Source organism: Miniopterus natalensis, chromosome 5, assembly GCF_054644295.1.
Source record: "Miniopterus natalensis isolate mMinNat1 chromosome 5, mMinNat1.hap1, whole genome shotgun sequence".
Lineage (NCBI taxonomy): Eukaryota > Metazoa > Chordata > Mammalia > Chiroptera > Miniopteridae > Miniopterus > Miniopterus natalensis.
In genome coordinates, this window is record NC_142085.1 from 53,573,326 (window position 1) to 53,645,414 (window position 72,089).

Below are 72,089 nucleotides of genomic sequence, written 5' to 3' on the forward strand. Positions count from 1 at the left end.
TCATGTGGGAGGCAGGTCAAAATTTTTCTAAGGACATATGAAAATAAGAGTTTCAGATATAATGTACACTTGGTCTCTCATTTATTCCATGTTTTACATATTTTAAGGAAAATTAAAGACAGCTCTGGCTGGGTAGCTCAGGTGGTTGGAGTGTTATCCTGATACACCAAGGTTGTGGGTTTGATCCCTGGTCAGGGCATATACACGAATCAACCAATGAAGGCATAAATGGTGGAATAACAAATTAATGTTTCTCTCTCTCTCTTTTTCTCTCCCTTTCTCTCTCTAAAAAATCAATTAAATTTTTTTAAGAAAAGTTAAGGAAAAGCTTAAGATTTATTAACAATGACTCTATCCATGCCATGTCTAAAAATAAGACATTGGAAGAGTCTAAAGTCAGGAATCAGATTTAAACTCAGTCCATACAAAATACCAAAAAAAGATGATGACACTGTCGAGTGTGCAGAGCCAGGAAACCAGGACTGTGTGTTGGCTCTAGTCTTACATCCACCATCAACATGCATTTTGTTTTGTTTTCCTAAATCAGTGGCTCAAAGCAGGGACATTAGAAGCCAAGATATTATTCCTTTTATTTTTTTCTAGATTAACCATAGAGAAACCTTAAACAAAAATTCTTTACTTATTCAAATTTTGATGACTTTTAATGCTTCACCTAACAGTCATGAAATATTCCTTATGCAAACTGTTACTGAGAGCTTTGCTTATTTGATCATCCTAGCTCCCACTTAATGTCAGAGTGCATGTAAAAACTGTCACCTGAGGAACTGGATAGTCGTCTACTTTTTGATAAGGAGAATTTTCTAATGCAGAGATAGCATGCCTAAATAGATAGTTAATCCTGCCGTTTCTAGAGTCAGATTTATGGGTCAGAATTCCTATGTCAACACTTATGGCTGTGTATCCTAGAGCAAGTTACCATTATGTGCCTCTTTCCTCCTATTTAAAATGCCAATAATAGAACTTGCCCAATATGGCTATTATGACATGAATTAAGGCACGTAAATCTTCAAACATGGCAAGCCTGGTACATTAACTGATAGCTACCATCATTTAATTCTCTCTCTCTCCCCCCCTCTCCCTCTCTTCTTTGAGCACTGCCCCTTCCTCCCTTTCTCTTTATATGTCTCTTCCTTTTCAATTTGGCTATAAGGAAATTAAGTGCTTAACACAGCAACTATGCAGTCTCTTACATAAACTACTCAGAACAGTGCCTGATATAGCAAATGCTAACTGAGTGTTGTTGTTGATATAGCTTTTCATTCCCAGAACTCATATTTTTTATTTGGATTTAAGTATTACTGCTCATAATTCATGTGTCCTTTACTGTGGATTCTTCAAGCATTTTATGAGTTCAAAGTGAAATAAATATAAAATAAACTATAGTAGAAAATAACTTTCCATAAGTTAGAAGTCACAAATATCTGTACAAGGTACTATAAGAGGGCATAAAGCTGCTCTTTGAAGTTCACACATTAAGAAGATTACTTTATAAAAACTAAGCATAGTACCATGCCCCAAATACATAAATGCTGAAGCTCTGGAATATTTTAAGAAAATAAATTTTAGTAGTAAAGTGAGTTGCAAAAGTTTATTATGAATCTTTGATAGTGAAATATGTGTTCACATTCTCAATTTTCTGTAAATTATTTTGAATAAAATAAAGGTTGAAACTAAAAGAAATCATGAAAAAATTTATGACAAAACAATGGTATGTGAGGGATACTGAATAAAACAGAGAAGATATAGATTCTAATTCTTCCCAATAGATAATTTGTTATGAATTTTCAGGTTACACACTTTTCATCTCTGTACCTTATTTCTGTGTCAAACAATGATAACACCTGTTCTGCTTATCAGAAGGGATCTTGTAAAGATCATGTGAGAAAATGAATTTGAAAACTTTGCTAAAATACCATAACAAGCATATGCAGTATACTAATGTAAACTAGTAGTATAATTAGAAGATTACATTTTCAAGAAGTTAGAAATAAGTTTCATTATCTTACAAGTTACTGAACTTTTAAGTTCATTTTAGTTACAACTGTAAGTTCAAATCAGTTACACCTTTAAAGCAAACAGATGGATAAAAATAGCTCTTAGATGCCAAATACAGCATGTTGTGTTTTTTAATAAGTATGCCTGAAAGTTATATGTAAAAAGAAACTGCAAAAATAAAATATCAAGTGCCCAAATAGTAAATGGATATAAAAGGGTTTGTTTATTGTCAAGCAAGCAAAATTATAAAAATATAAACTAAAGCATGACTGCATTCATCAAATTTATTTATGGGTTACTGCAACTACAAACAGTGCAAAGATAGCATTTTTAGGGTTAAAAATCTTTGGGCCTGTTGCTTGATATTATTAGTGCAATTAACCTTAACCATTTCTGTCTTCTCTGCACGCATCCTAATCGCTTCCACAAATGTGTTTCTTCCTCACTGCTGTAATGGCCTTTCCACTTTTAGTTGATGAGAAAGTTTATAAATGCTTTGGCTTCTATTCTCAGATGGAAAGATCTCTTACCTAATTGGCTGTTTTTTAAGTAGCTCTTAATTGCCACTGGTTCTTGCATGTAATTTCCATTCCATCAGTTTCCCTTTTCTCAATTGCTCCCTATTTATGTTCTATAGACTTTGTTAACTTATAATCATTTTTATGATACTGATTCCTTCGTGATATTTTTGCATTGGCAGCATTATATTTCCTAGGTGATGAGCTGCTAGAATTATGAAAATCATTGAAATTTTAAATATTATGACATTATTATGAAAAAAATTTACTACAAGAAAAATACCAGTCAATTAAGGAACATGGCCATCAAAAAAAGATACTGTGGCTCTCTCTTTCTCCCTTTCCCCCCTTCTTTCCTCAGGCACGCTCTCTCTGGAGCACACCTTTGCCTTTTCAACAATTCCTCTCCCCTGCCCATTATCTTTGCCTTTCTCTCTCCTAAGCTGTAAGAGCCCTTCTTTTGCCCCTGTAACTTCTTTCCCGAGTCCACACAGCCCAGCTGGCTCACTTCTACCTCTGTGACTTTCTAAATAAATTTCGTATGCCAGAAAACAACAAAAACAACAAAAAACACAGGTGCTGGAAGTATTGGGGAAATTATAGTGGAAGGAAAGATAAAACTGATACAAGATAATAGGGAACACTTCTGAAATATAAAGGGGGCTGAGAGGACCAGGTTAGAGAAGTCTGCTGGTTTTTTTGTATGTTCTATCACAGGATAAGCAAATATAACTCATGTACAGAAAAAGTCATGGAAAAGCCTGATGGCTTAGTTGGAACTTTTTTATTCTATGATGAAACAGAAATAAAAATGTTAATAAAAGGTTATGATTTTTTTGTCAGCAACACATTGTTGCCTCACGCCTCTGAGCCATAAATTCACTATGAGCTGGAAGTTAACATTTATAAGTAAAATTACGCAACAATAATGTTCTACAGATCTGGGTAATCAATTTCTTTTTTCCATCATGATAAAAATAAACCAAAATCTGAATTGTTTTCCCTAAGAAATAAGGTGCATGATGCAAACATGAAGGGCTAGGGGCATGCTAGGAATGTGGGCAGTAAGACTTGAAGGAATGCTGGTTGATCCACTGCCTTTCAAACTAACCTGCTCTGAGACTCCTTCCTTTTCTAGAAAGTATAAATGAAGGTGAAAATTCATAAAATTTAAGTAGATTTTATTCATACATTTTCTTCACTAGAAAAACTTCAAAAAATGATGAGGGGGTGCAATATGAGGTTAGTAAAAGTGTAAAGAGTCCATTGAGTTTGCAACCTGCAAGCATGATGTAGGTAATGACAAGGAAGGACACGATGACAGAGGCAGCACCCACTGAGAGAGGTGGAAGCCGGGGCGTGCTGTATGCCGGCGCTGGGCAAGATGCGCTATTCTGCCATCGCCATGCAAATACTGAGCGTGTCAGGCAGCATCTAGTTTAAGTTAAAACTCTAAAATTAACCTTGGGATTTGGTGAAAATCCACTTAAACATATTTGTTTGATGCAATGACAGAGTATCATTTTATTCATAGGAATATTATTTTAGTTTTTTTAAACCTAAAAGTAAGTTTAAAAGATGCTAAATAAATACTTACAACCTCTTTATCATTTTTAACTTTCAGTAAGCCCCAGGAACTTGGTTGCAGCTCCACAAGTTAGGCATATTACCTCTCTTAGGTCACATGGGACCCATTTTTTTGCATTCCAATCTAATGGATTTTAGTGGCCTCCCTAAGCATCTAACTATAGACAAAGTGAATTAGTCAATAGGGAAAACCTGGCCCATTAGGATCCAATGTGCTGTACTCAGAATTAAATTAAAGAGTCTCACCTCATCAAACTCAAGAATCCACCACAACACAGACACTGCTGAACAAAGGCCATTGTTTCACAACTGAAGATGGATCTATCTTTTGGATTCTGAATGTACACAATATAACCTCCTAGTTTGATGTTTCTGGTCAATTCACGAGGTCGTCAGAGTTTTCCAAAGGTTACACTCTAGAGTTTCATATGGGTGTCCTGGGATTAAGCTGCTCAATATATTTCAACTTACTTCTTACCATGTTTCATCCAAATGTTTCTCCACAAGTACCTCTGTGCTCAGATTGTAAAACAACACAAGCAATGTGGGGACTAAGAAAACAGTGGAAGTGAACTGGGGTATAGATAGAGATGTTAAATTAGAACTTGCCTAGTGCTCCATTTATTTCTGAAATACATTGACAGCACTAAAATTCTAGAAAAATGCTTTTTAATTTTTATTTTGTAGCCATTCACACATAAGTGATAATTAAGGCCACTGAATATAATCAACATAGGTAACAGGAAAAATAACTAACTGCAGTTTTATTAAAACAAAAAGCCACAGGAAGAGAAAACTGAAGAAAGTAGAATTGTTTTTTATAGGAAAAAAGAAATGACTTAGATGAAAGCAATGACTCTCTTCATGGAGTGACTTCTTAAATGAGGGACTACATTTATTTTTTTACATTCCACAAGCAAAACTACAACAGTCTGCAAGCAATTCCAGCATCATTTAACAAATATCTGGCTACTGGACTCCTTTTAGCAGAAAACCTATTCTAATGGAATAATATTCATCAGAAAAATGCTTTCAGAACATTGTTTTTGAAAGATACCTGTGGTTTGTCCATTTAGCACCAAAATAGTCCTTTATTTTAAGCTCTTTGTTTGTAAGTGTTTCAGTTTCCTGTTTGGAAATTACTGTTTTGGTTGTGTTTGCCAAACCACATCAGCACATTGCTGGTATCTTAGGTTCAGTCGGATGCGTATCAGTAAAAACCACATGTTGTGGGTAGTGATACTTTCAGAGCACATTGAGGATATCATGCCTGCCCCTACACTCAAAGTCCATAAACTGCACGTCCACTTTAAACACATTTTTAAAATCAACTACATTCAAGAGAAGAAGCTTTTCATAATCTGCTATATGCTAGAAGAAACTGGTACCTATTACCAGGAAATCTGTTGTTGCGTTTGTAAAATTTTGGGGTCTGCTTTTTCTTTTTTCTGCATTTCACATTAAGCCTTGTTCTGCATCACCTATGGTGAGCATGAAAACCAAGTGCAAAACTTGTTAGTTCATAGACCAACGAGACTTACCTGAGGAATACTTCTATCAATAAAATTAACACATAAACTTGAGGATGCCCTGAACTCACGCTGTAAAGTTAACCTGGGCATACAGCAGACTATGCAGTCTACTCACGGTCATTCTAATAACAAATTTCTAATTCCAAATGTAAGATTGGTGAAATCCCTGACCAAATATATTGTCTGTGATCCTGATTTATCTTCTTTTTGTTTTGTCCTAATTATCTTTTTCTATCTATGCTACTTTTTCCTTTGATAGAATATTAATTACTTACACCTGGATCCTTATTATTATTTAAGGAAATACTAAATCGTAGTTCCTGAGTTTGGATGAAGTTTACTTTAATTACATTTTTAAAATCAATTACATTCAGAAGAAGGGTTTTATAATCAGCCATATGCTAGAAGCACTGGGTACCTATTACCAGGAAGTTGATTCTCTTTACAGTTTGGTGGCCTATGGCTTTCTTTTCTATTCCACTCTGAACCTTCTATGCTCTCTGGACAGTAGCTCAGTGTCCTGACCACATCATGCCAATGAGAAGTTAATTTTTATTACTATTTAAAGGGGATAAAAGAACTTTGAAATTGTATTAAAGCTGAAAATAATATTAGAAAATACCATCCACAATATACCATCCACAATAGCTCAAATATATTACTCCTTAACTATTTTGCATCCAATATTTATGTAGGTCGCAGATGGACTTTGGGAGAGCAATTGTAGCTGAAAGTCTTTTAAATTAATTTCTGATATTCAGGTTCATTTAAATAGGGCACTTGTAAAATATCTGAGTTTATACTAGGGAGACATTGCTATGCAAGAAATGTAGTTCTTATAATTTAGGAAAAAATGAAAAGAAATGGAGCATTAAAGGATTGGAAATGAAAGAAAATTAAATTCTATAAATAGGTTCTTAGTGTAGCTTGCTAAGTAGGAGAGACACTGCCACCAAGGAGAGGTGGTGAAATGCATTTCAATCACATTTCTTGAGCATCTAGTATGAGCCAAGGACTCTATGTAGGTAATGTGCATAGAATGCAGGAATAGGTAAAATATAACCCTTGTTCTAAGGGATTACACAGGAGGCGATGGATAAAGAGAATAATAATTCCAAAATTATAATAACAAAGATATTCATAAGAAATCAGTTCTGGATGACAACAGAACTGTGTGTTGAAGGCTGAATAAAAGTTTCCCAAGCGTATAAAATTAAAGAAAGACAATTGAAGGAAAGACAGACCAGGATGTATGAAGGGCTACAGGCTATCAGAAAGAAGGGTCTGTCCTGGCAATTCTAAGCAGCTTGCTATGACTTGACTTTAGATATTCTGTGAGAAGAGGTGAGGGTAAAAAAAAAAAAAAAAAGAAACTAAATCATAAAGGACCAAGAGACACAAAAGGCCGTGTGACAGAAAGGATAGCTGTTTGGCTTTTATCTGATGAGAGATAGAAATCTACTAAAGGCTTTACAAACAGTGTCAATTTGAGAAAGTAGAAGGTGAGGAGAGTAAGTAGAATTGAAAAGCTGGGAGAGCCCTAACAGATAAGATGATGAAACAGATTTATGGTGAGGATGTATTCTCCCCTTTCCCAGCACTAGAAGCTTCACTGAATTGTGTCAAAATCCTACACTTAACAATGAACTAAACTTTAATTATCCAGCATGTCCTCTCTCTGTGTTACAATAATTGTCAGATCATTCTGGTATTCTGCATTGACTGTTGTTTTCCATAATCGGAAAACGTATACAAGGTTCAAGGACCCTAGGCACAAACCCTGATGCTTACGTACCCAACTGTAATCTTGCTTAAAACTTTCAACAGAAAATAGCATGCATTGACAGGATAAAATCTCTTTGAAATTTTAACAAAAGACAAATAGGCACCCATGCTACTGTTACTCTCTGAGAGCTGGTGAAGCAAGAACTCTTTAGGTCATCCATCTTTCTATGAGGAGACCAAGCATCTCATTCCAATCAAAGGCTGTTCCCAACAAACATGCTTTATGCTGGCCATGGGAATGAAAGCCTAAATAGAATTCCAAGAAAGTGACAATTTTATTTCTTCATTTCTCCTTTATTGAACACCAAAAGATATTGTAGGTAGTCGCTAAGATCTAGTCTGTCACAGAACCTCCACTACAAAAACAAAGTGTTTTTCAATACTGTCCTCTTAAGAGTAAATAGAAATAGCACCTTATTTTGTTTGCTGAGGTTTTACCCATAGCTTGTCAGTTTGGTATTGAAAGAAAAATACCCCTTTTATTGCATGAAATAATCAAGAGAGCTAAATAGACACTACACTATATTTTCCATTGTGAAAAGTAATCCAGAGAGAGTTATGCAGTAAATCAAATGTTTTACTATTATGTTACCCACAATAACCTATGAATTTTTCTTTTCTCTTTTTCTGTTCAGCAATATATTCCAACTGAAACACATTCTTTTTTAACATAGCTTCAAAATCATACACATAGGTTTCATTACACAACAGCAAAATCTGAGCAAATAGCAAATTTTCAGTCAAAAAGGAAGTTAAAATGGAATTAAATTTGAATTATCTCTTTTTGAAAATGAAGATACAAATCATGGAATAATATAAATTAATGAAGTTAATTTACTGCCTTACTTTTAAGCTATTTCAGGAAATGTTTGAATAAAGTTTTGATCTTTATAAAGCAAAAGTGTTTTCCATGTACGTGTAGAAATTAAAATAGACTATGTTTACTTATCACAGGCTAAGTGATAAGAACAATTTTTCCCTTCTATTTCAATTTTCAATTCTGAAAACCTGCAGCTAAAGAAAAAGGGGAAATTATTTCTGTAATACAGGATTCGGAGCTCTACTCCGGAGAACTAGTTAATAGATACTTCCTCACCAGTCTCATGAAGCAATGCATGTTAGTATAGACTCTGATCTTCCCATTGTCTATAATGTTATAATACATTATTATCAAGTCTTCCCAGATTTGGCCAGTAAAAGCCTCTCCAATCCTGTGTTGCTTTGACACGTCCCCATCAATCTCTGAGTACTTCACAACTTTTTGTTTTGACAGGACTTTCCAGACTCATAGCTGCCCCAGCCAGTCATATCCAAAAGTGCTGTCATTTCTTCAAGGAGCTCCAGTTTCCTCCAGTGCAGCATGGGTAAAGATCTGATTGCCCCTCAGTTCTGCCACGCCATTGCTTCTAGCCCTTTCAGAAGACACATACTTAATATGTTTTTCTACATCTAGCCATATATATACATAAAAATACATAATAAATACATAAGTAATATAATATCAAATATATACTTACATTATATATACTTACATTAAATATGAGATTATGTCTACACCCCCAATTTCAATCCAGTGCCCCAGGATTTATTTTGCCCTTTACCCTTTCCATACCTGTCAGTTCCTTCTTTGACACTGTGAAACCTGGCTCCCATTGTACTGAATACATCAACTTATTTGCTCAACACCCTGTCTATAAGGATACCCTTACCAGGCAGGCCAACACCTCGGTCCCAAACTTTCTGCAGCATTTGTGCAGAAGAATCCCCTCTGACTAAACCCTGCCGGATCCTGAGGTTGTGTAGGCCATGTAAGCCCTGCCCTCATTCCAATTAACATATTAATAGTTATAATGATATCATAGTTTATAGGCTTCATGAATTAAAATTTTAAAATGCATTCCTTTGTTCAAATAAAAAGTGCCCAGTATATAAATGATATACATGCCTCATCCAAGAAACATTGGCCAACATGATTACTTTCTTCTATGAAACATACCTCAGACACAGACATTGCGGCCAAGGAATTTTAATTCTAATTATCTAGAAATTACAATTAATCAGAAAATAGGGCAACTACTTATACTTAACATCTCTTGGGCTCCGCTTACGCTAAAACTGTAAACTGTGGAGAGTTATTTTTAAACCAGTTTCTGAATCTCCAGGAGTTTGTACAGAGGGAAATAAGGGTTTCTCCCATGGTGAAGTGTAAAGCTACCTGATGTCCACTTCTAAAGTCCACTACCCTCCACTTCAACCAAAGCAGCACTCGTGTCTTTTTTGTATATTGGACTTTTAATTTACTAGAGAGTCCCTCTGCTAGAGTTAAATATTTGGAAACCATTGGCCTATGCTACAATTCTAAGATATTAGATAGTTTTGTTTAAAGCCCTCTCTTCATTCATTAAATCTTTCCCACAGGGCCCCAAGAGTGAGGTTTAGCTTTGGATAAAGCATGGATTAACCTGGGATTGTCACTTATATAAGAATACCTACTCCACAACATAAATGTGAGGACTTAAATATGATGTATGTTGTATCCAGTACAAGGGGGTTTAGAAGTAGGAAATCAATACATGTAATTATTTCCTTCTTTTTCTAGTACACCAGGGAGCATCTAGTTGGTTCTTAATAGGTATTTGTTAAGATGAATTACATCTCAGCATTTTACCATTTAATACTAATCTGTCTTGATTTCAGATAGCTTTTGTTGAAGGTTTACAAACCAATTCATTTTAACCAATATTTCCAGAAAAGTTAGTTGGCCTTCAATTTGCTTCTTGTAGGTAATTCTATGCAGGAGCAGGGGTAGAGAGGGAGAGGAAATGTATCCAGAAAATTTGAAGTGGAGGTTATCCATTGAAAATTTCATCAGATGAAGGAAAATGAACGTGAAATAAATGGGATCCATCATCGGTAAAATAACTCACTTTAAGTCCTATTAGTAGCTAAGATGTATTGAGTACCCACTCTTGGCCAGCCATCTTGCAAAGCTCTTTATAAACAATCCTATGAAGCAGATACAAGTATCAGTATTATTTTACATATGAGAAAAATGAGGCTTAGGGAAATAATTGGCTAAGGTTAAACAACTGGGAGTAATTGGATTCAAACCCTGCACAATTTGATTTCAATCTGCACAGTTAAATAATTAACATATAATACCAAAGTCTGTAAATGGAAGTTTGTTGCTTTTTAAAAAAAAGAATAATTTTGAAAAGTATGAAATATTTATTAAGTTGATATGGCATGTTAGATACTGTGGTAAGTTCCAGGGAGCAGTGGATTATATATGTTTCCTCTTCTCTAGTAGGATGAGACTGAACACATAAATACATATAATACAATTTTTATCATGATGAACATGAGTATATTGACATATTTAATTGGCAGGCTTATCTGTTGCATTATATTCAGTCTGAATAAAGAGTTTCCTAATAGAAACATAGTGACAGGTAAGAAAACCAGAAAAGAGGAAGCTTAACAGTAACACCTTTTTCTTTGGTCATAAGCGTTGTCTAGGGGAGGAGATGACGTAACCAGCCAAGTTTCCTTAGCAGGTATCTCTGGAGATTAATGTAGTAGACTATCAGAACTCAGTAATGTTAACCATCAAGAATACATGTAATAGCCTTGTTGTGATTTCATGCTGTTTCTCTTAAGTTACACTTTCTAGTTTTAAATGATTAAATGAGCATAGTAATTCCGGTATAATATAGACTACTAAGAGTTTGGTCAGTTCCAAAAAACCTACCATAGCTTAGTCAATTGTCAGTGAACTAAACAACGAATAATAAGGTCTTTATTACGCAAAAACAGAGAAGAGACTCTAAAATATGGTAAACCCCCAGAGTGTCTACCATGCTGAGGCCTTTGTGGGTAACCAGTTGTTTCTAAAGGTGCTTGCTCTCAGTGTAGCATTCCTCTTCTTCATCAGTTTCCTGTCTTCGAAATGTTAGGGGCATTTTCTCCTTGGGTAGCAGCAATAGAATTAGTGATTCAAACTGTTCTCACTAACTCCTGGTAGTTTGTTTTATAAGCTATTTTATTGAGTACCTTACAAATACATGTGTGCTTGCACACAGGCACATGAACGCATGCACGTATGTGCACGCACATGCACACACGCACACACACCTCCGCTTAGCTCTCACTTTCCTACTAACAACACCTCTCATTAGGCAACTTTGGATTGCAGTCTAGACATCTAACCTGATTCACTTTTATGATAAATTTATTAGATGGCTTACGTTAGAGTTTTATCACAAATGTCCTTGCATTTAGAAAGGAGGAAACCAAACTTGCAAAATCCACTTTATAACCTTCTGCCTTTGGCTACTGTCTTCAAGGCCCTCATCAAGGCCAGCATTACTCTCTCAGAACTATTTGTGCCCTGCTAATGGGTTAGGCTTTTATTTCAATTTTGGTTAGAACATACTAATGGCATTAGACAGGCTCGCTGATTTGCCTTGGGATAATATAATTCAACTTAACATCAACAAGTAAATGGCCTTGTTGTAATATTGCTTCAACTTAATATCCACTCTGAAGTATATAATTCAGCATTCTCCCTTATGAAATACGGTTGCTCTATACAAATTTTTGAAATGCTAAGTTTTGTCCCCAATTCTCTTTATGACCTTTATTGTTGGATATGTAATCTCTTCAAAGCACTGTACTCAGTATTATAAAGAAATGTTCTTATACTTGTCCAGTTTCTATTAATGGCTTATCCATGTAATAAAGCTGTTCAGAAAACACTGGGATTATTTTGTTACCTCTTGGGAAACAACTTGATACTAAAGAAAACAAAGAGGAGAGTTATCCTCCAGATAATTTACCTATCATCAAAGACTCAGAAGCACTTAGCATATTTTTAAAAATGTTTTCTGTGCTTGCTTCATAGACTAGAAATGTGTACTTCTAATTCAAAGAAGTATTGGGGTGATGTGATCATTCAAATAAATTAATATTCTTATCAACAGGCTTACAGATCTTTACTGAGGAAATATTATTTTCAATTAGATTACATTTTTAAGTATTAATAAATATTAATAAAAGTGTGTAAACACAATTAACCCTCCTCACCCTAGTATTTATTGACACACATGTCCCTATGAATGAGAATTAGTGTTACTGCCAGGCGCATAGATAACATTGACGGATTCCTTTGAAGTTAAAGCAGCAATTTAATTCAGTCGTGGACAAAATTGCGCATTAATATGACACCTGGCCTAGGATATAAAAAATTGGAATATGAAAAAAAAACACCCAGGCATGAAAAAACAGTACTGTTCAAAAAGAAAACAAAAATAAAATGTAACTACAAGGGTGCTGATTTACTCATTTTTTTTAAGATGAAAGAAAACTGCCTTGAGGAAAAAAGAAACCTTCTCATTTTAACACTTTTGAAAATAAAACTGTTGTTCTTGATTGAAAGGTACTTCTGAATTATAACAGTAATCACTAAAGTGAACTAAAAAATAAATATAGATAACATAGTCTCTGTGGTTACAACCAATTGTGTTGTCTGATAGGGGTTCCCAAATGTAGGCTTTGTAACTGCTATACAAACCACCTGAAGCACTTGTTAAAAACACAAATTCCTGAGCCCCATCTATTAAAAGAGATACCAGAGTGCTTTTTAAATAGCTCCACAGTTGATTAAAATGCTCACCTAATTTTGAGCACCATTGGGCAAATTCCAACCTCTCTCCCCTCCATTTGCTCATTTATAAAGTACTCAAGGAAATAATCATTAAAAAATGTTTCTCAGAGACAACAGAAATAAATCAAGAGAGATTATAAATAGCGTTACTAATCACAACTGCAATGCTGAACAGAAGCCCAGCTCCCTCCTTCCATGTTAGCATGGTCACTGCTGGTGGGCAGGATGTAAAAGGCATGGTAGGCGTGGGATTAGTTCTACTACGGTGCTGGGAAAGGGGCTTTGTTTTGAAAAGCATGGATGTCTCCTGTTACTGCTCATGAAAATCAGACTGAAAAAAAGGAACCAGCAAAAAACACATGGAGGTCTTTGAGAAGGAGGGGACATGGAAGAAAGGAACTGGTTCCTTTCAACATGGAAATGCTAATTGAGTATTCTTTTTCTCTGAAAGGAGTTTTTGAAACATGGAGTCAGAAGCATTGGGGAGGAAGAGTATGCAAATGCGCATAATGAATCCAAAAGACAGTTGTGAACACCCTGAAGGTCTCAATATTATCATAAGGAGAATAAGAGGAAATATTCTTACCAAATGCATTATGGGGGTTCAAGGCATAACGGAAACATTAAAAAACAGGTGTTATAACCTGAGTTGGGGAATGGAACACAATATTTAAATTCATCCCTTTTCCAATTATATAGATTTCTGTATTCTACATTGTCAGACTAACTCCAACCTATATGAACACTGTACACTGTCAGCAAAGGGCCAGGCCTTCTCTTGGATTAGCTCGATAGTGGATCATCTCACTGTAATCCTTCTTGCATATGAAGTTCCCTTTGAGATCAACAACAAGTCTAGTCTTCTAATTAATATGGTCTAAGATTAGTAGGCTTAGATAAACTTTAGGGAATGGGACACAACATTATCCCTCATCTGGACATTTGCTTACAGCTAGATGCCAAAGGATAGTGTCCTCTTCCTACATCAAACCAGAAAGTACAGCAAATGTACATTTAGGGAGAGTCATGGGTGAGAGTGGGACAAAAACAGTGTCTTCTCTCTGCTCTTTTGCAGGGAAATAATTTCTTACATACAGAAGATAAGTCCTAGGCCATCGATTTGTAACTTATGGAAGCTTTCATTAAGTGATGAATTCTTTGAAAAGTACAAAAGTTTGCTTGCTTTATAAATCAGCAGTAATGTCCCAGCATCTGTACCGCTTCTCCCATCTCCGGCTAATACGCTGCCATCTGGTACTCATGCCGGAGATGCACTCCTAGTAACCATCCACTTTTCATGAGACGTCATTAGAGCTGCAGTGTAAAAATCTACCTTGATTAGAAACATGCACATTTTCCATGCGGCTAATATAAAATAAATGTCATACATTTTACCAGTTTTTCTTGCCCAAAGAGTTGATATTAAGGAGCCATTAAGAAAATCTAAATCATGGATCATTATTCATTCAACAGTCAAGAGAGAAAAAAAGAGTATCTGTGCATTAGATGCTATTAGCACACCCCGAATGCCAATTTAATGATCCCATTAAATCAGATGTGATGAATAGTTCATGAAGTCTGACTTTATGTTATTTCTGGAACTTCAGTTTATATATATTCTTTCTGGAAATAATGGTCCAAGGATCTGCCTGGGGGTTTTGCTTTTTTCCACTAGGTTTCTTTGATTCCAGCTCCAGGGAGTTACAGTTTTCTATTCAGACACTAGAGACAGAAAAGGTCATCTCACAAACACTGTTAAAAGGCCATTGTTTCTTTGCATTCTTAAACCAGAGGTTGAAATGAACAAGAAATCTTTTTGAAAGAGAAAAGAGCTAACTAACCCAAAAGCCTTTCGGGGCCCCTCCCATATCTCATTCATTATGTTCCTTGTTCTGGTGGCAAACATTTCCATTTCCTTCCTAATCTCATTGTAGTCATTGCATCTTCAGTAGTTTGTCTGGGGGATGTAGCTACTCTGTAGTATCAAAAGGAGTCAATTAAGATGATTGTTAAAAGCTACCTAATGAAGCAGGGGCTCTTTGTTTAGTGCTGTCAGCCCAATAACAAATGAAGCTTCAACAGTGGCTCATCTGGGCAGGATGGTGGTAAAAACTAAAACTTTATTTAACCCACAGACTTCCACAGTACCCAGCTTGTCAAAGATTACGATGAAGGATACCAGAACCCTGGAAGCCCTGAGAAACAGAAATTATGCTTCTGGAGAAGAGCTAATGACACTGAAGCATGTTAAGGGGGCTGGGGGGATGTCAAAGGCAGTATTTGCCATTAGTTTGGCATGCATTCAAGGGACTACTGAGAAAAGTGAACCAAGCCCAAGAGGCTATGATGGTTAGAAAAAAAAAAACCTGAAACTCTTATCAGAAGGAAGTGAAGACACCAACGTGAATGTCCAAGGAATTATACATGTAAGAAACAATCTTTTGGTGGTTAACAAATTAGTGGGAGATGCACCAACACCAAGAGAAAAGACAAAGGAGAAATAAGGCAAACAAGACAAGGAAAGAAAACAGTCAGTGAGAAACATTTGGGAGTAGATTTAGCCAGTTCACCAAATTTTAGAACTATCCCTTCTATTTTTTGATGTCTGGTGCACACACAGAAAAACATCACCTATACTGCGTAATCCTTGATATAAATTAGGGACTAAAATTGTTAGTACACCAAGGTAATGTAACCACACAAGAACCAAATTTCTTTAATATGACTTTTCCCTTATTCCAGCTAGCTTTGTCCAGTCCAACAGCACCGTGACTCAGTTGCCTCCTTTCAACCAGATCATTCCACTTTTGCACATAGGGCACGTCCACTCCCTTAGTCATTAAGCCCTTAGGACATCAGGCTCTGGTTGGTGTCAAACTGTTTTAAGAATAAAGCCTCAAGTCTGTTGATCAAGGGAACAACAGAATTTCAATGAAACTAAAGATAACATCTTGACCTCAGTTGTGTTTCAGCCACAGGCCCATAAAAGCAGAACAACCCTACCAGTCACGCTATCACAAAACCAGACAAAATGATTCCAAGGCTGACATCAGGACCTGATACAGTGATCAACTACTCCCTCCCCTAGCCCCAACCAATCAGTAGGGTCCACGACCCCAATTCCCTTAATCACCGTGATTAATGAATTTTCCCCTATCTATCCCTAGATGATACCGCTGTAATTAACCTAGTTATTAATAACAAGAAAGGAGCAAATGTAATGCCAAATATTGTAGGCATATCATTTGGGCAGCTTCACCAGGAAGCTAAAGCTTTATACTCCCCAGGGAGCCACCTGTCTATTCCCCCTCAGATAGCTAGGGGAAAGGACTGGACAGGAGGAGACATACACATGCCCAGTAAAGCTGGGGGGACTAGTGATGGTGCTTGCTCAGCCTTTCCCCTAATAATCAGCAACCCCAGAAACAGAAGACAATAGCCTGGACCTGACTGATGATCACAAGGTCTGTATCCCTAGCAGGCTAAAGATGACATCTTTTTTAAAATATATATATATATATATATATATATATATATATATATATATATATATATATATGTGTGTTTTTATTGATTTTAGAGAGAGAAGAGGAGAAAGAGAGAGAGAAACATAGATGAGAGAAACATAAACATTGATCGGCTGCCTCTTGCACATCCCCTGCTGGGGATCAAGCAACAGGAGCACGTACCCTGACAAGGAATCGACCTTTGACCTCTTGGTGCATGGGTCAGTGCTCAACCACTGAGCCACACTGGCAGAGCTAAAGATAACATCTTGACCTAAATTATGTTTTAGCTGCTGAGCCCTAAGGTGGAATGACCTCCTGGCTACTTTCCTAAGAAACCAGACAAAGGGATGCTGGAGCAGACCTCAGAACTGCCCTTAAGACTTGAAGAAATGATTTATTACCTTTCTTCACCACTGACCAATCAGCCCCCGGTGCTGCCATCATAACTAGCTAGTTTATTAATATTAACAATAGCAAGAGAGCAAAGGGGAGGCTAGACATTACAAGCATTGTCAACTGGGCAGCTTCACCAGGAAGCTGCAACTTCACACTCCCCAGGAAACCACCAGTCTATTCCCTGCAAATCACTAGGGGAAGGTGTGCAACAAAGGAGAAGATAGATGTATGCACATTGAAGTCAGGTTGATGTAGGGAAGGTGCTCATCTGTCATTCTATCCTGGGAAAAAGATCATTGGCTAGTGGGGTGAACTCAAATGCAAGCCCATGAAAATTTTGGAATTTAATGATATAAAATATGTCGTTATTAACCTTCTGACACAGAATTCCCTAATGCTATTTTGTTTGAGTTAGGGAGGTTAAATGAAGAAAACAAAAATGTCTATTTCATCATCACAAGTAACAGCCTCTGAAGATATTTACTAAACATACTAGATTGTGACACTGGATATAGCACTGAGAAAATCTTTGTTGTTTTTTTACTGTTTGGTTGGTAATTTTCTTTAAACTCTTTCCTGAGTTCTAAAACAAAAGGGCTTTTCTGACTGGACACCCTCATCAAGGGAAAAGATTGAACGTCTCATCAGGCAGTACACCCCTGACTGTTTTAAGTACAAGTCCTCCTGGAGAACTCTTAGTTTTGCTCGCTGAACCAAAAAATTAAAGTACCATGGAAGAAATCCGGAATAGCTGCAATGCCAAAGTATGTATCGCACAGTACAGAAAGGCTTCAAAATCACTGTATTTACAAAAGGGTTTAACAGATGAAATAAATGAAAGTTTTATGGGCTAAGAAAGGAAACACATTTTAGTTAACTATCACTTTTCTACTGTTTTAAACCTTTTAATGGGTGCAGAGCGAATTTGCACTTACTGAAGTAGATCAGTGAAATGACGATGTCTTTGAATAGAGTACTTTTATCTCATTAATTTCTGCCATTATGGTGGGAGATAAGATGTAAGCCTATGACTAACTGAAAATTAAGGTCCAAAAAAGAGGAAAAGAAACAAAAGAATAGCTTATGCCATATTATACAAAATGTATGATAAAATGAATCTTATATAACCGTTTAATACAATTATTTAATGTCAGTTATATGCACTTAATTGTGCTTGAATTGTCTTTATAGTTATTATAAATCAGTACCTTTAAAAGCTACATTTTTTTCATAGTTAACAGATTAAAAGATTTAAAGTATATGCAAAGATAACTTTAAAACCCTGAACAGGATATTTATATCTTAAAATGACAACATCTCCTCTCATATATTTTCTATATGGGTACTAAGAAACAAAATTGATGTCCTTTGAAAAACAATCATGACAAAGGAGAAAATATCCAGAATCCTAATTTGGATAAATGACCATTTAAAATTCAAAAATGTATTTGCTGAAGGTAAATTAGTAATGAATAAATTATTAGTCAGGAAGATTATTGGGTAAATTTTAGAAAGTGTTATTTTATTCTTTAATTATTTTTATTTATTATAAAATAAATTTTGTTTATTCTTTAAAATGTTATTTTAAAACATTGCAGTCATATAGATACCATAAACTAATGCAGTACTGATCTTAAGATATAAAACATAACCAACACAGTTGCAACTCACTGTAATTTACCAAAACGCATTTTCTTTTCTTCTACACACAGGTAACCACTGATATTAATACGGTGTTTATAATTCTCATGAATTTCTTTATCATTTATACACACACATACACTGAGTTATTCTCACTTTATTTTGGCTCATTCTGTCTTTTTTTTCTAACTTCAAATGTGGGATGTTTGGTTCTTTTCATACAAAAATGTTTAAAGCAATAAAACTTTCTCTACTTACTACTTTACATGGATTCCTAAAGTTTTGATATCTAATTCTTTTTATTTTTTCAATTATAGTTGACAATATTGTTTTATGTTATTTTCAGGTGTGCAGCATAGTGGTTAGACATTTATATGTTTTACAAAGTGATTCCCCCCATAATTCTGGTATCTACTTGGCATCATACACTGTTACCTGAACAGTATTGACTGTACTTTACATCCCTGTGAGTATTCTATAACTAGCAACTTCTACTTCTTAGTCCCTTAACCTTTTTCATCCAGCCCCCAACCCCTCTGGCATCTGGCAACCATCAGTTTGTTCTCTACATCTATGAGTCTGATATCTAATTCTTTATTGTCATTCAGTCCCAAATACTTTCCCTTTTCCATTATGATTTATATGATAGGTATGCTACTTAGAAGATGTTTGTTTAAACTTAGCATTTGAAATTGATTTCTAACTTTATTAATACTAATGCTATGCCTATATTAAACCAAATCTTTGAGATTTTTTGAGACTTTATAGCCTAGTACATGGCCAATTTTTATAATTGCCCCATGTGTACATGTGAAGAATGCAATAAATACCTATACACGGCCACATTGGTTTAAGAGAGTTTGTCGAACATTGGGATTTCACTTCCTATGAAACCAAAGGAACCAAAGTTAAACCAAAGGCACTTTATAAGGATAAATGTACGAGGTTATTCATAGCAGCTTAATTAGAAAATAAATTAATGTCCATCAGGAGATTTATTGATAAATTATGGAATTATGTAAAAAATACTATGCAACATTTTTTAAATGAGGTAAATTCTTAGATACAAACATGGAGGAGCATCTATTATATATTTTTTAGCAAAACATTTAGTTATATATACATACACATATATTAACATACATGAATACACAAATTAACATATGTGTGTTTGGATTTTGAGAAAAAGAGAAGGGAAGGAGGGAGAGAGAAGAAGGGAGAGAAGAAGGGAGAGAAAGTGGGAGAGGGGAAAAGAAGAAAAGGAAGGAAAAGAGAAAAGAAAGTTTTTTTAACTTATTGTAACTTTCACCTATTATTTCATATAGTATTATGTTGTTCATTCCTATCCCACTTCACGAAAAGGGGTGGCAGGAAATTAAAGGAATGGGTGGGATAATTATGATATAAATTATGTCCCTTAATTTCCATTCATAAAATGTTGTCTCTTTCTCCAAAGATGATGTGTTTTTGTTCAATAGAGAAGAAGAAAAATATGAGCAGCTCTCTCTGTAACCCAGGCTAGAAAACTGAGGGTCTGAATGACATTAAAGAAATAGGAAAGATCATTTGAGGAAGGATTCAAGAAGTCAGGAGATGGAATCAATAGGTCAAGGTAGCTGATAGAATGTAAACGATGAGTTAGGAAAGAATTTAGAAAAGTGTTCAAGTTATAGAGATGGACAACAGGGTAGATTGTGCTACTATTTACTGAGCTAAGGAAAACAAAAGGAAGGACAGATTTTAGGAGAGGGAAGGCGGTTGTGAATGCTGAGTTTATCTGTAACATTTAGGTGGAGAAGTTTAGTAAACAGCTAACCATGAATGTCAGAATTAAAGAGAAATTGCTAGGTTGAGACATATATCTCTATAGCAATATCTCTCGATAGGTAGATAAAACATTTATTTCATAGTTGAGATCATGGAATTAAATCACATCTGTAAAAAATAGCGCTTTAAAAATGTGAACATTTTGCTTTTCTGCTATCAGAGTTTTCAGCCCTGATATCAGCCGTGGCTAAAATCATCAGTGTATGAACCACCTCGCAATCTGTTCACGTCAAGATACTTAATTTTCACTAAACCATGAATACTTTCAAACTGAATTAGAAATAAGCCAAAATATGGTTGTCAGGGCGCAAGGCCACAGAAGGGGTTTAGCTGCTAGTGTACCAGATACTATGCAAGCTGGCATGATTTTCTAAAGAGCTCTGTTGAGCTACTTGACATAGAATAAACAGCACATGTTTAAAACGTACAATTTGATAAGTTCTCACAAATGGCTATACCATGAAATCATCACCACAATTAAAATGAGGAAAATATCTTTTAAATCTCTATTTCTGACTTTTCCTACAATACCTCCTTCCCCCACCCTCTATCACCAGGAAAACGCTGAATTGCTTTGTGCCACTATAGAATTTTTGTATTTTCCAGAAACGCATATAAATGGAATCATACAATATGTACTATTTTTCCCTCCTTTTTTAACTAAGAAAAATAATCTTGATATTTATCCAGATTGATGGATGCATCAGTAATTTATTCGCACTGCTGAGAAGTATTCCATTGTATACATATACCACTATCTGCTTGTTCATTTACCTGTTAAGGAACTTTTGGGTTGTTCCCAGCTTTTGTCTATTACAAATAAAGCTGGTATGAACATTCCTATAAAAGTCTTTGTATAAACATATGCTTTAATTTCTGTTGCATACATACTTAGGAGTGTAATTGCTAATTAATTGTGTGTGTGTGCGTGTATCACGTATTTATTTCATAGTTGAAATCACGGAATTATATATCTATATAAATAATTTTTTTTAAATGTGAACATTTTGCTCTTGCGCTTTTAGTAGTTTCAGCCCTGATATTAGCTCTGATGTGGTTAACCTTTTAAAAAACTGCCAAACTATTTCCCCAAATAGTTGTACCATTTGTATTCTGAACGTAAGCGTAAAAGAAATGCAGTCAGTTTACATATCGTCCAATAATTAGTGTGGTCAGTCTTTTCAAAAATTTAAACATTCTAATATGTGTGTAGGATATTTATCTTCAAAATTAAATGTATAAAGATTCATATTTGAGAGAAATTTGATTGTTTATTTGCATTTTGGTAACTATATGTTGTGAGTCGAATGTGAAGGGTTGGCAAGAAGTAGAACTCAAATACCAAGAGAGACAAAGACTGTTTTGGTTCTAATTAGTGTTGCCAGAGTGAAAGCTTACCCACACGTGAGTCCTATTAGACTCGAGGTTCATTAATCACTTACATTTAGTGAGACTCTCCTGAGAGGGTCTGCCATGTGTTAAATAAATATTATGTAAAATTTACAAAGTAATAATTTTCTCCAAAATTGAACTCAATTCATCCTTCAGGGACATGTGCACAACCCACAGATGTGATCAGAATTCCCAAGATTAAGTAGCAGCAGCTCTACTGTGCTCTCCATGAGCTATCGAGGGAATTCCCTGTGTGCTTCTCCAGGGATTAGCTGCCAACTTTATTGTCTGAAGGAGAATCAGATATATCATGTTCTGTTCATATTCTGATATCTGAGGCCTCTGCTCGTGAATCAGTCATTTACAGTCATTACAGTCTAGTCATCCACTCCTAAAATGCAAATGCCCCTGAGGAGATAAAAACCTATTTTAAAAGTGAGGAGTTTAATTTTAAGTGGAATTTATAGCCCCTGCCTGCCCCCCAGAAGTCCCTGAAAAATGTCATCAAACCCCTGAAAAAATACCGATTGTTGTGTTCAGGAGAGTGTCTCTACCATCAGATAAACAGCAAGCTCCTAAGTGAGGCAACGTTAGGGAGCACTTGGGGGGGGGGCTAACTCTATGAAATGGCTTTCCGTGTGAGTAGCTTTATTCATTTAGTGACACATAAAAGGTTTTCCATAGTTTTTTCAGTGTGCTCATAATCTAATGTGAATGACAACATGCTGCATAGTATTGTCTAATGACTTACTTAACACCTCTTTTATTTCCACTTAGTATCTTTTGCTATTTCCCTATTGCAAATAATTTATATTATATGTATTTCATGCCTACACTTTGGTAAAATTTTCAAAAGTTCAATTACTCTGAATGAACATTTTCTGCAGCTCAGTTATAACTAAACTGCTCTTCAACAGAATCTCCATTTTAATAAAAGTAGAGCTGTCTTACACAGGGTACGTGTCTGAGCCTCTTGCAGAACCCACTTTGGTGAGCAGCTTTCTTGGTGACCTATCTAGCCATCACTCGGGTTGTTTTCCTGGGTGTCACACACACTGCCAAGTGAGGACCCTATGACTTTAGAGGGCCAGCTTGGCCAATCCAGCTCTATTTCAGGAAAGTCAGGCGTTCAAGTCCACAGTCAGTGAAGTGGCGTGGAGCACTCCCAGTGCCAGCGCTCCTGGGAAGGGGGCTGCACTGGCCTAGAGAGAGGGCGCTGCCTTATTCGCCTGCTTCTGCTGGGCGGGCCAAAGGAAGTTCTCAGTGTAAGACTTGGAAAGGACTCTGAAAAAAGTCAGCATCAAACTCTGAGGACACACGGACCGAGGCCTAGAATGACCCTATGAATATGAAAAATCATGCCAGGCACGGGTCAAGATCATGTGACTAAACAGGACCCAACACATATGGAAATAAGACGACAGCAAGGGTTAGCACTATGCAACAGACCTGAACTCTGCAGGTGAGCCAAACGCGGCTTCTGTGTGCTACGAGCACATGTCCACAGGAGGAGAAAGGAAACAGAAGTAACCCAGTGGGAAGACTGCTATCATTTCAAGTGCTCGAGAAGAGGAACTTTACAAAAACTTACGTAAAGTACAAATGGAAACACCTTTTAAGTAGTATAAAATTGTTCAATATCATTATAATGGAGTTTGAATTTATTGGTTGCTGGGCAGAATCAGTATTCTGACTTTCTCCCTAATGAGGACCTCAGCTACAGAGCACCTCCAGGAATGGCCCCAGGACATGGACTCGGATAGCAACCCCTGCAGGCATCCAAACGCAGTGTACCAACTGTGTGCGCTGGCTTTTCTCTTTACTTCACTTTTCCTTGAGGTGTCTAGAAAAATAAAGCAGATCTTCTCATGACAAACCTAGGGATCCGTGTTAGACTAAATGTGTTAAAGATACCTATTCCTACTAGACACTGCACTTTATTAGAGCTGAGGCTGTGTATTATTTACCTTTGTATATCACCTAGGACAGTAACTGATAATGTTATTGTTCAGTAAATAGTTTCTGAGTGAATGAATGAATGAATGAATGAATGCCTGGATTTCTTCCCCAGGGTATAATATTGTGGAGAGCTGCCAAATGGTTGTGTAATAGGGTGGTCTCCATGTGTGTTCACGCATGTGTACATAGTTCAACAGACAGACATGAGTGTTATGTTGACAGAACTTAGGCCTGAATTAGTAATGGGCATTCTACTCAACTAAAAGTTCCATGCAGAATCTTACAAGTATGCTCCACCATAAGTTATCCTGGTATATTAAAATCCCTGTATAAATAAGTTTATTGAATGATAGTTGTTTCTACTTACTTGGAACTTAAACAATGGAGAGATTCTTAGGGATTTAAAGCATATCATATACACACAATGGCAAATCTATGAAAATAAATGAATTTAAATGTTACATTTCTTAGTACAATAAAAAGGTCACAGTCTTAGGATGAATAAGCTGAGTAGAGATTTGGGAAAGTGTGGCACTTAGGCTAAACCAGAATTTGCTATGCGGAAGGTTCAAATTGGAAAATATGAACAGGATGTTAATTGAAATAAGTTATTTTGTTAAGAGAATTAACTTTCTCCCTTGAATAATGTCATGTAGTTTTGTTTTTTCAACATAGCAAACTGAATTTTATTGAAAATAAACACAAATATTTGGAAATTACATTAAACTCTCATGTTAGAGAGTTTAAATGTATTGTTAAGTGTTTTTAACTTTATAGATTGCTGTTATTAACCAAAATTTTGCTCTTAAATTTAAAAATAAAAATAAAATTTGAAAATTTAGCCTAGAGCTAAATTTATTGTAATGAAAATTTTTATATATACTTAATCAAAGAAGTGATACTGTACCTTTAGCTTAATGCTTACCAAAAGGGCATATAAATTACAGTGAACAAAATACTGTGGAATTGAAATGATCATTCTCAAAGAGTGACTGAATATCAGCTTGTCTCTGAAAGCTTTAATATTTTAAGCCTTCATTTGCCCTAGGAAATATCATGGAGTTTAGATCTCTGATGCATTTAAAATAGTACTGAGATATGTCAAACTTCATTGCATTTAATCCTTTAGTAATTTGACTTTCAAAAAAGCGAAAGGAAATTAGCTGCTGCCTATTTATAGTTTATAGTTTTCATACTACTGGTTTAATTTCTATTTTAACAAACTAGTTTGTTATGTTCCACTCATGAATGTACAGCACAAATGTATGATATTAATATAAACTGATTCATTCATTGCCTCTTTTATGAAAAGGATCACTTGATTTCTGAAATTCAGCCATTACCTAGCTTCTCTAGCAGCTACTTTCTGGAGCATCTCTCTCTCTTCCCCGACCCTTCCCCTCCTTCAACTCCTTTCCACCCACAATGGGTGACCTATGTTTGATTTTTTTCTACTTTGGGAAAAGGACTGGCAAATTGAATATTGTGTTATCCTCAGAAACCCCAGCATATTGGGACTCTAATCACTCAATCGTAGAATTGGTCAGTTCTTCAAGATGAGTCTTTTGTTGACCTCAATGCTTAATTCCCCACATTTCCTTTCTAGTTCTCAGATGTCTGGTGTTTCTCAACTAAGATAAAGTAATGTAAAATGTGATGTGCAACTGTTAAAATACAGAATAATTAAATTTTTTTTGCAAGTGTGATGTGGTAGAGCCCTAGGATACCAAATAATTTTCAGTAAATGCCTCACTGTAGTGGATATTAACAGTTGGATATCACATCCACATTCTGCAAACTTCTAGATGCTGAGGTAGTACAGGGAAGGAGGTGCCGAGATTGCAGTGGAGTGCTCATCAGTGGGTTCAAGGCTCCTGCTGTGCTAGACACTGGGTTATATGCTCATGGGTACAGCTGGTGGCAAGTTCCTGCAATCAGGAGCCATCACTAACAGAAAGACTCTACAGTCATTTTAATCAATCTTCGGCAAAGCTAGCAGTAAATGGACTAAGTGAATCCATTATCCTGGGAATTGCCACTGTGGCTTTAGTGTTCTGCTTGAAATGAGCCAGCGTGATATGATGTAGAATCAGTAATGATGGAATCAAACATTCTACTGGTTCTGAGCCAACTTCTGTTCTATAAAGTTACTGATTCTTGACCTAGGAAACAGCATTGCTAATTATTCACAAGGCGGATAGACATACTGTACATGCTTTCTGTCTGAGACATATTTAAGTGGACCATAGAATATTTACACAACAGTGAAGAACTGAGATACATGGTACTTTCAGTTTAATGTAAGTATAATGTGTTAAAATCCAATCTATTTAAAAAGTTTTTTTAGTTACATATGTATGAAATTTAAAATGTCAAATGACTCTGAAAGGTGCCCCCCCACACACACACATCCAAACAAGCACAAAAAACCAGCACTTTCCTCCTCTGCTCCCTATTTTACTCCACCCCAGGAAGCACGTCCCTCAGCCAGTTGGCTTTGCATTCGGGGACTTGCCGCACACGCACGTGGACAGTTTTCTCGTGGCTGTGCCTCCACTGGTTCTTTTCCTTTGTTTCTGTCTGTTTTTGGGTGGTGGTATTCCATGCTTTCTTCTTTCTTTAAGTTACGTGTCTGTGTGTGCGCATGTGTGTGCGTGTGTTTTAATGTTTGGTTACCATTAGGCTTATATGGTTTCATACATACAGTAACCCTTCTTTCTTTCGAATGCCTCTCCTTTCCCCTCCCCTTTTATGATTCTGTTGTCACCAATTATCCCTGTTTGTGCTATAAGTTTGTTGATCTTACTCATAGTTTTGTGACCTTTTGCTTTTTGTTTCAGGTAGAATAACCCCATTGAGCATTTCGTACAATGGAGGTCTTCTGGTGATAAATTCCCTCAGCTTCTGAATGTCTGGGAAATCTTTATCTCTCCTTCATATCTAAAGGGTAATTTGCTGAATATATTACTCTTGGAAGCTGTTCAAATCACTAAAACTTCAAGGGGAGAGACCATTCCTCTGACGTCATTCTCATGAGCTTTTCTTATCTTACACAGCAAACGCCTACTAAATAATATTTTCCTGATCTGGTTTTAATTGTCCCTATTTCTGGATTTTTAACATTGTACACATTTTTCATTTTTTTCTGTTTTTTTTACTTGACATTATCACATTCACTAGTTCATTTCTGTTGACACATGTAACTAATTCACTGACTTTTACTGCTCTATGGTGTCATCAACCATTATGTTGAACATGCATGACTGGTGGAAGAAAACATAAGGCCATTTTGTTTTTGTCTTTTCATGGCACTTTATATCCCCTGTGTGGTTCTACTCTTTCAAAGACAGAAAATGGTCCAGCCTGTGTGGCTCAATGGTTGAGCATCAACCTATGAACCAGGAGGTCATAGTTCGATTGCCCTTCAGGGCACATGCCCGGGTTGTGGGCTCGATCCCCAATAGGAGGCGTGCAGGAGGCAGCCGATCAATGACTCTCTCATCATTGATGTTTCTATCTCTCTCCCTCTCCCTTCCTCTCTCTGAAATCAATAAAAACATATTTAAAAAAAAAAAAAGACAAAAAATAGAAAATTGAGATAAACTTCATATTTAATGGATCTTTGAGAGCTTTAAGTCACAGAACAGTCTCAATTCCCTGTATAAAATGTCTTGTCATATGTGATTACCAAAGCCCGAATCTGATTTAAAGTTTAGGTTTTAGGTTTCTAGTTTGCCTTCCTGTAACAAAGAAGTTTGCAATTAGCTGGAAAGGAGGGCATGGCAACTTCTTAGCCTTTGACTCCTCTCTCAGAAGCCTAGAATTAGGGAGGCAATCTTTCAGACACAAGGGAAGACCCAGAAAAATTGCAAAGATGCTCACCCTAACATTCTGAACGACTGAGCCAAAGCCAGCAACTGCAATTTCCATACTTTTTATATGATTACAATAATCCCACTTTGTTTCAGCCACAGTTGTGCGTTTAGTGTTACTTGCAGCCAAATACATTTCAATATACTCTTTCAATGTTATTAGAGTGAATTATCTGCATCTCCTATGGGCTCCATTTTTCCTATTTTAATGTTACTGTGGTGAACTACCTTCAAAGTTTTCTAATGATAAAATACACTTGCATGTCTGCGATAAACCCAATTTGTGCATTTCTACTGATGTTATGTATATTCTATAAGTTCTTTATTCTTACATGGTTTTCTTTCTAAAACTCTGATTAGATGTGTATTAAATATTCTCATATCATCCCCCCCTCATTTTTACTGATTTAAATTCTTTATATTTTTGTCTACCACTTATTAATCCTCTTTTTACTCTTGTTTACTTACTGATTATCCAGTTCATTGAATTTCTAATGAATTCTCTAATTCCACTTTGGTTCTTTTTTAAATGTGCCTTTTCAATTTTTATAGTCTCTTGGGTTTTAGTTATGATACTTTCATTTCTTTAAATATATTAAACATACTTAACCTATATTCCACGATGAAAATTTTAGAATTATAGAATTTTAGGCATTGCTGAGACGTTATTTTTATGACTTACTCCTGTCTTTTCTTTCATGTGATAAGTGATTTTGGATAATTCTTTAGAACCATACTTTAAGGAATTATTGCAGGCCTGGGTTTAAAGTTTGTTTTTCCAATGAAGATTTGATCCTAAAGCCCTGAACATTAATCTAATTTTAGTTTATCAATATCCAGCAACATACCAGGATTTGAATACTCCATCTTACTTTCAGATTTAAAATTTCAGGGGGAAAAATCTTATTTCCATATTATGCTCATGAATTGAAATTTTACATCATTATTACTTCTTTTGAATCTTCATTTCTCACCTAGTTATTAATTCTGACAAATCAGTTTCAAAACCCCAAAATAATGGGAAATAATTTTTCTCATAAAGATATTTAGTTATCTGATTCCACATTTCCAGCTGTGTATAAAGATAACTGATATGCTTTCTAATAGATAGCTTTCATGTAATGATATTGAAAGTAGTTTTTATCTAACAGGAAATTTTGAAAATTACAGAGCTGTTTTGTTGACATCTTACAGGATGTTTGTCTTAATTTCCTGCCTCTCTCATTTTCGTGAAAGTTATAACTTAAATGTGGTAAAACTAAGCTGTATTTATAGGTGTAAAAGAAGAAGTTGAATCATCTGTATATTATGTCGTATTAAAACCCTAATTAAAAATCAAATGCTGAAAGTGATGACAGTAATGGGTAATATTGATGAAAAACAGATTTGCCAGAGATAGAAACAATTTAAAAAGCAGTATTTCTATCATTTTTCCCTATTTCCATATGCTATAGTTGCACTGTTTTGTATAGCTCTATGAATTAAGTGTAAACTTGTTTTGTTTTCATTTAAAACTGCTTATGGTATTTCTAAAATAATTACTATTATTATTTACTAAGTGGAAACTCACTGACTATAAGATTCAAAGATATAGCTTACAAAATCCAAGAGAAAAAACAAATCCTGGAGTATAGATATCACAGCGGCAATAGATGAGTAATTATACATGGTTTAGGGGCATTTTCTCCCCCTAATACATCTCGAGGGCAAATGTCACCAGGATAGGTACTCACCAGCTGAGAATTTACATCTGTGAAGTCAGCCTACTGGAGTTCAACTCCCACTGCCTGTGTGACCCTCAGCAAGATCCTAAATCCCTCCAAGCTTCATTAACTATATCTGGTGAGTGCGGATAATAGTAACACCTACATCAAAGACGTATTGTGAAGATTTCTGGAGGTAATATTCTGAAATCATCAGCATAGAGCCTAGCACAGAGAAATGTCCAAATGGACCCCCATTTCCTCAGACTCTGTTAAAGTCATGATTTTGAGGGGCCAGTCTGGAAAATAAGCCTAAATGTAGAAATGGAAGCTAATACTTTATTCAACACCATATTTATGTAGCCAACAATCTTCAAATACCTTCTTCTGCCTTATCTTTCAAACAGCTTTAACAGCAGGCTGCAGCCCATGGGGGTGGGGAAAGTTTACCATGAACCCAATTACTTGCTCTGCATTTTCTTTCTTGCATTATATTTTGAGTGTTTGAGGGTGGTTAGTGATAGAACACACTGGTTTGCGTCATGTAGTCCTGGTTTCTCAGGGACCAGATTTGATCACTTAGTATTTGGTGATATAGAGCAATCATAACTTGATAGCATGGGGCCTGAAGTGAAGTAAAACCTCAATAAAACTATTTATAATTTATTATTTTGCATAATTTGAGAACTGATACATTTTTCCTTAATACACATGAAAAACCTTACATGAAAAATAACTTTGCAGTTTGATTCCATGATCTAGAATAACCCAGCAATGTTTGTCTGGTCCTGTTAGATTGTCTGGTCCTGTTAGAAGTGCTTAAATTATCGGCTCCTTGCATTTGTTCGAAAGGATGTCCTCTTTAAGGGCTTTCCCATTTAATATCTAATTTTATTCTTATAATTTCCTTATATGGTCAGACAAAAATTACTGCTATTGTTTCCCAAGTGAAAATACTGCTGCAAGGGGCTGAGATGCTTGACTTAAATCAACAAGCCCAGGATGGCAGAATGTAAGGGGGAGAAGAACCAGGAGACTGGGGCTCTGGTCCTGACTGTACCTCTAAGAGCTAGCCTTTGTATGTGCCGCAAGGACAAAAGTCCCTGCTCTGCCTAAAGGTCTCACAGTCCCATTCTGAGAAACAAAGGGACAATAGCATGTAAGACACGAAGGTGCCTTCACGCCCTCACGGTGCCAGACGAACAGGATATTACGCAACGTGAAAAGCATGTTCTGCAGTTCAGGCTCGATCTAGCTCTAGCTTCTGTGTAAAAGAAAAAAGATGACTTTTCCACACTACTCGTGGAGGAGAAAGTGACAGAAAAGCCTTTTATGATTGAAAAAGTTTCCATATTTCCTGAGGAAAGGAAAGTTTCATCATCTCCTACTGGGAGAGAAAAGCAGTCTTAGAGCAGAATGTGGCAAGAGTCATGAACTTTAAATCAGGATATTTGGGTTTAAATCCTGCCTTTGGCACCAAGTAAGAGTGCAACATTTCTTAAACTCTTGAAAAATGTAGACCTCAATTTACTTCGTGTAAAGTGAAGTTATACTAGAAAATATTGCAGTTCTTTCTCAGCTCTGACACTTTTGTTGCTATAATTCTGCTTTCTAAAGGGAAGGCCTGTGAAATTGCTAAATACAGCAACACCTCAGTTAAATTGTGAGTCCTATAAATGTGACGCTCTGAATAATGAAACTTTCCAGTTAACTGGGAGGTAAGTTATCTCAGTTTCTTTTCTTTTCACATTCCTCCTCTCACCACTTTTTTGTTTTTGCTAACTCCCTCTCCCAGATTTTTCTTGCACACTTGCCTCTGAAATAGCCTTTCCCTAACCCTCCCTCATCTTTATAAATTCTGCATTGCCTGCTTGCACTTCTGGCCACAGAGTTTCAGGATGATCCTTGTTTTGCAATCCAATCACATCACTTTCAGTGCTCCCCACTTTTACAGTGACAAGATAACCAATATCAGAACATTTGGGGGGAATCTTTGATAAGCAGAATAATGGGACTCCAAAGATATCCACACCCTAAATCTCCAGGTCCTGTGCATATGTTGCCCTACATGGCAAAATGTGCTTTACAGGTGTAACTAAATTAAGGAACTTGAGGTACGAAAATTAATCTAGATTATCTACATGGACCCAAAATAATCACAAGGGTCTTTATGAGGAAAAGAGGGAGGTAGGAGAGCCAGAGTCAGAAAAGGAGATGTGACAATAGGATCAGAGGTCAGAAAAGGAGATTTAAAGATGCTACAGAGCTGGCTTTGAAGCTAGTGCGAGGGGCCCCAAGCCAAGAAATTCAGGCAGCCTCTAGAAGCTAGAAAAGGCAAGAAAATGGATTCACCCTAGAGTCTCCAGAAAGAACTCACAACTGCTGAGCCTACTAATACCCATTTCAGACTTCTGACCTCCAGAACTGTAAGCTAATGAGTGTGTGTGTGTTTTTAAGCCAAGTCTGTGATCACTTGTTAGGGGTAGTAGGAAACAAACACAGAAATGTCTGCTCTTCCCAGTAGTTTGACTCATCTGTGAATGGGACTGTGGCTTCACTGCTAGTTCCTGCAAGACCTTAAGAAGCTGTGTATATTTTGAAATTTTCCAGAATGTTCCAGTCAAGCTAGTTATAGCAGTTAAAAAAAAAAAAGACAAGAACTTTGCATCCCAATGCAAACTGCATTGCACTTACATTCCCCTTAACCTACTACCAGCATAATTGGTGTCCTCGGGTAATCAGAAGGAGCTAGCTTATGAGATTTCTAGATAATGTTTAAGATCATTTGAAACACTGAGTTTATATGATTATATTTAAAAACAAGTTAGAAACCATCCAAACATATCAGCTCATACCTCCTTCCCAGAAGTGTACTCTGTGTGACTCTAATTAACAGAATATATCATCTTAAATCTCATTATCTAATATAGTCTTGACTTTCTCTGCATTCCTGGTTATTGGTATCTTGATATTTCTACGGGTGGGACTATCTACTTTAAAACTCTCTGCCATACTCTGCCCGTCATTAGCCAGTGAAGGAAAAAAGCATGGCACGGGGCAGACCCACTGGATTTCCTGCCCCAAGTCTGAATCTTAGCGCTGAGGTTCAAAAGCAGGAAATTATATCAGTAATTCATTCTGTAAGCGGTGGCCTGATAAAACTGTTGGGTAGTCCTAATATATGTCCACTTCTGTGTTTGCTTCCCAAGTCTTCCAATTCATTTTGAATATCTTTCCCTTGGTTGGTCTGTGTTGCTTGCAAGCAACACATTCTAACTGATATAGAAAGAAGTGACTATTACTTTAATTTAAGGATAAAACAAAATAAAAACTAGCCAGGCCGGATGTGACTCAGCAGCTGAGCATCGACCTAGGATTCAGATTGCAGTTCGATCCCGTCAGGGCACATGCCCGGGTTGCGGGCTAGACTCCCAGTCGGGGGCGTGTGGGAGGCAGCTGATCAATGACTCTCTCATCGTTGATGTTTCTCTCTCTCTCTCCCTCTCCCTTTCTATGAAATCAATAAAGATATATCTTTAAAAAATAAATAAGAACTAATAGTTCTCCATGGGATCTGACAATCAGAAGAAGCTGAAACCTTATCACAGCAGGTTATGAAGAGTGTGAGGGGTAGAGTAGTAGAGACGGTGAATTTGGTTTTCTCTGTGGGGGAAAAAATGTATGAGAATAAGAGAAAAATCAAGTGGTGCCAGAGGATACAATACAAGTTTCCTCATTTTGTTTGAATTATTTAGATTATTTCTTTCCTTAGGCTGAGAGACATAAACATGTTTATCGTCCAGAAGACAATAGAAAGGGACATTTTTAGGATACAGGAGGGAACAGGAAATGCCATGTCTGTGTGGAGGGCTAGTACTGCAAGGCAGAGCACACTGGTCTTAGGCACAGATGCACTTGAAGGTGGTGTGAGGAGAGAAGCTACGAAAAATCATCGGTTGTTTTTGGTTTTCTTCTTAAAATAGGCAGCAAGGTCACCAGTTGAGAATGAATGTGCATGGATAAAAGGTGGTTTGAAAACTATAAGAGAGAGTTTGGAGTAATTTTCAAGAAAGTTATGAGACAAACACGGATACAGACAAGTGAAAGGATCAACAGCATGTGCTGAGAGTGGTGTGGAAACGGGGACCATGAATATAAGTGATTTCTCAGCTGCCTACATAAAGGAGTATAACATGCAGATTTTTGAACCAGGGATTTGTGATTAGATTTTTGTGGTCAAAAGAAGGTACAAAACAGAATTTATGAATTGGAGATGGAGACCCTCAAGATGGAAGAAAAGGAAAAGAATGGTGAAGAATTGGGGGTTTGGCTCCTGCTCACTGTCTGAGAGAAAATAGAGGGAGCTTGAAATTAACTAACATGAGAGTTACCTGTGAAATTGAACAGCATGTAGAGAGGAATGAGAATCTGAGAAAATAAGTGGTTCCAGTAGAGTAGCCTAGGATTTGGAGTTGATATTGCAGAGGTTCCTAAGGAAGAGCAGATCCACAGGGAGACTGAGAATGGCAGACAGGTCAATGGATTTAAGTAGATCCAAGAATGTGAAGGTTTGTTGATAGACTGAAATATCTTAAGAATATGGCAGGATATTGAGACAGGAAAAAAGGCAACATCTTCCACAAATGAGAGGGTATGAACAAACAATTGAGAGGTTGGTTGACAGAGGAGAGGCAAATAATAATGCAGCTATATGAGTGGAATCAGGAGAGAAAATGTATTTTGCATCAGAATGGAGTCATAATGGGGTAGAAAGGGAGCTAAGAGAATATAACCTCACCCTTCTGACTCTGCTAGAATAAGGGATGAGTCAAAGAAGTGAAGAAAAAAAGATACATTTCTACATTTGATTGGATGAAAATTAGAAGCAAATTAAGTAAGTTACATCATCCCACAGCCTAAGATAGCTGTTAGTCATCGGGGATATTTTGGCTATGGTGGTTTTTTTTTGGTTTGCTTTGGTTGGGTTTTTGTTCGTGTGTGTGTGTATGCTTATTTAAGATATGAAAATGATGATTCTTAGCAAAATTCATCATTATCTCCAAGATTTCACTTATTAGCAAGAGGTTGGCAGTAATCTTATCACAATAGCAATGCCTCTGACTTCATAGGAGGTCAATTTTCTTATACATGGCCTGTCTTTATTAGATAAGGATGATCTAAGGAATTTGGCCCCCGGCAATCTCTTTTGGAAACTGCTTTTAGGCTGGTGTACAGCAGCTGGTTTTAATATTCGTTTATGCCTAAATCTTTTACTCTCAAACTGCAAATACTCTACAAAACAAGTAAAAAGTACCCACAGAATAGACAATATTTGGAGCTACAGCTTCACACAGATAAATAATTGTTTTATTACTATGACTTCTGTGATGATTAAAATAAATAATCTAATGGCAATAACAGTAGAAAAATTGGGTTTAAAATGTGGCAAACAAACATATACAATTTTTGGTAAGTGCATGAGATATTATTTTCCAACATTTTTAATTCTTATGTAAAGTGTGGGCTCCAAATTTGAACAGAATTAAAATAGAGGCAATTTTTTTCACAATAAGCCCATCTAATTGTTCCAAGAGGATGTGTACTCTTAAAAAAAAAAAAAAAAAATCTGTTATTTGAAATTTAAGAAAATTATACATTGCCAAAAGATGTTTAGCTTCCTCAGAGTAGCAAGTAAAACACTCCATATGAAAACGCTACTTAAAAATAATATTGTTCTTTAAAAACAGCATTCCAAAAGAAGTGCCATGGATCATATTTTAATCTCTGAAGAGCATTGACAGGTAGCAAATTTAACTAGAACTGAAAGATTTAGTTTATTTAGTGAGGTGCACCATTTTGTTTAAAGTTCCCTTTTGGCAAAATTTCAGAACTGTTACTGTCTTGGAAATAAACTACTACTTTACATTCAACAAAATTGATCAAAGCTAACTAGGGAAGGGGAGAGCAAGGAGGGGGAAGGGGAGAGAGAGATTCGAAGATGTTAGATTTCTGGCATGAAGATGGAGGAAAGAGCCATGAGCAACAGCATCACATAGCTGCCACTCACATTTGGATTTAACCCTCATGAAACCCATTTTGGGTTTTTGACCAGCAGAACTGTAAGATCAGCTTGTTTTGAGCCACTAAATTTGTGTTAACTTGTTACAACATCAGTAGAAATTAATACAACTAGGAAGTGACCTTGAAAACTAAACCATTGAAAAGATGTGTTTTTTCCAAACAAATACACAAAAGTTCTCCCCAAGGAAGAAAGATTAGAAAACACCTTCAAAATGCTTTGAATAAAGACTCTTAACTTTATATCTATTCATTAATTTCAATGACTTAGGTCTTAAGGGGCTTTAGAAAAAATTCTTGTCAAACCCCTTTATAGATAAGAAAACTGAGCCCTAAAGAGGTGATGTGACTTAACACCTATTAGTGAAAGAGTTAGAACTAAGAAGTCCTGATATCTCCAAATGGCATAGAAGGTGAAGGAGGAAGAGAAAGTATGGCTCCTCCCTTATTTTTGCAATTATAGCTAGAACATTTAAAAATGAAATACCAGGTACATGATAAGGTTAGTCCGCTTTACATGCATGGCCGAAGGCATATATTAGTAAAAGCTAGAGAATGCTCAAAACTATCAAGAGAAGATGTGTGTAGAGTCAGATTTTAAAGGAAATGCGAGATTTTCTAGTTTCCTCTAAATTTCTATGGAGTAACTTTAAAAAGGTACATTAATGAAAGATAAGAGCACAAAGATGGATTTCTTTGCATGCTAATGAATAACTAACCAAAGACTAATAAAGATTCAGGGATCATGCTGATTAGATTATACTAGATTGTTTTTCACTCTGCAGGCAGTAGCCATACCCAGCAAATTATGCAATTAAATGTAGCTGTGGAAACTGTATTTGCATCTATCACAGAATGTCTATTTGTTGTGATGGGGCAGAAGTTCCAAGGATCAAGATAATCATCTGAGGCCTTTTATACAGGCTAACATTTTTTGACAATTAACACACAAAGTACAAGAGAACAAAAATGTCTGTATGAATTAATTTAGTAAAACTCAAGATATTTTGAATTACAAAGCTTTTGAAATGACTAGATCTTAACATCAACTTGCTTGGGAACACTCTAAGCCAGTATACTACGATACTTTTATTTCTACCATTAAATCCTGACAATCAGACAACATGGAAGAAAATACGTGTTATGCCAAACAGGGCTATAAAAATAAAAATACTGAAAGTCTGCGATTTGGATCCTTTTTAAGTACACTGAAATATGTTGAAATTAATGTTTTCTAATCTATACGTGGAGAGCTCCCATATGGTGTATTTCTACCTAATTGAAATTCGTAAAAATGAGTCAACACAACCACCTTACTTGTAATTAAATTTTGGATTTAGGTTAAATCCACTTGAGTCATAAAAGCTTGTGGACAAATCTCTTCCTGGCAATAATGCAAATAGAAATATTCACATACTATGAAATGCTAAATTTTGGACACCAGCAACAAATAATACACACAGAAAAATACTTAGGCTGTTATAATGAAAAACATTCATCCAAAATGACATTTACTTTGAGATGAGTTAGTTCTGCAATTTCTCATCCTAAAACATCACTTGTATCATCTAATATAATTCTAAATCGTTCACCAGCCAGTAAGACTAAGAATAAATTCACATCCTCTTCTTAGGCATTTCTTGATTAATTACGTCTTTTCTAATGTAGTCCTACAGACTAACTTAAACGTAATCTGAATATTTACAATAAGTAGAGCATGAAAAAGAATCTATCATTTAGTTAGAATTCAACTTTGGGAGTTTTCTAAAAATCAGAAATTAAAGTGTAATGCTTTTCACAATTGCACATAGGCCTTGATCTCCAAGCCATGTACTGGGGAGGGCCACTGTGCAGGTTTAGCCTTGGGTTTTAATAGTCACTGTACAGGGGTCATCCACAGAAAACAAACTATCCTGAGAGGACTTTCAGGAAGATTGTTCAACCATAACACTCTTAAAGGGCTACAAGTATCTTTTAGACACTCTCTCTGAGGGGGGAAAATGCTGACCTCACATGTTTTAAGTAGAAAAAGCCTTAAATACACAATTTTCTGTTTACCGTTTACAGCTAAGAAGAGTCTGAGGAGACATTACAACTATCTTAAATCTGTTCAGGCTGCTATAACAAAATACCACAGGGTAGGTAGCTTATAAGCAACAGAAATTTCTTTCTCACAGTTCTGGATGCTGGAAGTCCCAGATCAGGGTGCCTACATGGTTGGGTGAGGACCCTCTTCTAGTCTTAGAGCTCTTGTATCTGCACAAGTGGCCAGGGATCTCTCAGGCTCTCTTTTATAAGAGTACTAATCCATCCATGAGGGCCCTGCTCTCCTGAACTAAGCACTTCCCAAAAGCCCAACCTCCTAATACCATCACAATAAGCATTAGGATTTCAATATCCAAAATTTTGTGGGAGACACAAATATTCAGACCATAGCAATAACAAAATATGGTATCCTAGTTGGGATAACTGTTTTTCTGGTTTCTCCTTAGTAACAACCCAAGGGATAATGAATAAAGTATAAACTTGAGTTAATAATAATGTGTCAATATTGTTTCATTATTTGTAACAAATTACAATAATATTGTAATTGTACATTACATGTAATATAAGATGTTAATAACTGGGGAAACTGGGTTGGGAGGTATGGGAACTCTGTACTATCTTTGTATTAGTTTTGTAAATCTAAAACTACTCCAAAATAGAAAGGTTCTTTAAAAATTGGAGGTTCCAAAGATGCCTTATTATTGCCTATAATTTGTAAAACACAGCTAAGCTAAAAAAAAAAAGGAAGAGATAATTTCCTAGGAACTTTCAGCTAAGCATTCTAAAACAGTTGAGAATTTTCATGGGAAAAGTTGTAAGAGTTTCAGTTCAAAATTCCTTCTAGGGATTTTTTCAAGGACTATAACTGAAAAGAAAATATTTAAAGAAAAAAATAAACAAATTTTTGTTTATTTACAAATTGTTTTGAAAGAAATTCACATATTAGAACAAAAATGAGAATCTTAAAAAAATGGTAAACATTTATACTGAGAAAATTAACTATTCATTCTAGAGAAAAAAAGTTAGATCCCAATTGTATTTGTTATATCAAAATAAACTGCAGCCCAGCCGGGCGTGGCTCAGTGGTTAAAGCGTCGACCTAGGATCCAGGCGATCAGGGTTCGATTCCCGGTCAGGGCACATGCCCGGGTTGCAGGCTGCAGTTGATCAATGACTCTCTCATCATTGATGTTTCTGTCTCTCTCTCTCCCTCTCCTTTCCTCTCTCTGAAATCAATAAAGATATATTTAAAAAAATAAATAAATAAATAAATTGCAGATGGATCAAAAATTTAAATAATAAATATATCAGAGATTTATTATTATTGCAGCAACAATAGCACTTCTATGTAAAAACGTGTAAGGAAGTTTTATAAATTATCTTGGACTAGGAAACCTTTTCTAAGCATAAGAAAAACCGAGAATCATAATGCAAATATATATGTTTGAATATCTAAAATTTTAATATTTCTACCTGATTACAGAAACAGCATAAACACAAGCAAATTGAAAACTGTAAAATAAATAGATTCAGCATTTATGACACATTTGGAGTTAATTTCCTTAACAGATATAGCTTTCACAAATAGTGGCAAAAAAGAACAATGAAATAGAATTCACCTGAGGACCTATTATCTTAGGAAGTTTTAAGTGCATGAAAGCAAGAGTGTGTGCTCAAAGTACTTTATCAACTATAAAAAGGATGCTGATAGCCTCCTACAATGCCATAACATTTGCCACTAGTATAATTACTGCAAATAGTCTTCAGTGAAATTTTTTTAAGTAGGCAGTAAGGTGTGATTACATACACTATTACACACCACAAAGTATAGAGGGGGGAAAAACTTTTAACTGGGATTCTTCAGCACCTGTAATTCATTTTCCTCTCTAAATTTCCATTACCTTCTCAAATGTAAATTGCCCAACCCACAGTAAAAAGCTCAAATAATGAATCTTTCAAAAGATAAAGGAATGAGCCATTATTTGAATATTTCCTGAAATGGAAGGAATCTCGGTTATGTGATATAGAGAGTGCTTTTGCGTAATTAATTTTATTCCAGAACAAAAAATTATGCAGTGGAAAGTCTACTGGACAAGAGTAGAAACTGCATGGTGCCTGTGACTTGTTGCATGACTCAGAGAGAAACAGCCTTAAATTCCTCACTCTCAAAACGAAAGGGCTCCATGGAAACCTAAAGGAGAGCATTTGTGACTGAGTCAGGGAACTTAAGTCTGAGCCACTGTGCTTCTGTTTCTCAGTTTCGTGTAGCAACAAAGTGAACACCAGCCCATAGAGCAATAAGAGAGCTAATGACTGCCTTCAACCCTGCCTGTTCTGTCCTGGACCACACTAGACTAACTCTTCAGGAAGGTTTGAATTGTACTAATCAGGACGTCAATCACCATTCACCAAAATCTCACATGTGTAAGGCCTATGCACAGAGGCTTATCCCTACATTCCCTCTATCCTTTGAAATGGGAGCCATGTCATCCCTTCCTGTGTCTTTAGATTCCTCTCAGATCTGAACATATGACGTCCTTAAGCATAAAACAGGGAAGTGCTCCTTGAAGTCCTCTGCTCTAGCCAGGTGCTGAAGCAGATGTTCAAGGCTTGAGCCATGCTAACCCAGTCTAGCACATTTGAAGCCCCAAACCATGACCAGCCAGAATATGGAATTTCTTTGCTACCCCCAGCTTTCAATGTGTCTAGTAAGGCCCTGGACACACCTGTCCAATGAGTAATATCATCTATTCCCCCGATTCTGCTTATACTAATTTGGTATAATTGCACTCATGTGCCATTTCTCTGACCCCAGCCTAACTTGACTGGGACCATAAAAATAGGTGCAAACATTCCCAGTTCAAACGTTTAAGGAGTTAAACCTTATGGTTGTACCTCCAGCCACTGCTTGGGGTTTCACTTCAACCCAGATATCAATCTCCTGACATAAACGAAACTCTGCATAAGAATAAAACAATTTCCCAGGGTATTCTGCTATCTTCACTAACTGGGTATATTGGGTCTCCTTGGACACTGTGATTTGGTTTCCTGGCCACCACTAAACTTACTGGTCCAAATAGAGCTGAACACATTCCCGAAACTCCCTCTAGCCCATTGGTAAAGATCTAGGATGCTTTACACCTAAATTGACATGAATCATGACCCTTAGATCTGACATTGACACCCTTTTCCCTACTTCATGGGTTCTTGCCATCTTCTGGAATTAGATATTGGCCTTATACATGGAAAAAGGTTTTTTCTTCTTTTGCAAATTTTAATATCTTTATGACATTGCTAGATAAAAGAGTAAACCAAACTAAGTTATTCTAAAGCCATTCAGTGTTCTAAATAAAGTATTTTACTTAACATACTTTCCCTCTTACCTAAATTCCTGCAATTTAAAGGATCTGACTATCTTTCATATGGTCCATATAATGGCGCTTGTGTATACTTGTAACAAACATATTTAGAATTATAAAACCTATTTCTGAATTTTTACATATTCTTGGTAATTCAACACTTCCAGAGAGCAATGAAAAGTAAACTTTTGTTTGAGCAATTAATAATACACATAGGGTAAAAATTATACAAAATAACACATATTCCTTAAAATTTCAGTATCTATGCATTAACTGTTATCTTTTAAAACAACAAACTTTCCTCATTAGGTCAATTTATTTATGTTTAACAATGGATATATTATGTACTCTACCAATTTTGTTCTCCTATTTTGTTTTATTATGCTTATTAATAGTTTACTAATCAGATTTTAAAAATTGGAAATGTAGTACTTTTAATAACTAAAATATTTGCTTCACAAATCTAATGCTGTTATTTCCAAAATTAATCTTCTCAATTCAATTCCAGCCACCTTTTCTACATATAATGTAGGAAATGCTTAATCAAAATAATGAATATCTCCAGGCTGGGCGTGGCTCAGCATTGAGCATTGACCTAGGATCCAGGAGACCGCTGTTTGATTCCCGTTCAGGGCACATGCCCGGGTTGCAGGCTCAGTCCCGGGTCAGGGGCGTGCAGGAGGCAGCCGATCAATGACTCTCTCATCATTGATGTTTCTCCCTCTCTTTCCTTCTCCCTCTCCCTTCCTCTCTATGAAATCAATAAAGATACATTTTAAAAATATATATCTTCATAAAGCTAAACTATATGCATAAACAAAATTAAAATCTAAACTTCTCAACCTATATAAAACAGATATTATTAGATGTTCAATGTCTATTACGATACAAATTAGGAATAAAATAATTTACATCAGAAGACTAAAATCCACATTTCTGAAGTTAGAATGAAGAAACATTGCCCTGAACCTAGAAAATTACAACCAAGTAGAACCTATGTTTTACTTAGGTCTAGTTTATTGGCTTATATTTTTAAATTCCTTTGCAACAACTTCTTTCCGTGACCTATCACAAACTTAGAACGTTTTGAGCATGATGTCTTAGGAAAGGTTTAAACTCTGTCAATCATGCAACAGTGAGAATGGCCCTGCTTGAAAAAGCTTTAATAGAAAAGAAGTCATAAATCAAGAGAAATAGGAAGATGCCCTTAAGGAATTACTGTACAGAAAGATCAATTATCCTGGCCAGGAAAGGAGAGTTGCAGCTTTGTTTAGAGTTAGTGTGTTTTCTTAAATAACTAAAGCTATATTTATCCTGTATTTCCTTTACCAACTGAACTGAAATTAAAATCCAAACAGACTATTTAAAATTAGCCCAGCTAGCGTGGCTCAGTGGTTGAGCATCCATCTATGATCCAGGAGATTGAGGTTCGATTCCCGGGCAGGGCACATGCCCAGGTTGTGGGCTCGATCCCTAGCAGGGGGCACGCAGGAGGCAGCCGATCAATGACTCTCATCATTGATGTTTCTATCTCTCTCTCCTTCCTTCCTCTCTGAAATCAATAAATTATATTTTTTTAAAAATGTTTAAAAAATAGAAAATAAAATGAAATAATATTTCTACAAATAGATCTCCATGACAAGGATTTCAAATTTTTAGAAAGAATATTTCTAGCCCTGGCCAGGTAGAAATATCTGACTTGTACTTAGGGTCTGTGTAATTCCCAGACCCTTGGACATCTCCACCTGAACATTTCACAACTATTTGAAATAAAATATATCCAAAACAGAACTCTGATTTTCCCATTAGAAATTAACTCCTCCTGCAGCCCTCTCTAAGTAAGTTCAAACTACTTTTATCTAGCTGCTTAGAGACAGAATATTAATCATAATGCTTTATTCTTCTCTGATTTTGCACGCATTAAAACCTTCACTTCTATCTTTAAAATATATCAGGAATCATTTCACACTTTTCCATCTGTACTTCTATTATCCCAATCCAGGCTACACAGGCTCTCATCTCACCAGGACACCTGGTCTTTCTGCTTTTACTTTAATTTCCATCCCCATTCTAACACCCCCAAATCCATGTGACACACAGAGCATGGGTTTATTGCCCACATAACTCAGAAAGTAATCCTTTTACTACATAAATTGGATTATGTCAACACAGGGTCAAAATAAAATCCAAACTCTTTATCTTGAGGAGCCTATGCCTAACATTCCAACCTTGTTTCTTGCTAATCTCCCACTCCTGACTTTCTCTGTTCCTTTTATTTTCATGAATATTTGTAAGTTCTTTACAATTTTGCTGCCGTTCCCTCTATGTGGGTAAATCTTTTCCCCAAATTCCATGGGTTTAGCTCTTTCTCATCCATTAGGGTTAGACTTCATTGCTATCTCCGAAGGCAGCCTTCTTTGACAGCCCTGAAGCTCCTTCAAAAGCCCTCTACTGTATAAACATCAATTTTGTAAGCAGTTTTATTAAAGTAAAATTCAATAAACAATAATTTAAATAAGTTTTTACCGATATACACACCCATAAATACATCAACAGGCTAAGATAGTGACTATATCACCCCTAAAATTTTCCCATATTCCTTTGTAACCCCTCTGACACTCTCCTCTCTGGCCACCACTTCCTATGTCCCTGGGTCCCACTGCATCCCCAGATCTATTTCCTGTCACTGTATCTCGAATTTTCTAGAATTTTATGTAAATGAAATCCAACTCAAGGTTGAATTCTAAATGTATGTAAAACATTGTACTCTGTGGAAGCAGAAATATTAAGAAAATATTTTCTTCTAAAACTGAGAAGCTAAAAAGGGAAATATACAAAAATCAAAAATATAATTATAATTAAAGTGTAAAAATAGTTTTTCTAAGACAGAAATTGACACTGTGCATGACTTTAGGGGGTGCAAAGACTACATCTTGGTGGAATTAAGAAAGGCTTTGTGAGAGCACTCTGAACTCTACTTATCAAACATTCTCTCTCCAGAGCAGAGTTAGAAAGAACTAGATAAGAAACTAATCCAAGCTGGTTAGAACTAAACCAGAAAAAGGAATAAAATAACCAGTGGGATGGAAGAGGAAAAATTGACATTTTTTTAAAAGTCAGGGTGACTTCAAAACTTAGGCTCATTCTGCTACTTTAAACTGATATGTCAAAAACACATGAACATCCTGGAATCCACAAAATAAATAAAGATATCTTTCTATTCTATCATTTTAGTAAAATAGGGAAAATGTATTTTATTTTGATATTAAAATAAATTCTTCTCTGTTGTGGCATATGAAATGGATGCTCCTAAATTTGAAAATCTAAAATCGATGACCTTAAAGTGGCTTGGCTGATTCTTATCGCCCTGGAGCATTTGTATTATCCTTTGCTTTGGCAATGCATGGTTTTTAAGTTTTAAGAACTACTACCCAAAATATTATTCTTTGCTAATATGCTCAGAGATGACTTACTTTCATAAAAGTCCACTGTCCACTCTCCTGAATGTGATGGTTTGATACAGTTATATTGCTAAAAATATGAAGATGATATTTTGCATACTTAACTACCATGTTTACAAAAGATTGTAAGGTAATCTGAACTTCCTGGAAAGTAAATAGGATTAGAAATTTATTTCCACTTCTCTTCTGCTGCAATTTGAAAGATGGGAGAAAATCCTAATATCTTTGAAAACTGAGCCTACACCTTCAAATTTTTCATAAAATCTAGAGCTCTAAGAATATTTTTCTGTGTTACTATGTGGCACATAACTTTGTTTGTACTGTACTAACTGCAGAAGGGATGTTTTACTGTTCCAAAAGATTCAATGGATTTCTTGGCAGAATGGCTTAATTTTTCTTTCCTGGTCAAATTTGTCTTTGGGTAATTATATTTTGACTGTCTTAACTCTGAGCCACTACGCTTTCAGCCAGACTTGATGCTCCTCCCGGGTGATGGAACTGTTCTGGGGCCGTGTTGTGCATTGTTGAGCAGATGCCACATTTCACCCTGGAGTATAATATAGTGGAAGGTGCAGCGATTCCTACATATCTACTTAACAAATGGAGTGCAATCATCTGAAATAAAAGATACCACCCAAATAAAGAAGGTTTATGCAAGTGAAATAAATGTTTTCTTCTATTCTTCAGTGCACCCTACTAAATTTGTATTTTAATCCATATTCCCTTTTGAGCATTTTAAAATTTAGTCTATTTCTGAAAAGGTTTTTGTCTTTTCCTTCTTGTCTTTCCAGAATTCAATCAACTCTTTCTTTTCTTTTCTTTCTTTCTTTTTTTTTTTTTTTTTTTTTGGTCAATTTCTATTCTTAGGTTTATTTTGGATTAAAGATTTTTCCATTTGCTTTTTTCCTTTTAATTTAAAAAAAAATTTTTTTTTACATATGCCCAAATGTTGAAGATATCTGATTCAGTTTGGAGTGTTTATGGTAGAGGTTTCTTTTTTTATAGTTAATTTTAGAAGAGATGAAAAGTTATTTTCTGTGTCTTTTTTTCTGATAGTAGCTTTGTCCAGATAAATGCTGCTTGTGTCTATGCATTTCATGAACAGGGTTGAAGTTTGGGGTTGAAAAGAGAGGATTCTAATTTGGGACCCCTCTGTGAATGCAGTTAAATGCAGTTTGCTGGGGGGAAAACTTGGTTTCTTTCTTTTTTTCAAAAACCTAAATTTTCTTATCAGGCTTCCTTTTTCCTTTACCATTCAGACTCCAAATGTCACTTCTGTCCTATTTACCATTTTCTCCCCATGAACTGTTGCTTTGCTTACACTGCTTCCTCAGGTTTCATATGTAAGTCCCTTTCCAATAGTCAGTACTTTGATCCCCAGGGTTCTGTTTCAGCACTTTTACACTTGGGGTTCACTTTTTCGTAAAGGGGTTGTCTTTCCTATGCAAAAGCTTCAGTAGGAGCTCCAGAAAAAAAGGTTGGCTAGAAATTGTTTAGTTTCATAGTTAAAGATAATACTCTCTGTCTTCTAGTCATGATGAAGGTTTGGAAATGCGTGAATTCATTTTTTTCTTGTTGACTCCCAGGGTTTGGGGAAAGATTAGTGAAAGATTTAGATTTAGGCATCCACTATTCACTATTACCTTGACTACCAAGGTTAACTTTCTACAATTAAGCAATAGCCTCCATTGGAGAGCAGAATGTATCAACTATGAGTTGTATTTGGCTGCTAGCAACAGGAACCTGAAACAATTTCTTAAGATAGGAGTTTATTTTTTGCTCTTAGAGAAGAAGGCAGGAGTCCACTCGGTCTAGCACCTAATGTCACCATGACCCCAGGATCCTTCACTTTTTCTGCATATCCATTGTTGGCATTTTGCAACATTGAGGCAGACTTGAGAATGGAAGCCACATGCTGAGGACTCGGTCACCGCTTTCATGTTCCAAACAGGAAGAAGGAAAAACAATCGAGGGTAAACGGGGACATTCTGTCAGATGACTCAGCTCCCACAGGTCTGCACAGTCATTCCTGCTTATGTCTCATTAGCCACCACTACCTGTGGGAGTAATGAGAAGATGCAGTGTTCTGCTCAGGCACCTCTCTAACCCCAATAAAGTTGTTCTCATAATAAGAAGGGAGAATGAGTGCCTGATAGGTACAAGAAGTTTCAGCTACAGAAAATAAGTCTTTGTTTGGATAGTATGGGTGGCTTGGATTTCTCCAGGCCTAATAAATTCGATTTCTAGGCCTCCATTACCCTAAATGATTATGTATTTTAATTGAATAATACGTCAGGATATATTTAACCAACTCATTTTAAATCTGTACATGCATTAACACATTTTGTACAAATGTGTTAGCTCAACTTTATTATCCAAAGGTATTAATTTGAACAACTGTTTTCACCAGAGAAGTCACAGCATTGTAAATTTTTCTGTTATGCAGCCTTCTGAATATTCTTTAACATTAAATAACTATTTTAAATCTAATAGCTTTAATAATAGTTTTGATATATGTCTTTCTCCTTGAATCATTTAATATTTTACCACTGACTAAAAATTTCTGGTTGGCAGTATAACTGTCATTCAGCTTCTAGCTTCCAAGTTAGAAATTTATTTATTTGATTAATACTGAACTTTTACTACTCTAAAGAGCTTAAGGCAGTGAATGGCTAATTCAAACCTTGAAATATTTAGCATTACAAAGGCCTAAAAAAAGGTAAGGCAATAAATAGAGTGTAGAAAATAGGAGTAGAAGACAGACAGTGACAACTTCAAGCCCAGGTAACACTCTAGGCAGTGTTCCCTGACAGTAATGCATTAGGGAAAGAAAAAGGAGTGTCCATTCTTTCCCCTTAAAGGCTACATTAGTAATTTACAAAGGGTAAAATGACCTCTTTCCAGAGTTTATTTTTCATATTTCCAAATTATTGCATATACCTTTCAAGCTTTCTCTCACTCTATCTCATAAAAACATGTATCTGTGCATTTATACAAAAAGAGCATATAATTTTAGATGGTCCCCACATAGTAGTCCAAAGCTTATCAAAAATTCCCAAAGTTGAGAAACAGTGACTTAAAAGTTGTATTTGAAAACTAGATAAAAGGGGGAGGGACAATATTATTCCAAGTAAATACATAGATGAGCAATAGTTTCAAGTTGCAGTATTTGAACACTGCCAATAATTTTATATTTATTTCAAAGTAACAGGTCATGTAGGAGGATCGTGAGGATAAGGGAGTGGATAAAAGGCTGTCGGCAGAAAATGAAACCATGCTGGATCTTGAACTTTATATATTTATGTACTTATTTTAGCAATGGCTAGAACTGCTGAAGTATTTTCAAGGTGCCCTGCTGCAATAAACTTATTTTATTGTCCTACTATCTGCTACTTTACCATCCTTTCTGTGCCTTATGTCTGCCTGTGATTGGGAATCTCTTCTGTCTAGGATCCCTTTTCTAAGTACTCATTTTCCAAGTGTTAACCCCTTTAATATCCTTTCTTCCTGGACATTCACTCAATTAATACATTTTCTTATTGACTAACCATGACACAGGCAAACACTAGAGGCCAAGTGCTAAACAAGACAAGCTGAATCCTAGCCCTCATGTAGGCTACCTTCAAGGAGAGGCAATCATAAAATGATTGATTTACTAATTTATTATTTAGAGTCATAATGAATGCTATAAAAAGAAAGCACAGGTCTGTCTTAGTCTGCTCAAGTTGTCATTACAAAACACCATAGACTGGGTAGCTTAAACAATAGGAATTTTTGTTTCACAGTTCTGGAGGCTAGAAGTCCCAGATCAAGATTCAGTAAGATTGGTTTCTGGTGGTGGTCTCTCTCTTTTTTTAAAAAAATATTTCTTTTAAAATTTTCAAATAGAGGAGGGGAGAGGGAGAGAGAGAAGAAACATTAATGATGAGAGACAGTCATTGATCGGCTACCTCCTGCACACACATCTCACTGGGGATTGAGCCCACAGGCCAAGCATGTGCCCTGACAGGGAATCAAACTGTGACCTCCTGGTTCATAGGTCAACTCTCAACCACTGAGCCACACCAGTCAGGCTGGTGGTGGTCTCTTTGTGGCTTACAGGTGGCCACCTTTTCACCATGTACTCACGTGGCCTTTCCTCAGTACATTCCCAAGGAGAGAGAGAAAGAGAGAGAGAGAAACTCAAGAGAGCTCTCTGGTGTCTCTTCTTAGATGGACTAATATGGGATCAGCGTCCTAACTCTTAAGACCCCAGTTAATCTTGAATGACTTCCTTAGAGATTCCATCCCTAAAGACAGCTTTATCCGCTGAAGCCCTACCCTCAAGTCTTTGGGGCAGGGCTTCAACACATCAATTTTGGGAAGGCACAGTCAGTCCCTAACAAAGTCTAGTCAGAGCATTTAACAAGGCACCTAATTTAATCTAGATTGTTAGCAACTGTTTTAAGAAGGTAAAACTTGAGCTCTGAAAATTAATTTAAAAATTAAGAGGGGGGAATTGTATAGACGAGGAGAACGGCACAAAGAATGCCCTGGAGCGAGTGGGAAGTATCATGCCATACTGGGAGAAATGAAGCAAAGGAAGTATTCTTACGCTAGTGAGGGCCGTAAAGCATGGCAGGAGGAGCCGCTGGAGAGGCAGGCCCGTGCCAGAGCTTACACAGCCTTCTAGCCAAGCTTGCAACTGGGCAGGCATTAAACTTTTATGATTTGATATGCTTTTAATGAAGAAAATTGCTTTGACTGCAGTATAAAGAACCAGTTAAAGGGTCCAGAATGTTACGTATAAGGGTATGACTGTATTCCAGGTGAGACCCGATAGTGGCTCAGGGTAAAGCGGTGACTCTGGAAATGGAGAGAGAGCCGAATTGGATGTAGTTTAGGGGTAGAATGGAAATAACCTGGTGACTGATTAGCTAAGGAAGAGCATGAAGAGGAAGGCGCAAGGGATGATTCCAGTTTCTAGGAGAATTTGCATCCATTTTCCACCTGAGAAGAACCACCTTTTTGGTGGGGCCAGATAGAGATGGATAGAGAGTGATGTGTTCGGTCTGGGACATGGTGAATCTTAGGTGCCTGTGATACATCCAGTTGAATATATGTACTGCAGCTCATTTTTTAAAACTCTGGGAAAGAGATTTTAAATTTGAGATTTATCAGCCATAAAAGATAAATGAAGCCATTAGTTCTAGCTGTGATCTCTCAGGGAAAGAGTATAGAAAAAAAAGAACAAAAGCTTAGGACAAAGCCTTGAAAAAAGTCAAGATTTAAAGTTCAATAAAGCTTCTAAAGACACTTAGGAGTTGTCAGAGAGAGAGAGAGAAAGCCAAGGGACATGTGTGTTTCAAAGAAGGAAGAAGCAATGGGGCCAACTGCTAAGAATCAAGAAAGATGAGTTCCAAAATTTGGCAAGTATATTTAACCAAACAGAGTGAATGAGAGAGCCATGTCCGTGAAAGACTAGTAGGTTGGAAGCAAACTGGAGTGGGTGGAAAGACGGGTGGGATCCAAAAGTAGTGGAGCAGTAGCAGCGCCAGGGACCTCCTGCCACTGACCTGGATGCGTAACTAGGAACTCTTACAGCTGTAAAAAGAATAATTATGAATTTGAAACTTAGAACACCCCAAATTTAAAAAATTAGAAATCAAACAACAATGCCTATTTCCATTTTTCCTGGTGGCATAAAAATTCATGGGGATATTTCAGGGTTTATGCACTGTTTGAGCATTAAACAAAAGAACTGAAATTGAAATGCTATGCACTTACCAGGGCACAAGAGCACAATCCCAAAGACGTTTATTCTGACAAGAATGGAACTCAATTTGGCTAGAGAAAAAGTGAAACTGTGTACTGTGCTACTAAAAGGAGTAACTGGATGATAAAGATAAATACAAATAATTTAATGACAAATATAAAGTATTTTATGACTCCTCACAGAATATTTTTTAAATACAATTTTTGTGCTAATAGAAAATGTAATAATTTGAGTGTTAGCACGTATGTGTTGGGGTCGACAGACAGATGAGAAAGATTCTTCTGGGAAATAAGTATCCCAGAGACTCTGATGGAAGCATCCTGGAAATAATACGTCCACCACTAGAAGAGGAGGTAATTAATGCAGAGCAAACTCAGGCAGAGGATTTTAGTAAGACAGTTTGTTCTAATAGAATGCTGGAAAACTAGTTTACAAGAACAGTCCACTGTGAGAGATGAGAGCAGTTTTGAAAAGCAAGGGAACTTTACAACACTTTATTGTTCAATTTTCTGCAAACTTATATTAGTGCGTGAAATAATATTTTGGGGTTGAATACAGGCAATTGTTCAATTCCAACTAAGAACAAGACAAAAGAAAATAAATAGATACAAGAAAACATACTGTCAGACTTCTATGGAAAGAAAGTTACTGCATTTGTCCCACAATATCTGTGAAGAAGCCAAGTGCTAGTCCTAAGAGTGAAGTAGTCAGGTTCTATGCCAAGAGTGAGATACAGTCCTGTAAACAGATAAAAAGGCATTTGGGTGATCTTGCCTCCCTCCGAGTTTCAGTGTGTTTAGGCAAGAGAGAAAATGGGGAAAAGAAAAATAGTTCTGTTGAAGACAGAGAAACAGTTATGCTCTAGTGAAATTGTTTGAAGCCTCATGTAACCAGACTCTGCACAATTCTAAATGTTTACATGTTTGGAGCCAACAGACAGCTCTCACAATATCTATAAACAACTCTTATTCCAGACCCAAACATCTGCCTGCTGAGGGACGGCTAGTAAGCAAATACAAGCTGTCAAATCGCACCTCTGAGCCAGATTCCACACCCAGAGCAGCGTGTGTCTGTGTGCAGACTGATTCATGCGCACAGCACGCCACTTTCCAATAGCTGAACTTCAATTTGAAAAGGAGAATTTGGGAAATCAGATATGTTTAGCGTAAATAAAATACTACTTTTCTCAAGCTCCCTTCCCCTTTTTTCCTCTCTCCTAAAAGTGGTAACAAAAACTTGAGTACTAGCTAATTATTTATGGAAGAGGAAACCTTCAATAAGAAACAGCGTATGAACATAGGGGTGCATACATTCCTTTGGATTAGTGTTTCGAGTTTCTTTGGATATATTCCCAGAAGTGGGATCGCTGGGTCATAAGGCAGTCCCATTTTTAAATTTTTGAGGAACCTCCAAGCTGTTTTCCACAGTGGCTGCACCATCTGCATTCCCACCAGCAATGCTTGAAGGTTCCCTTTTCTCCACACCCTCGCCAACACTTGTTGGTTGATTTATTGGTGGCAGCCATTCTGACAGGTGTGAGGTGGTATCTCACTGTGGTTTTAATTTGCATCTCTGATAATTAGTGATGTTGAGCATCTTTTCATATGTCTGTTGGCCATCTGTATGTCCTCTTTGGAGAAGTGTCTGTTCTGGTCCCTCACCCATTTTTAAAAGGAATTGTTTATTTTGTTGTTGAGTTTGATAAGTTCTTTATAAGTATTGGATATTAACCCCTCATCACTGGCGTACCACTGGCAAATATGTTCTCCATTCTCTGGGTTGTTTTTCATTTTGCTGTGGTACATTTACACAATGGAATACTACTTGGCCATAAAAAGGGACGTCTTACTTTTGTGACAGCATGGATGGATCTGGAGAGTATTATGCTCAGTGAAATCAGTCAGTGAAAGAAAGACAAGAACTATATGATTCCACTTATATGTGGAATCTAATGAACACTGAGGAACAAAATAGATACAGAGACATGGAAGCATGGAAAAAAAAGACTGAGGGATCTCAGAGGGAAAGGGGAGGGAGAACAGGAAAAAATTAACCAAAGAACTTATATGTACACATGCATGACCCATGGGCACAGACAATAGGCCTGGGAGAGGGGGGTCAATGGAGAGGAAAAAAGGGGGATATCTATAATACTTTCAATAATAAAAATAAATTTTTAAAAATATTTTAGAATGAGCAATAAATGATATAAGCTCATCTCTGCGTTACCATCACTAAAACAGTATCTGCCAAACCCGAGGAAGCCTCCCTCTTTGGCCATGACAGCTCTTAGGCTCCCTTAACCACACTGGAGCGGGGCTGTCCCGGCAGCACCGCCAGGCGCAAGCCGGCAGGCGTCACGGTTCGCTACTCGGTGCGCTGTCCCCGTTCCGTCCACCTGCCCCGGCCCCTTCCTGAAGGGGGGACCGCCCTTAACGGGACATGTCCTGGGCCTCAGTGGGGAACTGGCGAGCTAGACGAGAAACACCAGTGAAAGGGGGGAGAACTGGGAACTTGTTATTCTTTGTGCGAGTCAGAAGTGATATACGATGACCTTTCCTTTATTTAGGATAAAAAGAGCCAGTCTCTCTCTAATCTACTTATCTTTTTACCTGTATCTAGGTATCTAAATAAATAAGAACCAAGAAAATAGGGATTATTTTAATAGGGATTAGAAGGCATTTTTAAATTTTCTCTTAGAGTAGCTATGTTGCCCTGTTCCGAGAGAGAAAAAGGACACAGAGACTCCAGCTGATGCCGCACTCTCACGATCTGTTCAATTCTCTCTTCCAACGAGAAGGAAAACCAGCTACCTGCCTTGTCTTGGGGTGCTCAGGACTCATTTGGGGGAGATGCTGAGCAACATCTCTACTTCGCTGCGACCGCCTGCTTTCAAGGCACTTAGACACAATTAATAGACAAAACTAACACGTGAAATAAATAAAAGAGACGACCTTAGAAAAGCTAAATTATGTTATTTGCTATATATGCCACAGGAGATATTCACTCACTAGCATCTTTTCTGCATCCCTCCTACTGAAATGAGTCACCTTTTCTCCTTACTACTGAGAGGATAATCCTACTTCTCTATCAATATTAAAAATGGCTCAAGTCTCTTCCTTTAAAAAAAAACACAAAAACTTCTCCAACCTGATAACCCCCTCAATCCCTTTTTAATAAAATTTATTGAAAAAAGTTTATACTCAGAGTTTTCGCTTTCTTATAAGTTCTTCACTTCTCAAAGCCACAGACGAGAAGCTAGGGGTTGAGGAAGGAATTATGTGTGTGTGGTTAAAGCTCAAAGTATAGAAATCTCTTCCCTCTGATCCTGGAATATCTCTTATGGGTGTGTCCTGTGCTGTTGCTGCCCTCCCTGGGTGCACTCATTCTAGTCCCTGGCTTCAGTGACTACTGTTAGGCTGAGGACTTCTGACTCTCTCTTCCATATATATATCTCCCAAATATATATATATATATATATATATATATATATATATATATATATATATATATATATTTGCACACAAACACACACATTCACATATATATAGCTTTTAATTTCCCATTCATGCATAAAATTGAATATGTTCAAAACTGAAATCATCTTACTCTCCCTTACCATCCCATATCCTGTAAACTAATCAACCCCATTCATTTCCTTTCTACTTCTCTCCAATATATTGATTTACTCTAGGTTATTATTTACCTACACTAAGCTGCCTAGATTATTTCAGCAGTCTCCTTATTTGTCTTTTTTAAATCTACTTATTCCCTCCAATCAGTTTCCCACATATTAGATATAGCAATCTTCAAATAAAGAAATAAGTACACCTGATTATGTTTACCCTTTCTAAAGTGCTTCAAGGACTCCTCATTACCCACAGGGTAAATTATGGTTTTCTTAACAGGGCTAATATTGTCCTTTGTGATATGACCCCTGATTAATTCTCCAACTCCATTTCTTAATACTTTCCCCTACCACGCAGTCAGACACATCTACCCTAGATCCTCTGAAGCCACTGGACTTTAGCACGGACTATTCCCCCTTGCTTAGTAGGCTTTTTCCCATCTTGACCTGTCATCAATCATACAAATTACACTGTTTCTCTGTAGACAGCTCTTCCTCTTACGAGGTCTTCTTTTAAATCCACACCACTCAGTACTTTTCCCACAACAGCTGCTCTGGTGCACCATTAGACCCCTGATTACCTTTATCTTGGCTTTGATTAGCTATATCTCCTATTAAGTTCCGTGGGGTCAGAGAGGCAGTGTAGGAAGACCCTGAACTCACCTCCCCCCACACACTGAACACTTACGTACACAGCAATTCCTTCCAAAGAAGAGCTGAGGACTGACTGAACAGCTTCTGCACCACAAATAATAAAAGGACCAGACTGAAAAGCATAGGAGAGACAGAGACATGTTAAATATGAGAACCTCACCCCCAACACAGTGACCTGCTGCAGGGAGGGGTGTCGCTGAGGGACCTGCACAGACTCGCCCGCCCAGGGGCACAGCAAAACAGCAGTTTAAAGGGCATCTAGACTATATGTGAAGCAAATCCATTTACTAACCTTACAGCATGTCCCAAATGGGCAGAGAACTGCTGAAACTTTCTCTGGTGTTAGAGTACAGGCAAGCACCACACATTCCCCCTTCACGCTTCCTTCCTTACAAGTGGGAGCACGGGCCAGGTGCTCAAGCCAGCCTGCCAAGGCTGCACCAGTACACCTCAGGCCGAAGCCCGCACCAGCTCCAGCCGTCCTGCCAAGGTGGCCCCAGTACATTGTGCTCCAGGTTTTCCCCCCAACCCCCATGCCCACTCCAGCCCCAGCTATCTCATTAGGGCAGGACCAACATGCTTTGCCAAGAAATCCCCAGGCAATGCCAGCACCCGCTGCAGTCCACTTGCCAAGGTATCCCTATCTTGGTGCACCTCGAGACACCCCAGGCCACACCTTCTCCAGCTCCGGCCAGTCTGCCAAGGCAGTCCTGGTGCAGCAGGGCCTTGGACACCCACCACCGCCACCACCAGCAGCCTGCACCCACTCCAGCCATCCCACTGGGGTTGCCCCAACAGCAGTGCCAGCTTAAGCTCCAGCCCCCCTGCCAGAGCTGCCAGCACAGGTAGTCTACGCAGGGGTTGCTCCTACACAAGGCCACTCCTTCAGGCTGGAGAGGCTGCTATGTTGCCTAATTCATAGAAACAAACACAGAAAGTAAAACAAAATGAGGAAATAAAGGAGTATGTTCCAAATGAAAAAGCAAGATAAAACCTCAGGAAAAATTTAAAAACCTCATGAAATGAAGTAATTTACCTGCTAAAGAATTCAAAGTAAGGGTCATGAAAATACTCACCGAACCTGGGAAAAGAATGATGAAACACAGTGAGAACTTCAACAAAGAGTTAGAATAAAGAACTAATCAGAGCTCAGTTTTACAACTGAAATAAAAATTCACTAGAGGGAATCAACAGCAGAATAGATGATACAGAAAAATGGATCAGCAATAGAAGACAGAATAGTGGAAATCACCCAGTCAGAACAAGAAGAAGAGAAAACGTTAAACTCACGGGGTCAGAGAGTGTGGCTACCTTAAATCCCATAGTCCCCCCAGGAGCAATCACAATGCTTGATGTGTGGTAGGTGCTCAATAAATGTGACGAGAGAACATTACGTAAACAAAAAGCTCCCGACAACAACTTCAGTGCAAGGTGGATATTTCAGGAAATAATATGTATGAAAGAGTTCTTTGTAGAACCTTTTAAAGGCTGGCCCAATATGATGAAACCTTCCTGACTGCACCGAGTAGGAAAAAATATCAGGACTGAGTGGAGAAAAATATGACATGATTCTGAAATGAATGCAATTGTATTCAGTTTTAACTGAGATATTCCAAACTAGGCTAATAGTAAACTCTTAGCAGAGGTGCTAAGGAATTTAGTCTTAAAAAACAAACAGAAATGCTTTCAAGCTAGCATGTAAATTGTTAGAGTGTGGGTGTTTCTGACAGTGTTTTAAAATCACCCATTCACTTAAGTATTTTAAGCATTCCTCCTGCAATTTAGCTCCAGCTGCAATTTAGAACAACTTGAGGGAATGATTTGCTAAGTTAAAATAATTTCCAATCAGTCCCCTCTTCTAAATTATTATAAATTTTAGATGGGTATTAGCCATCCTAATTAATGGGATTTCAATGTTTTTGAAACTGGAAAATAAAGTCCTCCGTCCTGTGTGGTGTATGGTACTAAATAATAAGCAGGCAATTTTGGAAGAAGTGTTATTTCACAACTGTGCAGAAAAAGAAAATGTCCTCAACACAAGCAAACGATAGCTTTTAAAAAGCTACTGGAAACATATAACTTGTGAGTCACCCTCCTGAACCCAGCATCTAAATTAGGTGCAAGCTACCTCTGGACCAAACCTGGGCCAGCTCGGAGAACAATCGAGTGCATTTTGCTAAGGATGCCGCAAATCGGTGATTCCCAAGGAGCAGCTTGTGTGCAGAGAAAGAAGAGCAAGCAGGCAGGCGAGCCCCCTGAGGGGAATATTTCAGAACAGATCAATGTTTACTCAGTTGTTTTTGACAATGAAGTGGCTTCCTTGTATTTGAGGGGTGGATTCCTATGTTTGCAAGGTGGTTACATCACACAATATGTCATACGGTTTTCCTAGAGCAGTTTTTATTTATACAATTTAATCATTTTGATTTTCATATGTGCATAGTTAAGACAAATTTCTGTGTACACAAACACATGCAAATATACTGCATCAAAATATGAAGCATTAAAAATATGATAGATTTTACTACATTTATTCTTGTCGATGTAAGAAAGGCCCATACCTATACAGATTTTTTATAAGAGTTTGAGTCAAACTGCCAACATATGCCCAGGAGAAGGACCTCAAATGCTCTGGAGAATAAAGTTTTGCCGCATTTTTTATGCATTTGATATTAAGGAGGGAATTTAAGGAGGATCACAACAAGGCAGGGGAAAGCAAGGCAAAGACTGGATTACAGGGTAGTTAACAAGATTATGTGCTCCTTGAGGGCGGTTATGCATATTTCAAAGCTGTGTCAACCCAGCTGAAACAGAAACAATGGACAGGGCTTGCTTAAGGCAAAGGTCAACCTTTTACTAAAGAAGATATATGCCTGGGGCGTGACTACCCACCAGGGCCTGCCCAGTTAAGAATTAATGATCAGATCACCCTGTGAGGCTGCTTTCCATAGAACCCCCTTTTTCATCCACATTTTTATCTTTATCACAGTTGTTTCACAGGAAAAAAATGATCTTGACTCCAGTATTAGGTTTTAAGAATTTGGGAAATGCTATCATTTTTATCCGTACATTTTTTTCATAGAATTATACCTCAACACCAAACTGATGAGGAAACATTCTGTGTTTAAAGACCTTCAGAAAAAAAGACCCACAAACTTCTTTCAATAATACATTCCTGAAAAAACAACCTAAAACTTTTGCCTCAGGAAACTATTTTCTATAATAACATGAATTCCTCAGATGGCAGCAAAAGCCCATTTCCTGCTGTTAGCTCTCAATAGGAAGGAGTAATAATTTTTCTTCATATCTTTGAACAATGTTTAAATTATTCCCCAATCTTCTGTTTCACACTAAATAATTCCTAACTCCCTGAGCACTTCTTCATGGGTGTTGTTCAAATTACCATTGTTGGTCTCTACTGCACTCACTCCAGAGTCTCTTTATGAGTTATAGAAACCTAGATTCAAAAATTTAATAAGAGAAATCTCAGATTTTACATTTTTCATTGTCTTATTTGTGATTCCAATCTTCTAGTTAAAAAGAGAGGGGGCAAAAAAATAGCAGCACTACATCCTAGAACCTATTTTCTAAGGCTGTCCATGTTTGCTCTGTCAGTCTCCCCCACATTTTCTTCCATTCCCCAAAAATTGGAATGTTTTTAAAAGTTTACCCAACTAAAAGGATTTGCTAAAGAGATATAACTTTTTTTAAGTTCCCTACAATGAGCTGGGCTGTTGGAACAGTTACCTGTTGGGCAGTGTCATCCACCCTTCTGGCTTTAAATACCATCTACACAGTGATGGTTACACCCTTTCGTCTCCAACTTGGCCTTCCCAATTAGAATTACTAATTGACAATCAAGCTTATTATATCCAGAATTGAGATGCTGATATTCATCTGTCCTCCCAAAAGCATTCCCCTTTCAATATCCTCACCTATTAAAGCCCAAGGAAGTCTTCCCCCTCCTCATGCTCCCACTTTCTAACATAACCAGCTAACTACTCCAGCCTCTTCACTAAGCTGCTCCAGGATGTTCTCTCATTTCAACAGGCTTGCTCTTTCTCGAGGGCTTGCCTTCACTGTGGGCTGCGCCTTCCCTACACAGACACATGGTTTTGCCCTCATTTCTTTTTTGTCTTTAATCAGTCATCAGCTTCCCGGTAACACCTTCCTTGGCCACTTATCTAAAATTTCAGTCTCCCCTGATGTTTCATATCTCTCTTCACTACTTTATTTTTTATCATATCACTTATAACAATCTGATATGGTTTATTTTTTATTTACTCATTTTGCTTTTAACCTATCTATTCCAACAGAGTGAAAGCTCCATGAGAACAGTAATTTTTGTCTCTTTTGTTCACTGTCATTCACAAAGTTCTTAAAATGTATCAGGTATATAAGAGTTCCTTAATAAGTATTTGTTAAGGGAAGGATCAAATGAATGATGGTATTAACTAAGTCATATCTAATTAAAAGGAACGCATAACCCAACAAGTTTGATAATTTGTGTTTCTAGGAATAATAGGCACCAAATAGAAACAGTCTTTAATAAAAAATATAACCGCTTCAGCCTCCTTCCTAGTATTTCAAACACTTGGACTCAAGGGCTTGTCTCTACACAGGCCTCATATCCACCAAGCACCTTGTTATGTGTTTCCATTAATGAAAAGAATATAGCTAGGATTTTATTTTACACAAAGGTGAGAAAACTCAAAGTGATAGTTGCCATACCAACTACAACTTAGCCCCTGAGCTCATATGAATTTTAGCTATTACTTATATCTGCTCTTAACTTTTACACGTTAAAATATATAAAGGCAATTTGTCCGCCTTACTACTGCTGTGGGATTTGTCTACAGTTTATGCTTCAGGACTCACCACAGGACTGACATAACAGAATACACAAAATGCTTCTCTTTCTTTGTCACTGAGCACTAGGACACATTCACTTTACTACTGAAGTCCACCCATAAAAGAGACCGTTCATTTTGTAAGCGTGTTGCTCCATATTCATGGGGGAGAAATACATGTACAGTCCACGTGGGCCTCAGTTCTCCCCAAAGCCTAAGGCGCCTTCTCCTGACATGTGATGCTCATTTTACTCCCCCTTATAGGCTCTATGCACACAGTCCCTTAATCTTGAAATTCCTATGAAAATTAGAACCATAAAGGTTTGTATGTCTCAGTGAGATTACTTTTTGTTGAGAGTTTTTTATGAGAGAAAAAATAATGGAATTAAAGTTGCTCGAATGTTACTTTTTAGGACCTTCTCAGAATGAATATTTGATGCCAACAATATCGCATAACATCAATTTGTTTCTGCCATCATTATAGAAAACCAGCAAGTTCCTAAATACAGTTTCTGAGTCTTTCGTGCATTGCTATTTTAACAAATGTATGTATATTATATCTATAAGATTATATCATAATTAGACTGAACTAAAACATAGACTTCAAATTCACCAAGCTCTATGCAGTAGACAATAAGAGGACACACGAGGAAAAGACCCTCTGCCAGTTAGCAAACCACAAGCACTGAGCTCAGCAAACTGGACCAGCAGGTCTCCATAGATGAGAAGTAGCACAGAGGAACTGTTTTCTTTCTTTTTAAATTAATTTTAAATTTATTCGAAAAAATGTGTGTTTACATGGTGCTAAAAGAAAAGATAAAAAGGCATACATGACAAGTTTTCTTCCCATCCTGGCTACCCGCCTCCCCAGTTCTGCCCTGCTGCCCAGTCAAAGGCTTAGAACAGAGACTCACCCTCCGATGTTGTTATAGACCCTTCCAGAGCTACTCTCCACATGTACAAGTAAGTATGGGAAATGCAACTTGTTTTCCTTTTGGAATAAAAAATAAAACAAAGATGCAAATAGATTTTAAGTACAGGAGGGGGAAGAAGGGGGAGGGGGAGAGGGGAGGGAGGGGGGAGGAACAGGTTCAGGATAGAGAGTAATATAGATGCCCAGTACATGCTTGCTTGGTGTTCTCTCTCGTTATGGGTAATTTCTCTACAGCCTTTATCTTTATCTGACCTTGTATGCAGCTGACCATAGCAGCCTCTGAAATCCCTATTTCATTCACTTGGGTTTGAACCTGATATATGTTGTAGGAGTTATCCAGAAGCAATAATGTGGCACTGGGAACCCTGAGTGGTGCCCAGTGTCCTGTTGTCTAACAGGAAATGTAGCAACCCTAAGTATTATCAGTGTTTATAAAACTTTCACTTTAGGTGTTATTAACATACAATAAAAATAAACAAAACTATGTAACTGACTTTCTTGAAGTTCAGACAATTGTCTTCAGTGATGTTAAAAAATACAGTCACAATGAAATTATGACATTCCTCATATTCTCCCTTTATATTTGAGTCGCAGGCAAAGGAACTACTTGTTAAATTTTGCTATACCTGAGCTTCCAGAAAGTTCTTTAATTTCTGAAATCCTGTGGTTGAAAAGCTATAGAATGCAAAGTAAAAATTTATTAAAATATCTCCATTAAGGTTAAATTAAACATGAGAAAGTGTTAATTAATTGTAAAGAAAACCTAGATGAGCTAAGTCTATGAGACTGTGAAACAGACTCCCGGGGGGCAGCCTCTCAAAGGAGTCTTTCACAGTTATGCAAGCAAAATTCTTTCAGGTGGAGACTGAGATTTTTCCCCCCTAACATTTTGTAAAAGCAGAGGATGTGAATCAGAAATGATTTTTTTAAACCTAGAAGACTTTATGACCTGAGTTTCCATTCTCACTTGTGTATGTACAGGGGTGAGCAAAAGTAGGTTTACGTTTGTTAGTATGGAAAATAATCCTATAATTAATAAATAATACAAGAATAAACTCTGTGTTTTGTGTACTCATAACTGTAAACCTATTCTTGTCCCACCCTGTATATATTTTCTAATCTTTGATGTAAAAAAATCTCTTTGTAACCTTGGCTATGCTGACACTCCTGAACAAGGTCACCCTGAATGCGCAGCACCAGGGCCTGGCAGGAAAGTGCTCCCAAAGCAAATGTCCTTTGTCTTAAAATTAGGCCAAGTTCCAAATCCTAGACAAATTGCATTACCTTTCTAGAGCTGCTTAGAAAGCAAAGGTGTTTACTGCCTTTCTATAACAATAGATACCTGTGAACTTTCTGTTCCTGATAGTAGCATCTTATAAAGTCCTTCTCCCTGGATTTTCCTTTGCCCGTGGTTTCTCACAATCTTCTGGACACGTCAAATCTTTTCTAGACTCAGGACACAGATATCTACTGACCTCTGATTTCTGGTGTAGACTATTCACACTGCAGGCTCCTACGAAGCTTTCCACTGGGTAATTGAATACACTTTATTCACTATTTGTCCTCCACGACAAAACCTCTGTTAATTTATTGTCTCATTTACTTACATTTGCACATCTCACTTTTCTTGAATTGTGAATTCACGTACATGTTTGTGGCTCTCCCTTGTCTACACCCATGACCTCTGCCTTGTTAGTACTCTCTCTCTCAGAATTACACTAATCACATCTTTATGTAGATTATATAATGGGCTGACTAGGAAAAAATGTATACAGTAGCTAGATGGAACAATAACTCCTACTGATTGATAATTTATATATCTCTGCATTGCACCAAGTAATCGGTACATACTTCAGATCACACAACATGAAGAAACTGTAGAATAGCCCTGAGGCTAAGAATGCTGCAATGATTTGTTTTGTTGGTGTGAAGGAAATATGTTGTTAGCAGAAAGCTGGTGACCACAGAAAATAACCAACAGTTTCCCTTGGTAGTTCCTGATGAATTTTGTTGAAAGAAAGTACAAATAGATGACCAAATTATATCATCTGTAAATACTTCAGGCTGTGGCCACAGGAAACTTATTTCAACAGACATTTATTTAAGCTGGGCTAAAGGGAAAATCCTTAGCAGGAAGCAGAAAATGAGAGTATTTCCAAATTTATGCCTGGCAGGTTATTTTAATTTTGCCCTTCTAGACATAAAAAGAATAGAGAGACTTATTAAGAGGAAACTCCATAATTTTTAATTCCAGGGAGCATACCCTCAGGCCATCTCCTACCTGAGCTGAACTCTAACACACGAGAAGCGACTAAAGCCAGCAATATGAATGCATTTCCCGTTCATTATCCAACAACGTGAAACTCCCTTTGTTTCTAGTTAGACATCATGCCCAAAGTCAGGTTCTACCTACGAGTAACTATTTTTCCTGTTCAGCAAACTTGAGTACAATGATCTGGGCTAAGAAGCAAAAGAAAGTGGGTGGTAGTTTTAAATAGCATTTTCTTTAATAAACCTTAAGTAAAGCTTAAGGCAAGCTCAACTCTATTTCATATTATAAAGAGAACATGGGTAAGAATTTTACCTGTGCTTCAGAAAGGCTAAAATTCTTCTACTAGAGCAGAAGCAGTGTTGCTTTCTAAGGTGTCTCCAATAGTGCACTTTACAGAGCATGATCTGCACTTGTTGCTTCCTACGGTAAGGCTAGGAAAATTTCTAGCATTTAGGTAAAGAAATAATGATATCTCTCATGAAAGTGTCCATTTGAGTTCCCAAATAGAAAATGATAATGCAGTGGTTTGATAATTTCATACTGCCCTTCCAATAATCCAAGGCTGAGGTTGCAAATCTGACTCCTGGGTTCAGGATTGAATCAGAACTCTGCTATATGACTAAGCCTGCTCATGGTGGGCCCAAAATGACCATGATGGAGCAGCAGGGAAAGAGTGTGGAAAGATACAGCGGGAACTGCCAGATGAATATAAGGTTAGAGTGAGCGCCTCATAGTCTGTCTATCCTGGTATCCTCTTGGGGAATCTCACTATCACTTGGCATTGTCAACCATGTTAAATTTTGACTTTCTATGGATGTATAGTGGCTTCCCACTTTTGTTATTTATATTTCCTAATGATGTTGAACATCTTTTCAATGGGTTTACTTGCCCTCAATATATCTTCTTTGGTGAAGTATCTGTTCATGCCTTTTATTTTTTTACCTGATTGTTAGCTTTATATTGAATTGTGGGAGTTCTTTTCATATTCTGGATATAATTTTGTAGTCAGATATGTTGTGCAAATATTTTCACCTAGTTTTTTTACTTAATTTAAAAAATTATCTTAACAGTGTCTTTCAAAGAACAAAGGCTTTAATATTTATAATGCCATTTTATTTACTTTTTTTAATGAATGGTGTCACATCTAAGAAATCTCTGCCTAACTCAGGGTCGTCCAATATTTTCTCTAGAAATTTTATAATTAATCTCCTAAATTACATATTTATGATATTTAGAATTATAAAAGGAATTATATTCCTTGAAAGACAGTTTCCTTAAACAAGGGAAATTTATTTTGAATGAGGATATCTTGAATTGTACCTAAAACTCTACAAATGCATAATACATTTAAAATGGCAATTGTATATAATTGGAGTAATATAGAGTTCATTAAAACATATTGCACACTATGAAGTAGGTTCTAATATAAAATGATTTGTCCATAAAGCACATATTACAGCCACTCCCCACACTGAACATTACAAAAAAGCTTTACTGGCTTTGGCAGTGCCTGACTTATTGTTAATAATATACTCTGACACAACCCAAAACATGGATCATTGGTCATAATTTTATAGAAAGCATCTAAATAAACTGTGCAATGATATTGGAAAGAGAAACAAAACCATGACTCTGCCCAAGCATGGTACTGCATGACTATAAAGCAATTTCTCCTTGGATTGCACACCTGCTTTTTGGCCCATTAAGTCCTGATGTCTTTACAAGAAACTGAGGTTGTAATGTCTTTCCCACATGCATATTTTTATGGGACCATGCATAACAAGAACACATGAATGTACATGTTGCCAACCTCATTTTTAATATCTTCGATTTGACTAGAACAGGAAAATAGTCTCCTTAGAAGATAAATCTCTTAATTGCTTAAAGCTCTGCTGCAGTCATTTTCTGAAAAGCACTGCAAGAATTCCCTGTGGCTGTGGAGAATTATTCCTTTCACTTATACATTCCTAACAACATGGTCTGATATCATTCTTCATAAAGAAGTGGTATTTAGGAATAGTAATGTGCACATCAGATCTGATTTTATTTTTATGCATGTCAAAATTCCACTGTACCAAACCCGTACAATCACATATCATTACAGTAATTCCAGCTGGCTATTTCTCCCCTTTCACTGATGTGCACGAACCACCTCTCAATGATGTTTTCATGGCTTGCAGAACATATAAGGGTTAGCTAAGAAATCATTTCAACAGTAGACTGCCACTGGGAATGTCAATGAGCGAAAGGCATTTTGGACACACCGGCTGCATTCCTAAGCTTTATTTTATTTGCAGGATTAAAAATGTTTGAGGTGAAAGCTGCAGTGATCTGTACCTGATGGAATAATACCGAGCTCATCAGAGATGTGTGTGTGTGTTGAAAAGGCAAGGCAGCTACTATGAGAGAATGATAAAATAGGATTCTAGGGCTCTGGAACCCAAATCTGCAATTTTTTTTTTTACTTTTATATTTCTTGATTCAAAGCTTTAGGAGCTATTATATTACTTCCTTTGCTATAATACATACAGGCATACCTTGTTTTATTGTATGTCGTTTTATTGAGCTACCCAGGTATTGCCTTTTTCACAAAATAAAGGTAAAACTCTCCACAAGCAAGATTATGACTCACTTTGCTGCGATACTCGATACTCGCTTCATGATGGTGGTCAGGAACCAAACCCACAGTATCTCAGATATTCCTGCAGGTGGATTTTTTTTTTTTTTTTTACTATCTTGACTACTTATGTCAATTAAAATTAAAGGGAAAATAAAATTGTGTTGGTGGACTAATTAAGGTCAAAACGGTTAACTGATTTATCCTCCATGGAAATGCAATAAATATTTATAATTAAATGTATTATTTGTTAAATTACAATATTTATTAAATAACATATGCAAAACTGTTTTCTTTCAAAAATTTGACAGGGATAAAATGTGTATCAGAAGACCCTACTTCAGATTCCTAGGAGAGAGTGGTATTTAAAGAAAGAATAAATGGCAACTCCAACTTTGGATTTAACTTAAAAGAGGGCCATCTTTTAAATAATATTTTAATTTTTTGTTTAATGATACTTGTTTTAAAGAAATAACCAGAGTTATCTCAGGAAGTATAGATGTCATAATGACCAGAAAACAATCTGAACATCATTTTTAAAATTCATGCTATATACTTATTCAGTTTATTCCTTTTCTGTGTTTTCTAACAGTATATTCTCCCTATATTTTGTGAACTTGAGGTTATTACAAAGAGACAAGGAGAAAAGAAAGCAAGCTCTTCTCAAGGACAGAGTCAAAGTACCAAAGGGAAAATCAGAAAGAGAACAGCCATCTGTTCTGTTGCCTAAAAAAATGTAAAAACATGGTCTCTCTCAGCAAAGGGAACACTTTTTAAGGCGCTGTCTTTCAAAAAGCTTAATACAGGTCCAACTTCAATGAATAGTTATAATATTATTTCATTTCCATTTTCACATTATTTTAGTAGCTGACTTAATTAAATATACTAAGTCCTGCACATGCTTTCATTACAGCTAATGTGTAAAAGACAATTGGGGGCGGAGGGAGGTTTGAGTGAGAAAAAAAGGAATTATCTGCATGACTCAATGAAAGTGAAATCAATAACAAGGACAACAGATGTCTAAAGCTCATATCACATAATTCCGTGAGTTTTTTGAATTACATAATTCTTTTCTGCACTGCACAGAAAGAATTTCCAAATTGTATCAAAATGTTTTGTGATTTGACTTTGAGGGAGTATCTCATTGTGCAGACGATCAGGAATGCTCTTGTGTAACAGAATCAGGTTTCTGAAAAGTGCTTGATTCTATGTTGTTACTAAATGATGTCAAACTACTCGAAAAGTGAAACCTTTAACAACTGGGTTAATTTCCTTACCCAACTGACACCAAAATGCTAATTACTTTCTTTAACTTAATCTACCAAATATTGTTTTGCAAAGCAATGATTCCTAACACTAATTTTGTAATGTTCACAGATACTTACCTACTTCTCTAAAGTTCTCAAAGAATTGACTTTAATGTAATATATTTAAAATACAGCATATACCACTTTTGCAGAAAATAGGAGCCTAAAATTATTCAAGCCTTTTTTAGGGCGATGAGAAGTTGCCAACGTTTAATGAGGAATAAATACCTACAAAAATGCATATTTTATTTAACCTTCTTGACAATCCTGTGAAAAATTATTGTTATGCTGTGCATTTCCTTGCATAAGGTACTTAAGATTCACAGAAGGTAAATTATTTACCCCGTATTCCAAAACTCTGATTTGAAGCCAGAGCGTTCTGATTCTCACATCTGTGTTTCTGTGAGAAATAATGGTTTAGGCAACTCCACGTAGTGAAGAAATAAAAATGGCTCTTAGACTGTGATACATAAAAACATTTCATCACTTAACTAATAATTCTGCTATTCAGGTAGTTTCTACCTTAAGTAAAATATATTAATATTAACTGAGCAAACTAAGCAGTAGCGGCTCATCACTAGGCTGATGCACATTCGCATTTCCTTCCCCCGGGGAGCACCCTAGCTCCTGGCCCAGGAAGCAGGGTGCCTATAGAGGATGTGGGCGTCAGCAGGCCTGGGCTCCAAGTCTGGCTCCGAGTCTTACTGGCTGGGTTAAGCTGGCTTGCCTTCTCTCAGCGACAAGTCAAGTGCAGAGAGGATATGAGAACTGGAAGAAACAGATGGATCATACTTCTAGTTACGAATAAACTCAAGGGGGTGAGTCCAAGGTGGTGGTGTAGCAAGAATCCTAGACTCACCTCCTCCTACACACACACCATGTTTACAGATATGTATGGATCATTTCCTTCTGAAAATGATCTGAAGTAGACGAACTGCTCCACAACAAAGGATAAAAGGACCACATCCAGAGGAACAGGAGAGGTGGACACAAGGTCTTGCTTAAAAAAAAAACACACACACACACAAAAAAGCACACACAAAAAAACACACCAAGCATGCAAACACAACTGGGAGCGATCTTACCATATAGGTGCTTCTCCCAGGAGGAGGAAGGGGCTCGTGACCCACATCTGGCACCCTAACCCCTACCAGCTGCACCAGAGAAATCACTCCCTAAAATATCTGGCTTACAAAACCAACAAGGCTAATATCTAAGAAACCAGAAGTGCTATGGAAACTGAGGCTCCTCTTCTAAAGGGATCACATGTGGCCTCACCAGACCCCCAAGACCCAGTGAAAAACACACAGCAGTTTGAAAGGAGCCTAAAGCATATGTTAAGGAAATTCAGCTGCTAACATTGGGGAGCATTCCAGCCAACACTTTTGAGACAGAGGCGCTGGTGGGTGCCGTTATCGCCTCTGCCTAAACTGCTAACTCCGGTGGCTGAGCTCAGAGGCGCCATCACCTGCCCTTGCTAAGACAGGGAGGGGCCAGCGGTTGCAGCACTATCCCACTGCCTTGTTGAGGCAAGATAAACAAGTGGGACAACATCGAACTGAAAAGCTTCGGCACAGCAAAGAAAACTGTATAGGAAATGAAAAGGAAACCTGCCACATGGGGAAAAAGATTTGCAAATCATATACCTGATAAGGGGTTAATATTCAATATATAAACAAATTCCTACAACTCAATAGAAACAAACACACCAATTTTAAAATGGGCAAAAGATCTGAACAGACATTTTTCCAAAGAATGGTAGATGGGTACATAAAAAGGTTTTCAATGCTACTAATGATGAGGGAAATGCAAATTAAAACCACAATGAGATATCACCTCATACATGTTACAAGAGCTCTTATGAAAAAGAAAAGAAACAAGTGTTGGTGAAGATGTGGGGAAAAGGAAACCCTTGTGTACTACTGATGGGAATGTAAATTGGTACAGCCACTATGGAAAGCAGTACAGAGGTTCTTCAGAAAACTGAAAGTGGAACTACCACATGATCTGGCACTTTTACATCTGGGTATATATATCCAAAGAAAACCAAACACTAACTTGAAAAGATACATGCACCCTTATGCTCATTGCAGCATTATTTATAGTGACCAAGATATGGAAGCAACCTAAGTTTCCATCAACAAATAAATGGATAAAGGTTATAGATTTTTTTTCTACTGAGTGAGAATAGAAGAATTTGGATGCTCTCAATTGAAACGGAATGGGACCTTATGAGACAGGAGGAGGGGGTATAGACCACACTTAACTGTGTGTTATGTTTTGGGTAAAAAGCTGCTTTGATGCAAGACAGACTTTTGGTGAAAGCTGGCTCATACTCAAGCTGCAATTTGAACACTGTTTGGAGAAGGCTTCCCTTTCTTTTTGATCAGTCTAAAGTCCCCTTGACAGTAAAGCAGAACGTTTAAGGTGTATCTCAAGGTTAAATCATAAGCATGATTTTTTTTCAATATTCCCATATTCTTATATTGGCTTTGAGCAACAGTATTCAAAACAGAATTGTTTTTTTTCAGATACACTTTTAACATATAAGTGGTTTCTAAATGTTTTAGCTGGATGCTTACTAAAGAAGTAATAGAACTGGAAATAGAATGAGATTCTTTTTAAATGCAGGAACAGCATTTTAATTAGATCACGCTTCTTTAACAGATGGAGCTCTGAACAGACAAGAGTGGCACGTCTTGACAAAAAGTATTCCATGTTTTAAAGACTACAAAGCAATTGCTGGGTCAAAAGTATGGATTTAGCCACAGCTGTAAAGGTTTTCTGCAGCCACCCATAAAAATGGATATAGTTTGTTTCAAGACCGAGCTCCCTTGATGTGAGTGAATGCAATATGCATATTGGTTTTCATTGCTGGTGAAGTGTCACTTGCCCCCCCCACCCCAATTTTTAAGACTACATCAAACTATAGTCTATAAACATACGAAAAAACTTTCATCCATGGGCAATAAAAAGGTACACCATAGCCTTTGGGAAATGAGAGTATGGCAAATATACTGTATCTTATTTTATATTCAGCATAATCCTATGAGGTTCCCTGGTATCATTACACCAATAAATAAGGTAGCCAATTTCCAAGACTTAAAGTAATTTTGAGATATATTTCACATATTGGAATATAGAATCCCTTCTACATGATTGAATTCCCTACTGAGGAGAGCTTTCTAGTTTTATATATTTGTTGAAAAGTCATATAGTACAAGCTATTTTGTAGTTTCAAAAGATTCTCTTGTTGGATTTGGATACTGAGTGAGAAGGAAAAGAAGAAAAGTGATTTAGGCTGAAAGAGATTACATCTTTCTGATTATTCAGCTGACCAAAATATACACAATCATCTAGGATACTTCTAGTGTTTATCACAACAACATGATTTGCATGCCTTGAGAAGGGAATAGAAATGCAAATGATACACTTGGAATAGTCAGCATCACTGGAAGTCTTCTCTAGGTTCTAATGAGGCTGCAGCGAATTGTTCAGGATGTGATATTTGTCATCTGATCTCATACCCATCAACATAGTAAAATGTTTGAGAGGAATGGATTATCAGCTCTTGAACATAAACTTCAATTGGTTTCTCCTAAAATGATAGGCCAGTGCTTTTGGAGGAACAGATGCAAAGCTAGCAGAACATATATAGTAATATAAACACCAGGCCTGCAGTTAGCAAAAGATTAAGGAATCTGGCAGAAAGCTTGTTCTAAGGATCACATAGGTAGTGGTCCTTAAGTTAAGTGGCTAGAATCAAGAAGATTATAAGAGTTGAAGACACAAGGTTACAGCAAGTAACATGATTACAGATGAGACTTCAGATAATTAAGAACAAGGAAAGAGCATTGGAATTCTAGCAGTTGAAGAACAAATGGAGAAGTATTTATTTAAAGCTCACACAGGAACTTACCTTAACCTGAAGATATACTTGATTCTGCATATTGAATAGCTTAATGAGGCCTTGGATAGAATAATTTTATAAGCTCACAAGGTACAATATTCTTTCATTCTAAAATGAAACAGGAAAATCTAAGTTTCCTGTCAGAATAACCAGGGTCACTGCCATCACCTTTTCTGACCTCAAAGGAAAGAAATCCAATTAGCATCAGACTCTCACCAGTAGCGCTTCAAGCTATAAGCTAGGCTAGAGTCAGTTGAGAAAATCTGCCATTTCTGTTTCTGCTAGCATATCCTCTGCCTCTTATGTGAATTTATATCCCAGAAAACAGCTATTAACAGAACTTAAGATGTTAATATGACTTTCATCTGGTACATCATTGTTTTTTATTTTTCATAACACTGGTGGGAAACGAGTGTTATTTAACAGGCACCATAGAAAACCAAATAATACTTTTCAATATGAATTTTTATACTTTAATGAATTTTTAAAAATAATTTTAGTTTTACAGAAAAGACAGATAGTACAGAGTTCTGTTTTATCTCCAAGCCAGTTTACACCATTACTTTTTCCCTGGCTTTAATGAGATAAAATTGACATATAACATTGTGTGATTTTAAGGTATACAACATGATGATTTGAAATATGTGTATATTGTAAAATGATTACCACAGAAAGGTTAGTTAACACATTTACCACATCACATAGTTTGCTTTTTTGTGCATGTGTGGTGAGAACTTTTAAGATTTACTCACTTGGCAACATTCCAGTATACGATAGAGTATTGTTATCTATAGTCACCATGCTATAGAATAGATCCCCAGCTGTCACTGGAAGTTTACACCCTTTGACCACCTTCACACATTTGTCCCACCCCACTCCACCCCTGGCAATCACCAATCTACTCTCCAATTCAATGAGTTTAGTTTCTTTACATTCCTCATGTGAGATTATACAGTATTTTTCTTTTTCTGAGTTATTTCATTTAGCGTAATGCCCTCAAGGACTACCTATGCTGTTGGAAAAGGTAGACTGTTCTTTCTCATGGCTGAGTAATATTTTAGTGGTATGTGTGTAGCACATTTTTGGTGGCCAGGGTTCCCAGTAAGGCAAGACCAGAGGCTATGCTCAGAAGGTGGGTGGGTTTTTTAACCTGTGGTACATTCCAGGCCCCACCTGGACAGAGAAGCTAGTACAGCCCACTGGTAACAGAATGGATAATCAAGCTCCCTGGCCTGATAGGGTGGCCAGCTCAGCTTTGTAAGTGGGCAGAACCACTGTTCAAGGGCCACCTCCAGCAAACTATGTGATGTGGTGAATGTCTGCCAAGATCGCAGCTCTGGTTGCTATAAACACTGCTCCCTTCCCTGCCTCTATCTGATCTTGAGTGGTTCAGCACTGCAGATTCTCCATAGTGATCCCTGTGAGAAGACCCAAGTGGACCTTCTGGGAAGTGTCCCACAATGCTAGGAAAGCTGGAAGTCCACCTGGGCTCTTTTCTCACTGGACAATCAGTAAGGACAGGAGGAGGGGATCCCTCTGGGTGCAACGTTATGACGGCCTGAGATGGAGTGACATAGTCACCAAATTTCCTCCATTATTAACATCTTATATTAGTTTGTTCATTAATTGTGACTCGTGTACCAAATATTGATACATTAATATTAACTAAAGTCAATATTCAGATTTTGTTTATCGAATGTCCTTTTTTCTTCTTCCAGGATCCCATCCAGGACATCACATTACATTTAGTTAACATGCCACTTAGGTTCCTCTTAGCTGAGACAATTTCTCAGACTTTCCCATTTTTGAAGACCTT